The sequence below is a fragment of the Lolium rigidum genome, chromosome 4 (assembly GCF_022539505.1).
Source record: "Lolium rigidum isolate FL_2022 chromosome 4, APGP_CSIRO_Lrig_0.1, whole genome shotgun sequence".
Taxonomy (NCBI): Eukaryota; Viridiplantae; Streptophyta; class Magnoliopsida; order Poales; family Poaceae; genus Lolium; species Lolium rigidum.
The window spans coordinates 220,342,414-220,413,958 of NC_061511.1; the positions used below are offsets into that span (position 1 = coordinate 220,342,414).

A 71,545-nucleotide genomic window follows, 5' to 3' on the forward strand; every position below is an offset into this window, starting at 1 on the left:
CGTTGAAGAGGTACCGATGCCATCTGCTACACTCGGCCTATCCAACTCGCCGAGCGTGGCCGACCAAGTGGCTAACCTCGGCCCGGTCTACCGCAAAGCCGATTGTCACAACATCGGCTGCCCTTCCTTTCTTGGGAGAGGTACGTTCCACTCTCTCGGCCTACCCTTTTCCTTGGTCGTATGCTCATGCTCGCTCTTGTTCGTCCGTCGTGGTTGTGATCCTTCAAGCTTGCCGACGTTCGATCCCGACTCCATCGAGCCGCCTACTTCCAAAGCAGGTGAAGAGCCAAACCCTAGGGCGGTCCATGGCCCGCTCCAGCGTCTCAAGGTTTTGCTCTCCTCCTCGGTCGAAACCCTGGTCGAGAACCCCGAGGCAATCAAGGGCATCCTCGAAGACATCCAGCCCCGTTTCCCGGTGACGCTGCAGGTTAAGCTTTGGCCGGCTGTGACTTTGTCGGTTTTCAGGTCAAGGGTGCAGTCGGCTCGTCAAAGAATTACTCTTCGCCGCGCCTGGCTCCCGTTGAGAGCCGATATTGCGGATAAATGTCAACGGCTCAACGAGAAGAAAGCAGCTTTAGACGCCAAGACCGCCACTTCTACCCATAGTGTCGAACTCGAGACCTTGCGCAAGGAACCGGAGGACCTTGAAAAGAGGGTCGTGGAGACCAAACAACTTATCCAAGACAAGGAAACCCTCATTGCTCGCTCTCAAGAGGAAGCAAAGGTCTCACAGCCCGATCCGAAGACCGATCCGGCTGAAATTCGTGCCCCGAGCGGTCGACCGGTGATGGGGAGAGACGAGGACGACGAGGCCGAGATCGCCGAGGTGGATCGGATCCGTGCCGATGCTCTTCACACCCTTAACGCTTTTCTTCGTAGGGCCTTTTTGTGTAAACCGATGCATGTTTTGTCGAACTTGTTCCGCTGAACTTGTCTAAAGTTGATGGCCGTGCATCGGCTTTCTTAACATTCCGAAGTCAATGTCCGAGCATCGGCTCCGGTTGCATGTACCGATTTTTTTTTATCGGCCGATTTCCCTGTCGGCCCCCAATATTTCTCCGCACATGTATCGGTGTCGCACATGTTCATCCGACTAGGTGCCCCCGAGCCAATTCCGCCGTGTATCCGTCGATATCGGCTCCGTGGTTAGCCAAGGTACCACATGTGAACGTCGGCTCCGTTAGGACCGATGTTGACTTCTTCCAGCTCATCGCCGACGTAAACCCATTGCGCATTAGATCAACGTTGAACCCGGCGTAACGCATGGTGAGGACAATTTTGGCCGATTTCTGGAATCGGCCTCCATGTTGGTTGATCCATGAAGGTTTGGCGATGTTTCTTCATAGATCTTTGGGGCCGATCCCACGGATCGGCATTGCCGCGTTTGTCCATACATAGATTTTTGGGCGGTGTCGGAGCCGGTCGCGTGGAACGGCTTCTTCCTTGTCCTCGTTATGAGAACAGACTGCCCTTGTTCTATTGCCACTTGGACTCCGCCGACGCCACACCCTGCAGTCGTTGGTGGCGTGGGTGGACGTGTTATGCCACTTGCGTATGGCTTTCCGTTCAGCTCTCCTGCACCGTGGGGATCTTGTGGCCCTCGGGTAACTTTAGCCGCTTCTCCTTGAGTAAGAGGTCGAAAATCTGCTCGCCTTTGGTCACGTCGAAGTCAAACCCTTTTGGAGGACCTTGTGGCTTAACCCATTTACGGGACACGGGGCTTGCCCCCCGAGTCCATTCAGCCACTCGCTACCTCTTGATCTCCCGCAAGCACCTTCATCTTCATCCGCCTCAACCAGGACCACCGCACGCTTGAATTTATCATGGTAAACATCCGGGTGGCGCTGTTCATATGCCGACGCCTTCGCACCATGTGCGCCGGTGAAGGGTAGTCTCGCTTGGGAGGCCACGTCCTTGATCGATGATGAGAGACCCACCACCGCCAACTCGATCGCTTCTTTTCACTTACATGAACCGAATAGCATCGGTTCCTAACGGTCCCGAAGCGCCGGACGTATTCTCGCCACCGTTTCCCCGCGCTTCGTCGTACATGTGCTAGATCGGCAATGCCAGCCTCGGAAGCCTCCGAGTGATACCGCACGTGGAACCGTTCTTCCAACCGCTTCCAAGTCCGGATTGAGTTTGGTGGCAGCGATGTGTACCACCCGAAAGCCGATCCCGTGAGGCACCGTGCGAAGAACCTCACACGCAGCTCGTCCGATGCCGAGATCGTGCCCAGCTGTGCCAAATATCGGCTCACATGCTCGATGGAGCCGGAACCATCCGATCCATTAAACTTTGTGAAATCGGGGAGCCGATATTTGGGTGGTAGCGGGATCAACTCGTACTCGTTGGGGTACGGCTTGGAATAGCCGATTGTCCTCCTTTTCGGCATCATGCCGAACCGGTCTTTCGGAATTGTACAAATCTGATCCGCGGTGATGGCCGCAGGCGTCGAACTCCGAAGATTCGCCGGGTGGCATACTTAGCCAGCCCATGCTTGCTTTTCTAGCTCGAGCCAACCTGCAGGAGCTGAGCTCGGAGGATTGTCGGAGTGGCATACTTAGCTAGCCACGTCCGCTTCTCAAGATCTCGTTCCCGAAGCTCCTCCCCGCTGTTCCGTAAGTCCCCGCCGTTGCAGCTCGGTTCGAGAGTGCCCGAGCTATCGCAGCTCGGCACGTACGCGCACGTGTATCCGTGGGGGATCTCCTTGGGCGCCTCATGTAAGAATTGGTAGTCACTAGGGTCACCACCAATCTTGTAGACGATGTATGCCGATGAACTCGGCACTTCTGGTGCTGCCAACGCGAACGGCAGCGGTGGACGGGACTCGGAGTGACATCTCTCCTTGGTAAGTCCCCGCAGCTGGTCCCGACGGAGAATACTGATGGCTCATGATTTCCTGGATCACGCGCAGAGCGACACGCTCCAAAGTGTTCACCAGGCTCTCGGAATGGCGGTGCAGCGAATGAGCCACCATGAAGTTGATCTCCTGACGCAGCGACCTGGTGCGTTCCTCTGACGGGGTGGACAGGTCCACTCCATCGAGCGCGCCTTCAGGTGAGAACCCTTTCCACCTGATGCCATGTGAGCGGGTTCTGTGGAAAGAGCCGATGAGGTCGGCTTCGAGGACTGCTTTGATCTCGTCATGCTTCTTCTTGAGCTCCTCGCCGGATCCTCGTACTCGACCGGAGTGCCTTCCGCCATCTCGGATGTAGATGGCGACGCGGTTGATGTCGAAGATTGTCCCACCGGGCGTGCCGAATGTGTTGAGGTCGAAACCCACCGGCGGGCAGCGACGGGCAACACCGTAGAGCCGGGAATCTCCCGGGACTCGCGGCTGGCCCCGGTCCCTCCGAGCGACGGCCCGCAAAGCCTTCGGCACGCACGTCCGATGCTGATGCAAGGGCGTGCCACCTGACCTATACATGGTCAGGAAGGTGTTGGATGATGCCTCGCTTAGTTTCCTGCATGGCATACACGTAAACGTTAAATACGAGCCTCGATCGGCTCTTAGGTTGTCCTGTGAATCGGCTCAAGGAGCCGATCCACCCATGATGCGTACGAGGTGTACGATCAGATGGTGGTCCTGCTTGATCAAGATGAAGCTAAAACGACCTACTACGATTTGGGGTTTTCACCGCATAATCGGAACATCCTACTCGTGATCGAGCTCGGCGGCCACGCACGGTGATCGTAAACCGACCCTAGACAAGGCCTAAAAACCAACACAAAGTTGATCCTCGGAACATCCTGTCTAGGGCTAGCAAACTACACCCTACGCGCCACTGGATCCTTCGACCCGTTTGTAAGGCCTAACGATGCAGATATTAAACTAATCCTTGAAGAACAAGGAGCAATCATAACGGATCGGATCTATTAAACAATGACCAAGCGGGGTGCCGCCCTTACACCCAAGATAGGTGTAAGGGCGGCTAGATGCCTAAGGGTTGCACGACGATAGCATATGACATGATGAACGATGCTAACCCTAAAACATCTATGATAACTACGTTGCTCGCCATCAAAAAGGCTTCGATACGAGCAACGCATGAACGACGAATAAACGTGTGCCGCCTAGATCGCAAGATGCGATCTAGGCAGCATGGTGCTTACCCGGAAGAAACCCTCGAGACGGGGGAGTTGGCGATGCGCCTAGATTGGTTTGTGGTGAACGTGATTGTTGTTTATTTCATAAACCATAGATACATATTTATAGTCCGGGGGACTTTCTAATTCAGGCGTGCACCTAACCGTGCACGAGTTGAACTCTAACTTCTAAACAACATGTATCCTACTATGTTACAGATACACGGGCAAACTAGCCCAAACTTTGTATGGAAGGCCGATTCATGTATTCCTTCTATGTATATTCTTCAAGCCCATCTTCAATCGCGGCCCACCTCTGATCCGGTCAAATTCTGGTGATAACACATGCCCCCTGGTTTTGGAAATGACATTTCCAAAATCATTCTGCTTCTTCTTCGTCGGGTCATGTCGTGGCGTCTTGCCTCCTTGACTTTTATCACCAATCTAAAAAATCCATCTTAAAATGAAGGAATGTCTTCACTTAACTTTGCCGATAGTCAGAGTCAAGCACTCCCCAAAAGAGCCGATGGTCTCACATCAGCCTTTATGATAAAACAAGAGTAAGGCCAACCTAATCGCTCCTCCAAACGGTAACCTGCGCCCTCCGTCCGAGAAAGCAAACTCGGATCCCCAAATCGCCGCCCAAGCAGCTCCACGATTCTCGGATCTCAGCCGCGCCGCCCCAATTCCTCGCCGCATCAAATGGCGGAATCATCCAACGCCAACGCCATGGTCTCCGGTCCGAAGGTAATCCTCAACGAGCCTCCTCGTCATGCGAATCAATGTTAGGAGTAAACAGCAAACACCTGAATTAATGTTCTATTCCATTATCAATTCTAGGTTTCAGACATCCTACTGCCGCATCCTTCTCTCCCAAACTCTATGTGTCTTGGCCGAACACATTTGCCTTCCCAACCTTTGTAACATGGTTGTGTTATCACCAGAATTTGACCTAGTCAGAGGTGGGCCGCGATCAAGATGGACTTGAAGATATATATATAGAAGAGATACGTGAATCGGCCTTGTGTACCAAGTTTGGGCTAATTGCCCGTGTATCTGTACCATAGTAGGATACGTATCGGTTAAGAGTTAGATTTTTACCCGTGCACGGTTAGGTGCACGCTTGAGTTAGAAAGTCCCTCGGACTATAAATATGTATCTAGGGTTTATGGAATAAACAACAACCAACGTTCAACACAAACAAATCTCGGCGCATCGCCAACCCCTTCGTCTCGAGGGTTTCTCCGGTAAGCACCATGCTGCCTAGATCGCATCTTGCGATCTAGGCAAGCACAAGCCTACCCACGTTGTTCATGCGTTGCTCGTGCCGAAGCCTTTTGATGGCGAGCAATGTAGTTATCTTAGATGTGTTAGGGTTAGCATTGTTCTTCGTATCATATGTCGTCGTAGTGCAACCCTTATACATCTAGCCGCCCTTACACCTATCTTAGGTGTAGGGGCGGCACCCCGCTTGATCATAGTTTAGTAGATCCGATCCGTTACGGTTGCTCCTTGTTCTGCAAGGATTAGTTTAATATCCGCAATAGTTAGGCCCTACAAAGGGTTGGAGGATCCAACGGCGTGTAGGGTGAAGTTCGCTAGCCCTAGACAGGATGTTCCGGGGATCAACCTAGTGTTGGTTTTTAGGCCCTGTCTAGGATCGGCTTATGATCACCGTACGCGAGCGCGAGGCCCAATCGTGAGTAGGATGATCCGATTATGTGGTGAAAACCCTAAATCGTCGTAGATCGTTTTAACTTTATCTTGATCAAGCAGGACCACCATATATTCGGACACCTTGTACGAATCATGGGTGGATCGGCTCTTTGAGCCGATTCACGAGATAACCCGAGAGCCGATCGAGGCTCGTATTTAATGTTTACGTGTATGCCATGCAGGAAACTAAGCGAGGCATCATCCAAACACCTTCCCGACTGGTATAGGTCAGGTGGCACGCCCTTGCGATAGCATCGGACGTGTGACCGAGGAGGCTTTGCGGGCCGTCGCTCCGAGGGACCGGGGCCAGCCGCAGCCCTAGTTGTTCCCGGCTCTACTGTGTTGCCCGTCGCTGCCCGCCGGTGGGTTTCTGACGTCAACACATTCTGGCACGCCCGGTGGGACCACCTTCGACATCCACCACATCGCCATCTACATCCGAGATGGCGGAAGGCACTTCGGTCAAGTACGAGGATCTGCCTGATGAGCTCAAGAAGAAACATGACGAGATCAAGGCAACCCTCGAAGCCGAACTCATCGGCTCTTTCCACAGAGCCCTCTCCCATGGCGTCAAGTGGAAGGGGTTCTCACATGGAAGTGCGCTCCAAGCCCGTCCGCCGTTGCCATGCGCATTGGCAGCACCAGGAGTATCGATTTCACCGGCGTCCACCGGTAACATGGTGGAGCGCACTCACCTTGGAGGGTGCCAGCCAAGATCCCCGCTCGACATCAACATGGTAGGGCCTGGGCACCACTCTGGCAAAGATGGAGACGAGGGCAGCTGCTCTCGTAGCAAAGACACAGAGGAAGCCGCTCCACGCGATCGGCTCCGCCAAGACGGCAAGCGCTACGTCACAGAGGGAGAGGTGAGGAACATAAGATATCAGCGACCTCTCTCTGATCACCTCCTCAACAAGTATGTGAGTCAGTATGACCAACGCCGACGATGCAACGACGATGACGAAGAAGATCGTCTAGCTAGGGAAGCCAGAAGATATCGTCGGCATGATCACGACGAGGAGCGATACGAGCGCCACGCCAAGGAAAAGTCGAGGGAGCGAGACGACGAGGACAGGCATTGGGACTGCCCCTTCTTCAGACACTGCTGGGATTCAGGAATGAGCCGATTGCCCACAATCGGCAATTGCCCAGAATGCAACCAGAAGAAGAAGGAGACAGCCAATGTGTCCGTGTTCAAGCGCCTAGGGCCTCTCCCGCCACAAAGCAAACGCGCTGAGTACCCTCGATTGGAAGATCTCGAGGATTCAGAAGACGAGGGAGAAGAAGAAGACAGGTACCACCGGCCAAGGTGGTGCCCTGATGGACTCAGCCGTTCCCAAAAGCGTAGGGTTCAGCGATTGCGCGGCCTGGAGGAAGCCCAAAGGTTATACTTGCATACACTGAGGAAGGCACGGCCTGATCTGGCTGCGAAAGTTCAGCGAACCCTGGATGAAGAGGGTCGTCCACGGAAAATGGAGTGGCGCCCCAAGCAAAGGAAAGCCGATGATGCAACATCGGCTGGCACAAACATGGTGCTCGTCCTTCCGACGAAGCTTAGTGCTCCACGATCACACGATGCACTCGAGGTGGACGACAGCAAGCGCACCAACATGATAAAGTCAGAGATTGGGCTGGTTTTATCCACCGGCCTGACCGAGTAGCGAGAACAAACCAATGAGCATGTATGGAGAGGCTGATCCTTGTGATCGGCCCCAAAAAATTTATGGAGGGACCTTACAAAACCTTCATCGAGCAAGCAACGTGGAGGCCGATTCCAGCAGTCGGCCAAAATTATCCTCACCATCCATTCTGCCTGGGTTCAACATTTAATCCGACAGAGCCGATACCATCAAGTCCCTTGAAAGAATCGGCTCGGGGGGGCACCCAGGTGGATAAAACACGAGGATATTCAGTAGAAGCGTCCTGCAAATGCCCAACAGCCTAAAGTATCCTTTGATGATGGGTATTGAAGTATGGGGGCCGATACATAAATCGGCCGAAAACACGAGGATATTCAGTAGAAGCGTCCTGCAAATGCCCAGCAGCCTAAAGTATCCTTTGATGATGGGTATTGAAGTATGGGGGCCGATACATAAATCGGCCGAAAAATTCGAAAATTTTTAAGCACAGCCGATGCAGCAGACATCGACTTAAGGATATAAAGCCGATGTATGGCCGTCGACTCAAGAGGAATAACTGTTATAATCAAAGGGTCAATGGAGCACGAAGAGAGACTCTAATGGAAGGACTCCTCAAAGGAGTGGTTTAAGGGCTCAGATCCTCTCTTCAAGAACAATGCCAAGGACATCATGGATGTGCAGATCGGGCTAAGGCGGTCTGAAGAAGCTCGGGGGGCAGCTCACCCTGAAGGTTCTCTGCTCTGGAGAGCCGATTTTGCTGGGAATCGTTTGGCTCTGCATGATAGTTCTCTCGGGCATGATCTAGCCCAGGTCCATTTGTCTGAATGGCATGCCCTCGTCTCTGTTTCGCCTTGATTGAGACTCGGGGGGGCAGCTGGCCTGGTGGATGCTCTGTTTTTGAAAGCCGATTGGGTGGCCATCGGCTAGTCCTGCGCCGCGATTTTCGTCAAAGATGGTGATCTGGCGGAACTCAAATCCATTGTTCGAAGGAATGAAGGATAGTTCGTGAAGACTTGATGCGCGGACATTGGTTTTTTGAGTTTTGACCAAGATTGCAGTCACCCCGTGGTCGAAAAAAGGAAGGGCGGATTATGAGAGACCGATGCGTTGCCATCGGCTCATTGAGAATCGGTTTGAAAGAAATCGGCAAAGTCAAAATTGGGGAAACTTCTTCATTCATAAACAGAATTTCTTACAAAGAAAGAGCCGATTTCTCAAAGAAGGAAGAACAAAAGAAGGGTCTATTGATCAATCTACTACTGCTAGGCCTACACTAGTAGATCCTAATCTACGGGCCATCACTGCCCTCGTCATCATCCTCGGAACTCTCATCGGCACTGCTGCCGATGGGCTCCTCGTCGCTACTCCCGTAGTCCTCTATGGGAGCTTCATCCCCGTCTTCATCATCGCTGCTGTCGTCGTCCCACCACATGCGGAGGCGTTTCGCCGGCGGGTAGCCCTCGAGGGAGTCGTCGTCGTTGTCGTCGTCTTCCTCTTCCTCTTCTTCAGAGGTGGGGCAGCCGTCCCAGGGGAACCGGTCGTCCTCGCTTTCGACTCCGGTTCCCCGTCGGCGAGGAACTGAAGATCTTCATCCCCGCTGGTCAAGGACTTGTCGTCCTCGGACCAGATGGAGGAGGCGTGGCTTTCCTCGTCCCATGCTTCTGGGGCACGGATGTCCGGCGGCGTCTCGCGGGAGGAGGAGGACCCGTAGGAAAGCTCGGAGGAAGAGGAGAAGGAAGAAGACATGGTGGCACAGGAGGGTTTTTGGGGTGCTAATGCGAGGAGGACGAAGGAGGAGCGAGCTGTTTAGAACGGCTAAATAAAAGGGATATGAGGGAGATTCAATGCCACAGCAGTTTCCGAGGAGATGATGCCCAACAGGGAAATTTTGCAGCCACGTGGAGAAGTGGAAGAGGCAAGGCATCATGATGAGGTTTCTGCGGCGGTTTCTGCTCTGCCACGATATGACCCGACGGAAGAAAAGTGTAATGATTTTGGAAATGTCATTTCCAAAACCAGGGGGGCATGTGTTATCACCAGAATTTGACCGAGTCAGAGGTGGGCCGCGATCAAGATGGACTTGAAGATATATATATAGAAGAGATACGTGAATCGGCCTTGTGTACCAAGTTTGGGCTAATTGCCCGTGTATCTGTACCATAGTAGGATACGTATCGGTTAAGAGTTAGAGTTTTACCCGTGCACGGTTAGGTGCACGCTTGAGTTAGAAAGTCCCTCGGACTATAAATATGTATCTAGGGTTTATGGAATAAACAACAACCAACGTTCAACACAAACAAATCTCGGCGCATCGCCAACCCCTTCGTCTCGAGGGTTTCTCCGGTAAGCACCATGCTGCCTAGATCGCATCTTGCGATCTAGGCAAGACAAGCCTACCCACGTTGTTCATGTGTTGCTCGTCGTTGAAGCCTTTTTGATGGCGAGCAACGTAGTTATCTTAGATGTGTTAGGGTTAGCATTGTTCTTCGTATCATATGCTCGTCGTAGTGCAACCCTTATACATCTAGCCGCCCTTACACCTATCTTAGGTGTAGGGGCGGCACCCGCTTGATCATAGTTTAGTAGATCCGATCCGTTACGGTTGCTCCTTGTTCTGCAAGGATTAGTTTAATATCTGCAATAGTTAGGCCCTACAAAGGGTTGGAGGATCCAGCGGCGTGTAGGGTGAAGTTCGCTAGCCCTAGACAGGATGTTCCGGGGATCAACCTAGTGTTGGTTTTTAGGCCCTGTCTAGGATCGGCTTATGATCACCGTACGCGAGCGCGAGGCCCAATCGTGAGTAGGATGATCCGATAATGCGGTGAAAACCCTAAATCGTCGTAGATCGTTTTAACTTTATCTTGATCAAGCAGGACCACCATATATTCGGACACCTTGTACGAATCATGGGTGGATCGGCTCTTTGAGCCGATTCACGAGATAACCCGAGAGCCGATCGAGGCTCGTATTTAATGTTTACGTGTATGCCATGCAGGAAACTAAGCGAGGCATCATCCAAACACCTTCCCGACCGGGTATAGGTCAGGTGGCACGCCCTTGCGATAGCATCGGACGTGTGACCAGGAGGCTTTGCGGGCCGTCGCTCTGAGGGACTGGGGCCAGCCGCAACCCTAGTTGTTCCCGGCTCTACTGTGTTGCCCGTCGCTGCCCGCCGGTGGGTTTCTGACGTCAACAGGTTGTACCTCTTCTTTCAGACTTCCACTGAAGAGAACTCCAGTGAGGGAGCACAGTCCAGTCCAAGGGACTCCTCCCCGGGCGATACAGAGAGATCCACCACACAGAGCCAGACGGACTCGCCAACGTCGGCTTCTAGGAAAAGGTCGACTCCCGAGCCTCGCGACCTTCAAGCTCCGATCAAAACCGGGTCACGCATGAAGCGTCGATGCGTCAAAAGGGCTCGCAAAGGCCCACAAGTTTCCTCGCCGAGCCAGGAAGTTTCAAATGTAATTACCTCATCAGCTCATATTCCACACCGTCCCGTTACTAATTGGATTGCCTCACCATTTCCTTTGCAGACTAATGGGACCTCTAGCGGGGACGTTGAAGAGGTACCGATGCCATCCGCTACACTCGGCCTATCCAACTCGCCGAGCGTGGCTGACCAAGTGGCTAACCTGGCCCAGTCTACCGCAAAGCCGATTGTCACAACATCGGCTGCCCTTCCTTTCTTGGGAGAGGTACGCTCCACTCTCTCGGGCCTACCCTTTTCCTTGGTCGTATGCTCATGCTGCTCTTGTTCGTCCGTCAGGGTTGTGATCCTTCAAGCTTGCTGACGTTCGATCCCGAATCCATCGAGCCAGCTACTTCCAAAGCAGGTGAAGAGCCAAACCCTAGGGCGGTCCATGGCCCGCTCCAGCGTCTCAAGGTTTTGCTCTCCTCCTCGGTCGAAACCCTGGTCGAGAACCCCGAGGCAATCAAGGGCATCCTCGAAGACATCCAGCCCGTCTCCCGGTGACGCTGCAGGTTAAGCTTTGGCCGGCTGTGACTTTGTCGGTTTTCAGGTCAAGGGTGCGGTCGGCTCGTCAAAGAATTACTCTTCGCCGCGCCCGGCTCCCGTTGAGAGCCGATATTGCGGATAAATGTCAACGGCTCAACGAGAAGAAAGCGGCTTTAGACGCCAAGACCGCCACTTCTACCCATAGTGTCGAACTCGAGACCTTGCGCAAGGAACTCGGAGGACCTTGAAAAGAGGGTCGGGGAGACCAAACAACTTATCCAAGACAAGGAAACCCTCATTGCTCGCTCTCAAGAGGAAGCAAAAGGTCTCACGGCCCGATCCGAAGACCGATCCGGCTGAAATTCGTGCCCCGAGCGGTCGGTCGGTGATGGGGAGAGACGAGGACGACGAGGCCGAGATCGCCGAGGTGGATCGGATCCGTGCCGATGCTCTTCACGCCCTTAACGCTTTTCTTCGGTAGGGCCTTTTTGTGTAAGCCGATGCATGTTTTGCTTGAACTTGTTCCGCTGAACTTGTCTAAAGTTGATGGCCGTGCATCGGCTTTCTTAACATTCTGAAGTCAATGTCTGAGCATCGGCTCTGGTTGCATGTACCGATTTTTTTTTACTGGCCGATTTCCCTATCGGCCCCCAATATTTCTCCGCACATGTATCGGTGTCGCACATGTTCATCTGACTAGGTGCCCCCCGAGCCAATTCTGCGGTGTATCCGCGATATCGGCTCGTGGTTAGCCAAGGTACCACATGTGAACGTCGGCTCTGTTAGGACCAGTGTTGACTTCTTCCAGCTCATCAGCCGACGTAAACCCATTGCGCATTAGATCAACGTTGAACCCGGGCAGAACGCATGGTGAGGACAATTTTGGCCGATTTCTGGAATCGGCCTCCATGTTGGTTGATCCATGAAGGTTTGGCGATGTTTCTTCATAGATCTTTGGGGCCGATCCCACGGATCGGCATTGCCGCGTTTGTCCATACATAGATTTTTGGGCAGTGTCGGAGCCGGTCGCGTGGAACGGCTTCTTCCTTGTCCTCGTTATGAGAACAGCTGCCCTTGTTCTATTGCCATTTGGACCTGCTGACGCCACACCCTGCAGTCGTTGGTGGCGTGGGTGGACGTGTTATGCCACTTGCAGTATGGCTTTCCGTTCAGCTCCTGCACCGTGGGGATCTTGTGGCCCTCGGGTAACTTTAGCTGCTTCTCCTTGAGTAAGAGATTGAGGATTAATTGTCCAAACTGAAACTTCCACCATGAATCATGGCTTTAGTTAGCGGCCCAATGTTCTTCTCTAACAATATGCATACTCAAACCATTTGATCATGAAAATCTCCCTTACTTCGAGACAAGACGAACATGCATAGCAACTCACATGATATTCAACAAAGGTAAAAGTTGATGGCGTCCCCAGAAACATGGTTACCGCTCAACAAGCAACTTATTAAGAAATAAGACACATAAGTACATATTCTTCATCACAATAGTTTTTAAGGCTATTTTTCCCATGAGCTATATATTGCAAAGACAAAGGATAGAATTTTAAAGGTAGCACTCAAGTAATTTACTTTGGAATGGCAGAGAAATACCATGTAGTAGGTAGGTATGGTGGACACAAATGGCATAGTTTTTGGCTCAAGGATTTGGATGCACGAGAAGAATTCCTCTCAATACAAGGCTAGGCTAGCAAGGTTGTTTGAAGCAAACTCAAGTATAAAAGGTGCAGCAAAGCTCACATATGAACATATTGTAAGTATTATAAGACTTTACATTGTCTCCTTGTTGTTCAAACACCTTAACCGAGAAAATATCTAGACTCTAGAGACCAATCATGCAAACCAAATTTTAACAAGCTCTATGTAGTTCTTCATTAATGGATACAAGGTACATGATGCAAGAGCTTAAACATGATCTATATGAGCACAACAATTTCCAAGTATCAAATTATTCAAAACATTATACCATTTACCACATGCGGCATTTTCCGTTTCCAACCATATAACAATGAATGAAGTAGTTCAAATTTCGCAATGAACATTAAGAATAAAGCTAAGAACATATGTGTTCATACGAAACAGCGGAGCGTATCTCTCTCCCAAACAAAGAATGCTAGGATCCGATTTTATTCAAACAAAAACAAAAACAAAAACAAACAGACGCTGCAAGTAAAGCACATAAGATGTGACGGAATAAAAATATAATTTCACTAGAGGTGACCCGATAAGTTGTCGATGAAGAAGGGATGCCTTGGGCATCCCCAAGCTTAGATGCTTGAGTCTTCTTAAAATATGCAGGGATGAACCACGGGGGCATCCCCAAGCTTAGACTTTTCACTCTTCTTGATCATATTGTATCATCCTCCTCTCTTGACCCTTGAAAACTTCCTCCACACCAAACTCGAAACAAACTCATTAGAGGGTCAGTGCATAATTCATATATTCAGAGGTGACATAATCATTCTTAACACTTCTGGACATTGCACAAAGCTACTGAAAGTTAATGGAACAAAGAAATCTATCAAACATAGCAAAACAGGCAATGCGAAATAAAAGGCAGAATCTGTCAAAACAGAATAGTCCGTAAAAGACGAATTTTTTAGAGGCACCAGACTTGCTCAGATGAAAATGCCCAAATTGAATGAAAGTTGCGTACATATCTGAGGATCACGCACGTAAATTGGCAGATTTTTATAAATTTCCTACAGCAGGGGCGGCTCAATTTCGTGACAGCAAGAAATCTGTTCCTGCGCAGTAATCCAAATCTAGTATTGACTTTACTATCAAAGACTTTACTTGGCACAACAATGCAATAAAATAAAGATAAGGAGAGGCTACAGTAGTAACAACTTCCAAGACTCAAATATAAAAAAAAGTGCAGAAGTAAAATAATGGGTTGTCTCCCATAAGCGCTTTTCTTTAACGCCTTTCAGCTAGGCGCAGAAAGTGTGAATCAAGTATCATCAAGAGACAAAGCATCAACATAGGGGTTTGGAGTTTTCTCAACTATACATTTTATCTTATCTATGTAAGTTTCAGAGACTCCTTTTTCATTATTCTTAGGCTTGCTATCCTCGTCAAACAAATTTTCAGGAACAAGCCAACCATAGTTATTTTCTAGAGCTTCATGCATTCCTAGGAGCTTACAAGGTATTGTTGTCTTAATCTCCCCACCATCATTAACATTATTAGTGTACCTTATTCTATCCATGTCCATCTTTTAAGGGTACTAGCAAAGTTGGTATAAGAGCCAAGCATCTTATATTTAATAAAGACCTTTCTAGCCTCTCTTGCTACACCACCAAATTCTTTAAGAAGGGTTTCTAAGACAAAATCTTTCTTTTCCCCTTCCTCCATATCACAGAGTGTGAGAAACATGTGTTGAATTATAGGATTGAGATTAACAAATTTAGTTTCCAACATGTGTACTAAAGAAGCAACAGCAATTTCATAAGTAGGAGCAAGTTCTACCAAGTGTCTATCTTCAAAATCTTCAGCTGTACTAACATGAGTGAAAAAATCTTCTATATTATCTCTTCCAATTATAGACCCTCGTCCTACCGGTATGTCTTTTAGAATATACTTAGGAGGAAACATGATGAAATAAACAAAAAGGTAAATAAAATAAATGCAAGTAACTAATTTTTTGTGTTTTCAATATAGAGAACAACACAGTAAATAAAGTAAAACTAGCAACTAATTTTTTTGTGTTTTTGATATAAAGAGCAAACAAAGCAGTAAATAAAGTAAAGTAAAGCAAGACAAAAACAAAGTAAAGAGATTGGATGTGGGAGACTCCCCTTGCAGCGTGTCTTGATCTCCCCGGCAACGGCGCCAGAAAACAGTTGTTGGCGTGTAGTTGACGTGGGAGTTAGAAATCTTTGTGGTGTAACTTTTCTTCAGGTCCCCGGCAACGGCGCCAGAAAACAGTCTTGATGGGGCGTAGTCGACACGTCCGTTGGGAACCCCAAGAGGAAGGTGTGATGCGCAAAGCAGTAAGTTTTCCCTCAGTAAGAAACCAAGGTTATCGAACCAGTAGGAGTCAAGGAACACGTGAAGGTTGTTGGTGGCGGAGTGTAGTGCGGCGCAACACCGGGGATTCCGGCGCCAACGTGGAACCTGCACAACACAATCAAAGTACTTTGCCCCAACGTAACAGTGAGGTTGTCAATCTCACCGGCTTGCTGTAAACAAAGGATTAGATGTATAGTGTGGATGATGATGGTTGTTTGCGAAGAACAGTAAAGAACAATTGCAGTATATTGTATTTCAGATGTAAACAATTGGACCAGGGTCCACAGTTCACTAGTGGTGTCTCTCCCATAAGATAAACAGATGTTGGGTGAACAAATTACAGTTGGGCAATTGACAAATAAAGAAGGCATAACAATGCACATACATATATCATGATGAGTACTATGAGATTTAATCGGGGCATTACGACAAAGTACATAGACCGCTATCCGGCATGCATCTATGCCTAAAAAGTCCCCCTTCGAGGTTATCATCCGAACCCCCTCCAGTATTAAGTTGCAAACAACGAGACAATTGCATTAAGTATGGTGCGTAATGTAATCAACACAAATATCCTTAGACAAAGCATCAATGTTTTATCCCTAGTGGCAACAGCACATCCACAACCTTAGAACTTTCTGTCACTGTCCCAAATTTAATGGAGGCATGAACCCACTATCGAGCATAAATACTCCCTCTTGGAGTCACAAGTATCAACTTGGATAGAGCCTCTACTAGCAACGGAGAGCATGCAAGAACATAAACAACATATATGATAGATTGATAATCAACTTGACATAGTATTCAATATTCATCGGATCCCAACAAACACAACATGTAGTATTACAGATAGATGATCTTGATCATGATAGGCAGCTCACAAGATCTAACATGATAGCACAATGAGGAGAAGACAACCATCTAGCTACTGCTATGGACCGATAGTCCAGGGGTGGACTACTCACACATCGATCCGGAGGCGATCATGGCGATGAAGAGACCTCCGGGAGATGATTCCCCTCTCCGACAGGGTGCCGGAGGCGATCTCCTGAATCCCCCGAGATGGGATTGGCGGCGGCGGCGTCTCTGGAAGGTTTTCCGTATCGTGGCTCTCGGTACTGGGGGTTTCGCGACGAAGGCTTTAAGTAGGCGGAAGGGCGGAGTCGGAAGAGGCACGGGGGCCCCACACCACAGGGCGGCGCGGGGCCCACCCTGGCCGCGCCGCCTTATGGTGTCGGCGCCCGTGGCCCCACTTCGTATCTCCCTCGGTCTTCCGGAAGCTTCGTGAAAAAATAAGACCCCGGGCGTTGATTTCGTCCAATTCCGAGAATATTTCCTTTGTAGGATTTCGAAACCAAAAACGAGCGAGAACAACGAAGCGGCTCTTCGGCATCTCGTCAATAGGTTAGTGCCGGAAAATGCATAATAATGACATAAAGTGTGTATAAAACATGTGAGTATCATCATAAAAGTAGCATTGAACATAAGAAATTATAGATACGTTTGAGACGTATCACAGGGTTGCTTGAGAGGGATATCTCTGACCTCTACCTCCCTGAGTTCGATAAACCTTGGGTGATTCACTTAAGGGAAACTTGCTGCTGTTCTACAAACCTCTGCTCTTGGAGGCCCAACACTGTCTACAGGAATAGAAGCGTGCGTAGACATCAAGCTATTTTCACGGCGCCGTTGCCGGGGAGGTAAATTAAAAGGTATTCACATCCTCCGACTACTAAGCTATTTCCTAGCATTGTTGCCGGTGTGTGAGTGCTCGAAGCTATTTCCTTTAGATCCTGCAATTGCATCTTTTTGTTTCTTGTTTTTATTTTTCACTAGTTAGGCTTAATGGAAAACAACAAAAATATTAGAGATCTTTATAGTATTTATCTTGAGTTAGGACATGAGGTGTTTGAAGAGAAAATTAAAAAACCTATGGAACTTTATATGCATGCTAATGGCAATGTTATTAGTATGAATGCTTTGAACACCATTGTTGCTAATGCTATGGAAAATTCTAAGCTTGGGGAAGCTGGTTTTGTGGAGCATGATATTTTTAGTCCCCCAAGCATGGAGAAGAAAATTTACTTTGATGATACTTTACCTCCTATATATGATGATTACAATGATGACTATCATATTTTCAGTCCACCTACTATCGAGGAGAAAATTAATTATGATTACAATATGCCTCCTATATATGATGATTATGGTGATGAGAATAATAATGATAGCTATCTTATTGAATTTGCTCCCACTACAATTAATAGTAATGACTATGCTTATGTGGAGAGTAATAATTTTATGCATGTAGCTCATGATAAGAATGTTTCATGTGATAGTTATATTGTTGAGTTTGTTCATGATGCTACTGAAAGTTATTATGAAAGAGGGAAACATGGTTATATGCATCTTAATAATATTAAGTTTCCCCTCTTTATGTTGAGAATCTTGAAGTTGCACTTGTGTTTCCTTTCTATGCTTGTTGCTTTGTGCTTACATGACTTGTTTATTTACAAGATTCCTTTTCATATGAAGCGGGTTAGGCTTAAATTTGTTTCACACTTGCTTTTTGATGCTCTCTTTGGTTCAACTCTCATCCTTATACGAGCATCATTAAAATTACTGAGCCCATCTTAATGGCTATAAAGAAAGCACTTCTTGGGAGATAACCCATGTGTTTATTTTGCTACTGTTTTGTTGTGTCTTGGAAGTTGTTACTACTATAGCAACCTCTCCTTATCTTTATTTTATTGCATTGTTGTGCCAAGTAAAGTCTTTAATAGTAAGGTTGATACTAGATTTGGATTACTGCGCAGAAACAGATTTCTTTCTGTCACGAAATTTAGCAGCCCCGTCTGTAGGTAACTCAGAAAAATCTGCCAATTTACGTGCGTGATCCTCAGATATGTATGCAACTTTCATTCAATTTGAGCTCTTTCATCTGAGCAATTTAAGTGCCCCTGAAAAATTCGTCTTTACGGACTGTTCTGTTTTGACAGATTCTGCCTTTTATTTCGCATCGCCTCTTTTGCTATGTTGAATGGATTTCTTTGCTCCATTAAATTTCAGTAGCTTTGAGCAATGTCCAGGAGTGTTAAGAATTATTATGTCACCTCTGAACATGTGAATTTTTGATTATGCACTAACCCTCTAATGAGTTTGTTTTGAGTTTGGTGTGGAGGAAGTTTTCAAGGGTCAAGAGAGGAGGATGATACAATATGATCAAGAAGAGTGAAAAGTCTAAGCTTGGGGATGCCCCCGTGGTTCATCCCTGCATATTTCAAGAAGACTCAAGCATCTAAGCTTGGGGATGCCCAAGGCATCCCCTTCTTCATCAACAACTTATCAGGTCACCTCTAGTGAAACTATATTTTTATTCCGTCACATCTTATGTGCTTTACTTAGAGCGTCTGTGTGCTTTTATTTTTGTTTTTGTTTGAATAAACTCGGATCCTAGCAATCCATGTGTGGGAGAGAGACACGCTCCGCTCGTTCATATGAACATTGGTGTTCTTAGCTATACTTTTAATGTTCATGGCGAAGGTTGAAACTGCTTCGTTCATTGTTATTTGGTTAATTGGCAGCAGAAAATGCTTCATGTGGTAATTGGTATATTGTCTTGAATAATTTGATACTTGGCAATGGTTGTGCTCAAATAGATCATGTTTAAGCTCTTGCATCATGTACTTTGCACCCATTAATGAAGAACTACCATAGAGCTTGTTGAAATTTGGTTTGCATGATTGGTCTCTCTAAAGTCTAGATATTTTCTGGTGAAGTGTTTGAACAACAAGAAAGACAGTGTAGAGTCTTATAATGCTTGCAATATGTTCTTATGTAAGTTTTGTTGTACTGGTTCATACTTGTGTTTGCTTCAAACAACCTTGCTAGCCAAAGCCTTATACTGAGAGGGAATACTTCTCGTGCATCCAAATCCTTGAGCCAAAACCTATGCCATTTGTGTCCATCATACCTACCTACTATGTGGTATTTCTCTGCCATTCCAAAGTAAATTACTTGAGTGCTACCTTTAAAATTTCATTCCTTGTCTTTGCAATATATAGCTCATGGGAAAATAGCTTAAAAACTACTGTAGTATTGAATATGTCGTTATGTATCTTATTTCTTATAAGTTGCTTGTTGAGCGGTAACCATGTTTCTGGGGACGCCATAAACTATTACACCTTTGTTGAATATCATGTGAGTTGCTATGCATGTTCGTCTTGTCTGAAGTAAGGGTGATTTATCATGATCAAATGGTTTGAGTATGCATATTGTTAGAGAAGAACATTGGGCCACTAACTAAAGCCATGAATCATGGTGGAAGTTTCAGTTTGGACACTAATCCTCAATATCTTATGAGAATATTATCTGTTGTTGAATGCTTATGCATTAAAGAGGAGTCCATTATCTGTTTTCTATGTTGTCCCGATATGGATGTCCTTAGTTGAGATCTATCAAAAACGAGAAATCAAATGCGATCTATCTCCTTGGACCTTTGTACAGGAGGCATAGAGGTACCCCTTTGTGACACTTGGTTGAAACATATGTTATGCAATGATAATCCATGTTAATCCAATCTAATTAGGACAAGGTGCGAGCACTATTGTAATTCTATGCATGAGGCTTGCAACTTATAGGATGTCTTATGCATAACGCATATGAATTATTACTACCGTTGACAAAATTGTTTCTATGTTTTCAAAATAAAAGCTCTAGCACAAAAATAGTAATCCATGCTTCCCTCTGCGAAGGGCCATTCTTTTACTTTATGTTGAGTCAGTTTACCTACTTCTTTCTATCTTAGAAGCAAACACTTGTGTCAACTTTGTGCATTGATTCCTACATACTTGCTTATTTGCACTCATCATATTACTTTGTGTTGACATTTATCCATGAGATATACATGTTGAAGTTGAAAGCAACTGCTGAAACTTATATCTTCCTTTGTGTTGCTTTAAAACTTTCTACTAAGTATTTATTGCTTGATGAGTTAACTCTTATGCAAGACTTATTGACGCTTGTCTTGAAAGTACTATTCATGAAAAGTCTTTGTTATATGATTCAGTTGTTTAGTCATTGTTTTTACCATTGCTTTGAATCACTTCATTCATCTCATATGCTTTACAATAGTATTGATCAAGATCCTGTTGGTAGCATGTCACTTAAGAAATTATCCTTGTTATCGTTTACCTACTCGAGGGCGAGTAGGAACTAAGCTTGGGGATGCTTGATACGTCTCCAACGTATCTATAATTTCTTATGTTCCATGCTAGTTTTATGACAATACCTACATGTTTTATTCATACTTTATATCGTTTTGATGCATTTTCCGGAACTAACCTATTAACAAGATGCCGAAGTGCCAGTTCCTGTTTTCTGCTGTTTTTGGTTTCAGAAATCTTACACATGAAATATTCTCGGAATTGGACGCAATTAATGCCCACGATCTTATCTTTCACGGAAGGTTCCAGATCACCGAAGAGGGACCAGAGGGGAGCCAAGGGGGCCTCACCCCACAAGGCGGCGCGGCCAAGGGGGGGGCGCCCCCCTATGGTGTGGGTCCCCTGGGACCCCTCCGAGGCTGCCCTTCCGCCTATAAAGACTCTCCGTCGCGAAAACCCTAAAAACATAAGCCACGGGACGAGAAAAGTTACGCAGCCGCCGCCATCGCGAAGCCAAGTTCGGGGGACAGAAGTCTCTGTTCCGGCACGCCGCCGGGACGGGGAATTGCCCCGGAAGGCATCTCCATTGACACCACCGCCATCTTCATCGCCATCGCTGTCTCCCATGATGAGGAGGGAGTAGTTCTCCCCGAGGCTAAGGGCTGTACCCGATAGCTATGTGGTTCATCTCTCTCTCCCATGTGATCTTTATGTGATCATGAGCTTTGTATCGCTATTAATCTATGTGCTACTCTAGTGATGTTATTAAAGTAGTCTATTCCTCCTTCATGATGTAAAGGTGACGGTGTGTGCATCATGTAGTACTTGGTGTAGGTTATGATTGTAATCTCTTGTAGATTATGGAGTTAACTATTACTATGATAGTATTGATGTGATCTATTCCCCCTTTCATAGCTTATTGGTGACGGTGTGTATGCTATGTTAGTACTCGGTCTAAATTGCAACGGTCTATTATGCACTCTAGAGGTTACTTAAATATGAATTCCGAATGTTGTGGAGCTTGTTAACTCCGGCTTGAGGGAGCTCTTGTAGCCCTACACAATGAATGGTGTTTGTTATCAAACAAGAGAGTGTACGTATGTAGCACAAGTGAGGAGAAGTTATTTATTTATTATGTGATCAATGTTGAGAGTGTCCACTAGTGAAAGTAGGATCCCTAGGCCTTGTTTCCAAATACAGCAAACATCGCTTGTTTACTGTTTTACTGCATCTTTACTTCCTGCAATATTACCATCATCTATACCACCTGTGTTTTACTATCTCTTCGCCGAACTAGTGCACCTATACATCTGACAAGTGTATTAGGTGTGTTGGGGACACAAGAGATTTCTTGTATCTTAATTGCAGGGTTGCTTGAGAGGGATATCTCTGACCTCTACCTCCCTGAGTTCGATAAACCTTGGGTGATTCACTTAAGGGAAACTTGCTGCTGTTCTACAAACCTCTGCTCTTGGAGGCCCAACACTGTCTACAGGAATAGAAGCGTGCGTAGACATCATTGACCAAGGTCAACATTTCATATTTACTATTTGGGGAAAATGGTTTAAATGAGATTCATTATCTCATGCAATTTAAATAACTATGTGATTTAAGATCCTCAAGTGAGCAAGTATGAGACCATGCAACAAGGGTCATCACATTGCTTCATACTACTTGGTAAGATGATTTAAATGAGGTGCAACACCTCATAGATTTAATATCCTCAATTTGAAAATAATTTAAGTGGGCTAGTATTGACTACATAGCCAATTTTTGATTCTAGCTCATGATCTTATGAAGCAACCATGTCATATTTTTGCATAAACAGTTAGGGTACTTGAAATGTGAATTATAGCAATTGGAATCATCTTAACATTCAATAGGGTTGATTTTATCAATTTATTTGAAGTTGGAAAACCTTCTGACTTGTTATTTTTACTATTCAAATTCTACAAAAGATATTGATTTGAATCCAGTGTGGTTGGATAGAGATTTTCATAAGCTTTCTGTTATCACCAGAATTTGACCAAGTCAGAGGTGGGCCGCGATCAAGATGGACTCGAAGAATATATATAGAAGGAATACGTGGATCGGCCTTTTATACCAAGTTGGGCTTAATTGCCCGTGTATCTGTAAAATATTAGATCGCATCTTAGTTTAAGAGATAGAATCTTACTCGTGCACGGTTTAGTGCACGCCCACATTAGAAAGTCCGCTGGACTATAAATATGTACCTAGGGTTTATGGAATAAACAACAACCAACGTTCAACCACAAACAAATCTCGGCGCATCGCCAACTCCTTCGTCTCGAGGGTTTCTACCGGTAAGCATCATGCTGCCTAGATCGCATCTTGCGATCTAGGCAGCACAAGCCTGCCCCGTTGTTCATGCGTTGCTCGTGCTTGAAGCCTTTTTGATGGCGAGCAACGTAGTTATCTTAGACATGTTAGGGTTAGCATTGTTCTTCATGCTGCATGCTCTCGTAGTGCAACCCTTGCATGTCTAGCCGCCCTTACGCCTATCTTAGGCGTAGGGGCGGCACCCCGCTTGATCATAGTATAGTAGATCTGATCCGTTACGATTGCTCCTTGTTCTACAAGGATTAGTTTAATATCCGCAATAGTTAGGCCTTACAAGGGGTCGGAGGATCCAGCGGCGTGTAGGGTGGCGTTTGCTAGTCCTAGAACGGATGTTCCGGGATCAACCTCGTGTTGGTTTTTAGGCCCTGTCTAGGATCGGCTTACGGTCACCGTGCGCGAGCGCGAGGCCCGAAACTGAGTAGGATGATCCGATTATGCGGTGAAAACCCCAGATCGTCGTAGATCTAATCAGCTTTACATTGATCAAGCAGGACCACCATATATTCGGACACCCCGTCCGAATCATGGGTGGATCGGCTCTTTGAGTCGATTCACAGGATAACCTGAGAGCCGATCGAGGCTCGTATTTAACGTTTACGTGTGTGCCCTGCAGGAAACTAAGCGAGGCATCATCCACACCTTCCTGACCAGGTATAGGTCAGGTGGCACGCCCTTGTGATAAACATCGGCGCGTGCGACCAGGAGGCTTTGCGGGCCGTCGCTCAGAGGGACTAGGGCCAGCCGCAGCCCTAGTTGTTCCCGGCTCTACGGTGTTGCCCGTCTCTGCCCGCCAGTGGGTTTCTGACGTCAACACATTCTGGCACGCCCGGTGGGACAGTCGACGACATCCACGACATCGCCATCCACATCCGAGATGGCGGAAGACACTCCGGTCACGTACGCGGATCTGCCTGATGAGCTCAAGAAGAAACATGACGAGATCAAGGCAACCCTCGAAGCCGAACTCATCGGCTCCTTCCACCGAACCCGCACCCATGGCGTCAGGTGGAAGGGTTTCACACCCGAAGGCGCGCTCGATGGAGTGGACCTATCCGCTCCGTCGAAGAACGCACCAGTGTCGCCGCGGCAGGAGATCAACTACATGGTGGCTCATTCGCTGCACCGCCACTCGAGAGCCCGGTGAACACCTTGGAGCGTGTCGCTCGCGCGTCGTCCAGGAAATCATGAGTCACCGGTACTCCCCGTCGGGACCGGCTCGGGGACTTTCAAAGGAGAGATGCCGCTCCAGCCCCGGCCCGTTCGCATGGGTAGCGCCGGAACTGCCGAACTCATCGGCATATGTCGTCTACAAGGATGGTGGTGATCCTAGGGACTACCAATTCCTACCTGAGCCGCCTAAGGAGATCCCGCACGGGTACACGTGCGCATACATACCAGACTGCAACATCTGGGCACTCTCGAACCAGGCTGCAATATCAGCGGCCTCTGGAACGGCAGGAGGAACGCCAGGAGCCGATCCTGAGAAGCAATCGTGGCTGGCTAAGTACGCCACCCCGACGAACCTCCAAAGCCCAGCTCCTGCAGTTGGCTTAGAATCGGAAAAGCAAGCATGGCTGGTGAAGTATGCCACCCCGGCGAATCTTCAGGGTTCGACACCTACAGCCATCACAGCGGATCAGATCTGTGCAATTCTGAAAGATCAGTTCGGTATGATGCCGAAAAGGAAGGCGTTCGGCTACACCAAGCCGTACCCCAACAGCTACGAACTGATCCCGCTGCCACCCAAATATCGGCTCCCGGACTTCACGAAGTTTAGTGGATCAGATGGTTCCAGCTCCATCGAGCATGTGAGCCGATATTTGGCACAGCTGGGCACGATCTCCGCATCAGACGAGTTGCGCGTGAGGTTCTTCGCACAGTCCCTCACAGGATCGGCTTTCGGGTGGTACGCATCGCTACCACCGAACTCCATCCAGACTTGGAAGCAGTTGGAAGAGCAATTCCATGAGCAATATCACTCAGAGGCTTCCGATGTTGGTTTTGCCGATCTAGCGCAAGTACGACGAAGCGCGGGGAGACGAGTGGCGGAATACGCCCGGCGCTTCGGGACCATTAGGAACCGATGCTTTTCGGCTCGTTTAAGTGAAAAAGAAGCGAGTCGAGCCGGCGGTGGTGGGTCTCTCATCATCAATCAAGGACGTGGCCTCCCAAGCGAGACTACCCTTCGTTAGCGCACATGGTGCAGAAGCTGACCGCATATGAACAGCGCCACCCAGATGTTTACCAGGACAAATTCAAGCGGGTGGTGACTGTGGTTGATGCAGACGAAGATGAAGGTGCCATGGGGATCAGGAGGTAGCAGTGGCTGAATGGACTCGAGCGTCAGGCCCCGTGACCTGCAAATGGGTGAAGCCGCAAGGCCCTCCGAAAGGGTTCGACTTCGACGTGACCAAAACGGAGCAGATCTTTGATCTCTTACTCACGGAGAAGCATATAAAGGTACCCGAAGGCCACAAATTCCCCACGGCGCAAGAGCTGAATGGAAAGCCATACTGCAAATGGCATAACACGTTCTCCCACACCACCAACGACTGCAGGGTATGGCGGCAGCACATCCAAGCGGCGATAGAGAACGGGCGTCTAGTTTTCAACCAGTACGCCATGAAGGTCGATACCCAGCCCTTCCCCGCCGTGAACATGGTGGAGTATGCTTGCCATGCCGGGTGCCAGCCGGGTTTCCTGTGCAATATCAACATGGTAGATCTTGGACACCACGCTGGCAAGGATGGAGATGAGGGCAGCTGCTCTCATAGCAAAGATTCAGAGGAAGCCGCTCCACGCGATCGGCTCCGCCAAGACGGCAAGCGCTACGTCACGGAGGGAGAAGTGAAGAACATAAGATATCGGCGACCCCTCTCGATCACCTCCTCAACAAGTATGTGAGTCGGTACGACCAACGCCGACGGTCCGGCGACGGTGATGAAAGAGTTCGTCCGGCCGGAGAAGCCGAAGACATCGTCGGCGGAATCGCGATGAGGAGGAGCATGAGCGTTGTGCCCGGGGAAAGGCAAGGGAGCAAGACGACGAGGACAGGCACCGGGATTGTCCTTTCTTCGAGCACTGCTGGGATTCAGGAATGAGCCGATTACCAACAATCAGCAATTGCCCAGAATGCAACCGGAAGAAGGAGGCAGCCAACGTGTCCGTGTTCGAGCGCTTAGGACCTCTCCCGCCACAGAGCAAACGAGCTGAGTCCCCTCGGTTGGAAGATCTCGAAGATTCAGAAGACGAGGGAGAAGAAGAAGACAGTACCACCGGCCACGGTGGTGCCCTGACGGACTCAGCCGTTCCCAGAAACGCAGGGTTCAACGATTGCGCGGCCTGGAAGAAGCCGAGAGGTTATACTTGCATACATTGAGGAAAGCAAGGCCTGATCTGGCTGCGAAGGTTCAGCGAACCCTGGATGAAGAGGGTCGTCCACGGAAAATGGAGTGGCGCCCCAAGCAAAGGAAAGCCGATGATGAAACATCGGCTGGCACAAACATGGTGCTCGTCCTTCCAACGAAGCTTAGCGCTCCACGATCACACGATGCATTCAAGGTGGGCGACAGCAAGCGTGCCAACATGATAAAGTCAGAGATTGGGCTGGTCTTATCGACCGGCCTGAACGAGTAACAAGAGCATGTCAATGAGCAAACATGGCAAGGCTGATCCTTGTGATCGGCCCCAAAAATTCATGAAGGAACATTACAAAACCTTCACCGAGCAATCAACGTGGAGGCCGATTCCAGCAATCGGCCAGAATTATCCTCACCCACCGTTCTGCCTGGGTTCAACATGTTATCCAACAGAGCCGATACCATCAATTCTCTTGACAGAATCGGCTCGGGGGGCACCCAGGAGGATAAAATACGAGGATATGCAACGGGTATTAGAGTATGGGGGCCGATGCACCAGTCGGCCAAAAAATCTGAAAATTCGAAAATTTTCGAGCACAGCCGATGCAGCAGGCATCGACTTACTTAAGAGGAGTAACTGTTACATGGAGCACTAATGGAAGAGAGCTCCCCAATGGAGTAGTCTAAGGGCTTGGATCCTCTCTTCAAGAACAATGCCAGGAGCGGCCTGGACGTGCGGATCAGGTCAAGGATGGAGCGCATCAGGTCCACCAGAGGGAAGGAGCCGATCTGGCCGGCAAGAACTGAAGAAAGCTCGGGGGGCAGCTCACCTTGAAGGCTTTCCGCTTAGAGAAGCCGATTTATGTTCAAATCGGCTGGCTCTGCATAAGGAACTTCCCCACACACGATCAAGCCCAGGTCTATGCAGCTCATTCGCGTATCCTTGTCTCTGTTTTGCCTTGGCTGAGACTCGGGGGGCAACAGGCCTGGTAGATGCTCTATTGAGGAACTGATTGGGGTACCATCGGCTGATCTCCGTTGCAACCTTCTTCACAAAACGATGATCGCTCGCTAAGGAGGATCTCTGAAACTGGTGGGAGAAATTTAAGGGCTCTCTTGGAAGTCCCACAGTATCTACCGGAAAGAGAGTCATCAGTTGAAGGATAGAAGGGTGAATGTCGAAGGACCGATGCGTTGCTATCGGCTCATTGCGCGTTGGCAAAGGGGACGAATCGGCAGGGTCAGCATGAGAGAGGATCGGCTAAATTAAGCTCAAAGGAAATCAGCAAAATCGAATTGGGAAAAAAGTTCTTCATTAATAGGCGGGATTTCTTACATCAAAGAGCTGATTGCTCTCAAAAGGAAATACTAGGGGATACATTGCCCCATCTACTACTACTGGCCCTATGCTAGAGGTCCTATCTACGGGCCGTCACTGCCCTCGTCGTCGCCGTCGTCGCCGCTGTCGGCGCTGCTCCCGGCGGGCTCGTCGTCGCTCCAATGGCCGCCGACCGGGCCCTCGTTGTCCTCGTCTTCATCGTCAGCGTCGTCCTCGTCGCTGTCGAAGTCGCTAAGGTTGCCCGGCCAGGGGCAGAACCGCTTGGCCGGCGGCTCGTCGGAGGGGCTGTCGTCGTCGTCCTCCTCCTCCTCTTCCTCCTCCTCCACCCCCTCGGAGGAGGTGAAGTCGTCCCAGGAGAAGCGATCGTCATCGCTCTCCTCCTCCGATTCCCCGTCGGCGAGGAACCGGAGGTCGCTCTCCCCGTCCGTCGGAGACTGGTCATCCTCGGACCAGATGGAGAAGTCGTGGTCTGACTCCTCCCCGGCCGCAATGGCGCGACGAGTGTTGGCTGCATGGACCTCCGCCGGGTTGTACTCCGGCGTCGGCTCACGGGATGTAGAGGACTGGCTGGAAGGATCCGATGGAGCAGAGGAGGAGGAAGACATGGTGGCACAGGAGGGTTTCTGGACTGCTAATGCGAGGGAGATGTAGAGCAGAACTGTTCATAGCGGTTAAATAAAAGGGGATATAGTGGAAATTCAATGCCACAGCAGTTTCCGAGGAAGTGGTGCTTGAAAGATAGAGAAAAGACTGCCAAGTCACGCGGAGAAGTTGAGAAGGCAAGTCATCATGGTGACGGATATCGCGACGGTTCTGCCACGACATGACCCGACGAAAGAAAGCGTAATGATTTTGGAAATGTCATTTCCAAAACCAGGGGGGCATGTGTTATCACCAGAATTTGACCAAGTCAGAGGTGGGCCGCGATCAAGATGGACTCGAAGAATATATATAGAAGGAATACGTGGATCGGCCTTTTATACCAAGTTGGGCTTAATTGCCCGTGTATCTGTAAAATATTAGATCGCATCTTAGTTTAAGAGATAGAATCTTACTCGTGCACGGTTTAGTGCACGCCCACATTAGAAAGTCCGCTGGACTATAAATATGTACCTAGGGTTTATGGAATAAACAACAACCAACGTTCAACCACAAACAAATCTCGGCGCATCGCCAACTCCTTCGTCTCGAGGGTTTCTACCGGTAAGCATCATGCTGCCTAGATCGCATCTTGCGATCTAGGCAGCACAAGCCTGCCCCGTTGTTCATGCGTTGCTCGTGCTGAAGCCTTTTTGATGGCGAGCAACGTAGTTATCTTAGACATGTTAGGGTTAGCATTGTTCTTCATGCCGCATGCTCTCGTAGTGCAACCCTTGCATGTCTAGCCGCCCTTACGCCTATCTTAGGCGTAGGGGCGGCACCCCGCTTGATCATAGTATAGTAGATCTGATCCGTTACGATTGCTCCTTGTTCTACAAGGATTAGTTTAATATCTCGCAATAGTTAGGCCTTACAAGGGGTCGGAGGATCCAGCGGCGTGTAGGGTGGCGTTTGCTAGTCCTAGAACGGATGTTCGGGGATCAACCTCGTGTTGGTTTTTAGGCCCTGTCTAGGATCGGCTTACGGTCACCGTGCGCGAGCGCGAGGCCCGAAACTGAGTAGGATGATCCGATTATGCGGTGAAAACCCCAGATCGTCGTAGATCTAATCAGCTTTACATTGATCAAGCAGGACCACCATATATTCGGACACCCCGTCCGAATCATGGGTGGATCGGCTCTTTGAGCCGATTCACAGGATAACCTGAGAGCCGATCGAGGCTCGTATTTAACGTTTACGTGTGTGCCCCTGCAGGAAACTAAGCGAGGCATCATCCACACCTTCCTGACCAGGTATAGGTCAGGTGGCACGCCCTTGTGATAAACATCGGCGCGTGCGACCAGGAGGCTTTGCGGGCCGTCGCTCAGAGGGACTAGGGCCAGCCGCAGCCCTAGTTGTTCCCGGCTCTACGGTGTTGCCCGTCTCTGCCCGCCAGTGGGTTTCTGACGTCAACACTTTCCAAATATATAAAATTTGTCAAATTTGGTCGAGTAGATTTGGAGATATTGAATTTCTAGCAAAGCATCAGTAAGTAAATTAAATGAAAAGGTTAAATACACATTTGAATTTCAAACGCGGGCGGGAAACTAGCAGGGACAACCCAGCTGCGGCCTGGGCCACACATGCATGGGGCATGCACGTCGGGCACGCGCGGGAAGCACAGATCGTCGGATGACGATCCGACGGCGCTGGGTCGTCGTCTTCCTCCCGACCCCGTGATCTTGTAATGGCGATATCTCTCACCTCAGGGCACGGTTGGTGGCGGGGTTGGGCGCGTTGGACAGGGATTTCCAAGGGCTTCAAAACGGTATAGGTGTTGGAGGCTGAGGTGGCAGAAAAAGGCGCGGCTATTGGTGTGGCCGCCGGCGAGCTTGTGGCGCCGGTGAGCTGCGAGGAGGGGAAGAGAGTGGTGCTAGGAGGAAGAGAGGGAGGCTGCAAGGTTGTGTGGTGATGCCCAGGTCGCGGAGGGGGGTTTATATAGCTGCCAGAGAAGGGAACGCGACGTGGCCGGCATGGCAACGACATCACGGTGCACGTCGTGTGCAGGCCTCTCCGGCACGGCTACAGCGTCAGCCAGGGAGGTACTGGGTAGGTGGTGACGCGCGCGTAGTGGAGGGCTTGATGGCGTCGTGTGCAGGGCACGCGGGTTCGAGGCCGACGTCGGCGTCCTTGCTTCGTGGAGTCGTCCTGGCGTGTGAGAGGGTCAACGAGCTTGTCTAGCAGGTGCGTGGGAGAGATAGGAGGCTAGTGGCGCGGTGTGACGCGTTGGTTTGCAGTGTACACGCAGGGAGAAGGTGGTGTCCACGGGTGGTGATCATGGACAATGGCATGAGTTGTTGCGGTCGTGTTCTTGCTCTCCTCCACCAAGTACTGGTACTAGTAGTTGTAGAGGGTTAAGTACAAGGAGAAAGACATGGTGAGAGAGAGGGAAAGGCCAGGGGTAGGTAGTGACATGGTGGTGATCATGTGAGTGGCATGGTGTGGCATTGGGTGGGGCAAGTGGGTTTTTGGGGTCAACTATGGTAGGGTGGTGTTCAGAGGAGTGAGAGACATCTCCTAGACATGGTGGGCATGGTGAGAGAGGTCTAGGGTTGTCACATTTGACTATAGTAAAAGTGTGTGTGACATAGGCCATGTACTAGGCATGTCTTGGTTCATGGTGATGATGTCAAGGTTAGGTGATGTCATGAGGATGGTTGTGGTACTAGTGACTCTATTGATGAGCTCAAGGTTGAAAAAAGGGTGGTGGTACATAGTGGTTGGAGTAGGTGTACTTCTATGTACCATAGTGGATTCTCATGTAAAAACCTCATGTGTGGGTAAATTTTTCTAGGTTTCTTCATGGATGAGTTCTAAATGATATTTGGCAGCAATGGGTGGCATTGGTTTGGGATTTGGAAATGATTTGTGAAGAATTCCGAAATTGGTGGGAATCTAGAATTGGTTTCAAAGTGGCATTTTGGCTTAACTAATTTAAGCAATGGTCAACGATCTGGTCAAAGTGGTCAACACAAAAGTTGTTGATCTTGAAGAGGTCTTGGATGAGGTGCAAAGAGTTGGAGGAGTTTGGTTTAAGAATCTCTAACTACAGGGGCTCAAATTAAGTGGGCATCATGCTAAAAATGGCAGATTTGACCATTAGTGCATGTGAGCTCATTTTGGAACTCAAATTTGATTTGATTTGAGTTTCTTTGATTCCAAAAGTGTTTATAAGTGTTTAGTAACCATCTCCAACCAATGGTGCAAGCCAAAATGGTCTAGGTTAAAGATTTGCAAAAGGGCCATAAGCACATGTATGTGTTGATTTGGATTTTTCTCATTTTTCTTCCTTTCTTTTTCCTTGCTTCACTTAGGCATGGTTTAGTGTTCATTTAGTGTTATATTGTGTTTGTTAAAGGTTTCAAACCATTTGGGTAAGGTATGAGGGCATAGGTCAAAAAATTTCATTATGGCCATGTGCCACATATGCCTCTATGTATAATTTTATTTTCTTTTTGTTTCACATTGGATTTAGTTGGTAAGCACTAGGTTAGGTTTGTGTAGGTCTTTCAAACCATATAAACAGGGTAGACATGGCATAGTTGATTATTTGCAAAAATAGCCATAGGCTTACATAGGCCTTTTCTTTTTATTTAGTTTTATCTTGGATGGTGAAATGAAGACTGAGGTTTAGGGTTTTGGAACATTTGATAAGCATACCAACAATCATCATGGCAATAACACAAGGATTAAGTATGAGCACTATGCATAGTCATTGATTCAATAAAAGTTTTTGTTGGTTCTCATTTTTGGAAAAAGGGAAATTCATTTTCTCTTTGCTTTTAAAATTTGGGATGTTTCATACCGGTACCAGGAGCGGTAGTACCGCTACCCTACTAGTACCGCCCTGAAGTACCGCTCTGGGTGTTTGCACGTGAAAAGTCCCACATAGTGAGTTACGGTACCTCTATGGTACCATGAGCGGAAGTACCGCTCACAAGCGGTAGTTCCCACATGGTACCGCCTAGGTACCGTAAGTCAAGTTATGACACTACCGCTTCGGTACCGCCGAGGTACCGCATGGATTCCGGGGCTCGAAGAGGCCGTTACGGTACCTCAGCGGTACTACCGCTTCGAGCCCACGTGGCGAATCTGTGGGGTGATTTCAAACCCAGAGCGGTACTACCGCTTGCCCAAGCGGTAGTACCGGTTGTGCGGGATCTGCACGTAACGGTTGGATTTGAAGGAGCCTATAAAAGGGCCCCTTCTTTCCCAGCTCGATTTTATCTCTTCTCTCTCTCTCCTCCATTGTTGCTGAGCTCAAACCTTGAGGATCTCCCCACCTACCCAACCAATCTTGCCCAAACTTTGAGGAGTGGTGGAGGAGGCCCCGATCTATAGTTCTATCAAGAGATATTTCACCAATACCAGCTAGTCCTTAGTGGATCTTGGAGTTAGGGTTCCTATAGTGGGATCTTGGAGGAAGTGCTCCTATGGAGGCTAGCTTGGAGTTGTGCTAGCCCCATAGGGTGTTGGGAGCCTCCTTGTGTTGTGGAGCTCGCCCCAACCTTCTGAAGGAACTGCCGCCTCGACCGGCTACTTAGTGGAGAAGGGGAAGCTCCTTCATGGGGCTTTCTTGAGGAATAAGGTGAGGCCTTCCTTCGTGGTGTGGCCGTCTAGCCTTCGTGGCTAGCACATCCTCAACGCAGACGTACTCCATTTTGTAGGAGGAACTGCAGGAAACAAACCTCGCCTCGTCTCCGTGTCCCCGGTTGTGCCGCTCCCTCACTTTACTATCTTGTTTGGTTCCTTTGCTTGTTGCACTAGCTTAGGATCATACTAGGATCACCCCTAACACCAAATATATCACCTTTACTTCCGCATTGCATTAAAATTGAAAAAGACATAAAAATTGCCTAGCGACCATTCATCCCCCTCTTGTTTACTACGATCCATTCAGCGGACCAAATTAAACTTCCAAAAGAACAAAGGATTTTTGTTTTTGTTTTTCAGCTCAACAGAAACCTCATGCGACTCCATCTGTAGGGCAAAAAGGTGGTGTCACACTTCTACGAGCTGATGTATGTGGAGAAGCTGGCATAGTGTGTAATGGAAATCATCGCATGATCCAAAGCTATACATAATAGCACCTACCAAAATTGAAAATTGCAAGGTTGTAAAATATTTGGAAAAAATTATGGGTGTATAATACGTGTGTTTTTTGTGTCAAAAATTAATATGTTTTTTTACATTCCCTAAAACTTTTGAGACCAAATTCGGAATACATAGGGAGAAACAAAAATAATGATATGAGAATAGTGTTGTTTGTGCTTTTGCCTTTTTGGGATTTTTTAAAGGAGATATAGTACAGATGCATACGCAAAAAAAATCACGTGTACACACTCACCCCCGCACAACATATCCCTATTAGCACATTGGAAAGATTGAGTATGAGAAACTAATTAGGATTAGCAAAGTCACAATAGACGCATCACTATCGATGGAACATCGCGTCCCATCAAAAAATATTCTATTTTATGAGTCACCAAAGTGTCAAACCTTGGATTTGAACTATGGCGAGTTGAGAGTGTCACCTTCCTTATAATCATCCAACCAAAGGTTGGGGACCATGCTGGATTTGTGTTTTTTTTTCTCGTTGCTAGCTTCGATAGGATTTTTTATAATTTGGATATGCTATTTTGGTATCAATCTAGTAGGAATAGGTTTACATTGTTATGGTTCGTTTATATTAACATCTAAATTATTACATAAAAAACTCTTCATGAAGGCCGGGTTTTCTTTTATGTTTATTTGAAAACCCTTTGAACGCCTTATCAAAGGGTTCTGTCCATTTCGAATTTGGTTCTAAAAATTTTAGGCAGGCATCTTGTAAACAGTAGTAATACTTATTCGAACTGTTTTGAACTTGAAATTTCGAATTGTGAGAAATTGTATCATGGGATCATTTGATACTTTCCTAGCTTGTAACCTTTTTTTTTTTGAAGTGCCCTAGGTCGTAACACTTAATTTCTTATTTTGACGATGATGACGACGAAAGGGTCCGTAACAGTTTGAAACAGACCGTCTCAATCCGCCGCCCGCTCAGTTTCTTCTCGTCTAGAACTGCTCCCCGGATCAGCAGCGGTTGACCATTTCCGTCTCTCGTATCCGTCCGGTGCTGCTGCATGCGATGCGAGGTCTCCCCGGCCTGCGCGCGCGGCGAGTGTGGACTCGCTTCCCCCACACAGCCAGAGAGGGAGGGAGAGAGGAAATCGTCGTGGATGCGCAGTGACTGGTCAGGTCAATGGTCGCCAACACTGCGGCCTAGAATGATGGACTCGACCCGCACCCGCACCGGATCCGTCCGCCACGCGTCCCCCTCCGCCACCTTCTTAAGCGCCTCCGTCCACCCATCCATGGTCTCCCTCTCCCCTCCCTCTTCTCCACTTCCATCCCCGTCCCTCCTGTCAATGGACCAGTCGTCGTCCTCCTTCGTCCTCAAGCGCAAGAACAACGCGGACGAGCAGCAGGAGCGCCGGGTGGCGGTGGGCGAGATGGACTTCTTCGAGACCGAGATGAGGAGGGAGAAGCGCGACAGGAAGGACGCCGCCGCCGCCGAGGACGATCTCGGCATCATGAACAAAGGGGACCTCGGCATCGACGTAAGCAATATATGGCCGTTACGTTGGTCCACCGATCGACGTTCATTCTTCTATATACGCTGTTTATTAATCTCGGTGTGAATTGAAAACGTATCTTGCATTAACGTTGTGCGTTTCGATCCGCGATCCGGGTTTGCAGATGGGGCTGCACGTCGGCGGGGGACGGCGCCGGAGGAACAGCGGCAGCGAGGAGTCCACCGTCGACGACGGCGTCTCCTCCAACGACGACGACCACAGGGAGGCCAAGGCCGAGGTGAGAACAACGACCGCACCACACCTCCGACTCTCCCAGATGTATACGCATTACGCAAATCGCTTGTTTCTCGGCTTCTCTGAAATTTCGAATTTCCACGCAAGTTTTCTTTTTCTTTCTTGCATTCGTGATCGAGACTAGTAACAAATGTACTGCAATTCAGCAACTACTCACGACCGTTAGATAGAAAACCAATGCTCAAGATTGTCCACTACGAAAATAGAAGGCCCATCTCTGAGTAATAGTGTGGGTCACACACGCAACGTTGACTTGGTCTCTCGTGTTCTTAGGATCCGAGTAGTAATTTCCTGTCAAAGTATGTAAGGTTGAGAGTATACAAGTGTTGTCACAACTTGATCAAGAACATGCAAGAGATGTACTCCTTCCATTGCCCGATTTAGTTTGCCAAAACGTCTTGTGTTTGGGAACAGATGTACAAGCAATCCCTAGGTTTACACTTCTCTACATTTTCGAGTTTGCTCACAAGGTTTTCCTTGGAATGAAGACAAAAACAAATGCCCTGCAACTGCTCACGACCGTTAGATAGAAGATCAGTGTGTGAGATTATCACGGCCTAACGAGTAAGTAGTGTGGGTCACACGGTCTTGGGTCTCTGCGATCCAAGTAAGAGTCTACGTTCCGAATCGTCGACTGAGAAAACGGAAAGTACGCCTGACTCCATGCCTATGATTTGACTACTAACTGCATCCTGCCCTCATGCCATGGCATATGGTACTGGTTGAAAGTCAGAGTCGTCGGACAAAACATTCAACATTGTACGGACCCAACTTTATTGTCTTTCCATGCCAAACATTCTAATGTTCGTGTAAAGTTATCTTAAAAGAAACCTACTATGGAAGCATGGATCACGTAGAGATCTTGAAAAGAAATGAGCCATCAACATGCCTAAAGAATTTCCCAGCATTTTCTCGCAACAAAAATCAGCCATTGACACGCCAACTATTGTCTTTCCATGACTAACATTTAACTGTTCCTGTAAAGTTATCTTCAAAATTTCTGTCCATTTTTTATTTTTCTTGGATCAACATATGACCACCCTCGTATCCAAGACACTCCAAGTGAAAAGTGGTGTAATGGATCCGCTGGCCATTCTACGGAAGATATGAGATGCTCCAAATGCTAATGCTATGGTGTTCAGGGCATATGACCAACCAACAACTGCCACTAAGGCTTCACAGGTTTAGAGATGGCGATCAAAAGATAGAACGATCACCCAAACTTGTATATGCATTTTGTGAAACTTTAAAATAACAATGCTGAAATTTCACTGGTTTTTTTTTTCGGGGGAATTTTCACTGAAATTGCACGCGTTTAAAATGTCGAGTATGAATGATCGTGAGCTGATATTTCGAACAAAATCGGGAGTGGTGTTTTTAAACTTCGTTTTAAGTACACTTTCAAAATGTTAAATTTTTTGAACACAAAACTTAGTGGATACATCTCGAAATTCTACACGTTCACGAAGTGGTTCCACATAAAACCAACATGTTGAGTGTCATCTGTAAAAAAAAAGGTTTTGTTTGTCGTTTTCACATAAGTCACAAAAAATATCGGGTTTTTCGCAAAACTTGATGTACACACGTAAAATGTCGATACGTAAACGAGACTTTTTTTTTCGATTTTTCTAATATTTCAGAATATTTTATCCAGTGGCATGAGCATATGCTCCCACGTGCCGAATTAAATTTCCGAACAAAAACAGACTAATGATTCCCTCCTAATGTGCATTTACCAGTTGGCAGCTACGAAATCGGAGCTTGCGCGGCTGAACGAGGAGAACAAGCGGCTCAAGAACCAGCTCCTCAATGCCAACAGCAAGTGCCACCAACTCCAAACGCAGATCACGCTCATGCAGCAGCCGCAGCAGCAGCGGAGCAGCCATGGCCATGGCCACAGGGAACCGGAGCAGCAGCAGCAGCAGCAGCTGGAGCTGCTGCCGAGGCAGTTCATCAGCCTCGGCTCCGCCGCGCACGACGCGCCCCACTCCGTCCGGGCCGGCGACTGCGCCGCGGCGCTGCCCGGCAGCAACCCCGTCCCGGACGCGGCCATGGACTACATGGGCAAGGGAGCCATGGTCGGCAAGGCGGCGGAACTCATGCCGCTGCCGCCGTTCGAGCATGGCCACGGTGTTCACCACGAGAGGGGCGGCAGCCCGGAGACGATGCAGAGCTGGCTACCGGGCAAGGTGCCCAAGTTCCTCCCCACTGCCAAGGTGCCCGAGGCGCCTCCGCCGGCACCCGAGGCCGCCGCCGCCGCTGCCACCATGCGCAAGGCCCGCGTCTCCGTCCGTGCCCGCTCCGAAGCAGCCATGGTACGCACGCGCGCCCCTGTCTTCGATCGTCTTCATCCGAGAAGCATGGCATGACTTGTGTGTTCTTGCAGATCAGCGACGGGTGCCAGTGGCGGAAGTACGGGCAGAAGATGGCCAAGGGCAACCCGTGCCCGCGCGCCTACTACCGGTGCACCATGGCCGCCGGCTGCCCGGTGCGGAAGCAGGTGCAGCGGTGCGCCGAGGACCGGACGGTGCTCATCACCACGTACGAGGGGAACCACAACCACCCGCTGCCGCCGGCCGCCATGGCGATGGCGTCCACCACGGCGGCCGCGGCCTCCATGCTGCTGTCGGGGTCCATGCCCAGCGCCGACGGCCTCATTGCCGGCGGGTCCAACTTCCTCGCGCGCGCTGTGCTGCCTTGCTCGTCCAGCGTCGCCACCATCTCTGCGTCGGCTCCGTTCCCGACCGTCACGCTCGACCTCACGCAGACGGGCGCGTCACCACCACGCCCGCCGGAGCCCGCGCAGCTCCAGGCGGCGCTGGCCGAGGCGGCGCGGCCCGTGTCGCTGCCGCAGCTGTTCGGGCAGAAGCTGTACGACCAGTCCAAGCTCTCGGCCGTGCAGGCCGTGGCCGGCACCCAGGACGGCGGAGGCGCAAGGCTGGCCGAGACGGTGAACGCGGCCACGGCCGTGATCGCGTCCGACCCCAACTTCACCGCCGTGCTCGCTGCCGCGCTCACGTCCTACATCGGCAGCAGCAGCAGCAGCGGTGGTGGTGGCGCCGGCGGAAGCAGTGGCACGGTGCAGCCGCTCGTCAGCGGCGGCGGCGACAGCTGTAGTAGAGACGACACGACGGCAAGCTGATCAACAATATCTTGGTCCGTTTGCTTGCTCGCTTTAAATTGAGTTTCTTCAGATTTCGATCGAGGTTTTAGTCTTGCAATTTTTCTTCAGGTTAGTTTTGCATCACCGATCTCCCCGCCGGTGGCCGCCGGGATTGGAGGAGATGAGAAATTTTGATTTAGTATCTGCTTCTTTGAGTTTATCTATGCAGCAGCAGCAGGAGATAGGAGTAACAAAGTTTTCCCTTAGATTGATGAGAAAAAAGTATGATATGGTTTTAGTTCAGACATTCAAAACAATGGACATATGTCACATAATTTACACATGTTATTCACTCAAGATAGTCTTTAGTGATGATTATCAGAAGATGAAATTAACCCAGGAATATGCCAAGTCCATCCGGCAGACTTTGCCTGAATTTTGCAGAGCGACCATTTTCATTGCAACTTTGAGTGAACAGACGAACAAAGGTGAAACCCAACCCGAGAAGGCTAAACAGATTTTAGGATCTCACACTACACCGTGATGGTTCATGGGAGCCAAATGTTCGCAAAGTAGCCATTGGAACTTCAGTAGACAAAAGAAGCACGTTCCCCATTCAAAAAAAGACAGGATTTAGTTGGCCTAGCACCACTGCAGACTATCTCCTATCTCTGACAGAACAGAGCTGAAATGTGATTTAGATGCAGAAACAACGACCCCATGATATACCAGACATGCATCAAAATTTGGGAAGAGTTCCTGACTAATAACTGATCTAATTTGAACACCTAAATACCTCACTCAGCAGGGGGAAAAGAAAATTTTAAAAACAAGCTAATTCCTACTCTTGTGGTTTGATAAGAGAAATCATGCTTGTACTCATAAAGCTTGAATCTCCCCGCCATAGCCGTAACGTTTCAAAAGCCGTTCATCTTGTCTCCAGTTCTCCTTCACCTTCACATCTATCTGTTCAAGACATAGTATGCAGCAATCAGAAACTGCTCTAGAATAGTACCAGAGGGGGTAACCATGGCTACACAAGGGGAGAAGTTATGACCTCAAGATAAACCTTCTTTTGAAGGAAATCCTCGATATCAAGCCTTGATGCTGTTGCCAACGTCTTTATAGCTTTCCCTTCCTGCATTCGAGAAACATAGTGCATGACTATTTTGCTTGTTCAAATATTTAAGCCAGTAACTGTTTCATTTCCCCAAATACATCTTATTAATGGACTTATTGGCCTAATTCCTTTTCTCAATGATGGATTTGATATTTCGTAGAAAACATGAACCTGACTTTTGTTTCATTCATTCAAAAGTTTGCAGGAAAAGAACATATATTTATCAATTTCCGAAGAGGTGCTTTGTGCAAAATCCTTCAATTTCTTTACTCTTAACTTAATTGAATATGTAATCATGAAGTACCCCAAAATACTCAAGCATCCAAAGGGATGATTTTTTAAACTGTTTTACCTTCCCAAGTATAATGCTTCTTTGTGATTCCCTCTCGACAAGTATCTCAACTTGAATAAAATCCTTGGCACCAGGCCTGCTTTTGTAACTTGTAACATTAACCTGTCATAAACAAAACAAAAAAATACATCACACAAACAGGCTAAGAAGATGGATAAGCGCCAAAATGAAGGAAATCACCAGAAGCTATACCTGGCACGCGTATGGAATTTCCTGCCTATATTGAAGGAAAATCTTTTCCCTCACTATTTCCCCCACAAAGAATCTCTCGGGGTGTTCACTAGCTATGTCCTGGAACAAGAACACGTATAATATTTTTAGTGTCTCAAAATTTTGAGATTACTGGCTGTAGCTAAACATCAAAATGAATACCTAGAATCCAGTAACAGTAGTAAACCATCCAATCAAGGGATATGGTATCTCATGGCAAGGATACATCACAAGTTGCAGATCATAGAGCAAATGTTTGAAACTATCTTTGCCAGATATACCACAATACTGTGAAATATGAATATCTATGTAAGAAATCCTGTAACACTATGGTTTTAGCATAGTAATGACTTCAAATAGAGAAGTAATTGAAATTCATATTCTCTATTTTGAAGAATTTCCGAACAATTGATTTGCAGCAGAAATATAGTAAAATGTGCTGAACTGCTGATTGAATTATTATGGATTTGAGTTCAGAGTCAGCAATGTGGCATAACTGCTGATTAATCATACTATGAAAGGGTGTTGATTGTTGCAGATTAAGACCAAGGAAACAAAGAAACCCGTGCATCGTACTATTTGCATTGAACATTCCAACTTGATTTGCTAGTTTTACAGGATAAAGTTCTTGTCCCTGCACAGTACTAAGACTTCTTCAGAAGATGCTGTAGGAAACTTTTGTATATTCCATGCTAATACCTTGGGGTAGTAAGCAGGACCCAGCGGAAGCTTTGACAATATCCACTCCTTGATATCATCGACTCCATGACCAAATTTAGCACTTATAGGTATAACATCATCTACATTAGTGAATTTTTGATACCACTGCAAAAGGAGTGTCATGAGATGTACCATTTGCAAGTAGAGGAAGGACAACAAGTCTGGAAACCATCTACTACTCGATTTGTACAAGTTTCTTACCTCGAGTTTCTTTGCAATTTCTCCTGGTTTTATCATATCTTTCTTGTTCAGTACCAACACAACAGGGACCGCAGTCTCTTTGTTCCCCACACTTTCTTCCAGCATATCATCTATCTAAAAATCACAAAGGCGAAATCACGCAAGGTATACCTAAAATATTCATTTGGTTCCTTATTTTCGTTGACAGTACCTTTTCAGGCAGTTTGGAAGCATCAGCAACAACGATCACGCAGTCTGCATTGCCAATAGCACTCTGAACATTCTTCATCATCATCGAGTCTAGCTTGTGCATCTCCTTCTTGATGACACCTGGCGTGTCATAAAGTATTATCTGCAAACTAAATGATAACTCAGATTAGCCCTGAGAAATCCCATGGTATCCTCTGCGGCCGGCGTGAGAAACCTCCGAGGATATATTAGTTACACATTGCATTTGACTTGAACTCTATGAGTGGTTTAGAGACAAAAGGGTTATACCTGGTATTCTGGTTCTGAACATATACCGAGGATGCGATGACGTGTAGTCTGTGGCTTATCTGTTACGATGGAAAGCTTCTGACCAACAATTTGGTTTATAAGGGTGCTCTTGCCGACATTCGGCTTCCCTAGCACAGCAACATAACCTGTGGAAACACACATCAGACCCACAGTATTACAGCATGGCAATTGTCAACTGTTGAGACACTTATTACTTTCATCTAGAAATTCTAAAACAAACAAGATATTCTCTCAAGTCTCAATCCTCCCGGAATCCCGTTAAAATTGCAGGGGTACTTTTACTGGACCAAATACTCCCTCCACCCCACCAAAAGTGTCTCAACTTACATCCAAATTTTGACAAACTCGAGACACTTTTAGTGGGATGAGGGAGTATGTTACTAGTAGCATTTGACACATGATGAGCACTAAAACACTGAACTCCAACCAAGTAGAAGCACAAGAAAAGCGGAGAAGAGAAAGGCTCACCGCTGCGGTGGTTGGCGCACAGCGCCGCCCCCAGCTCCTCCGCCTCGTACTCGTCGAGCAGCGCCAGGCTCCGGTCCGGCTTCTCGATGAGCTCCAGCCGCGGCCTCGCATCACCCTCCTCTTCCACATCCATCTCCTCGTCCTCTTCAACCACAGCATAGCTCAGACCCCCACTCGCCACAGCCCCAGCCCTACTACTACGCTCGCGCCTCACAGACCATACTCTGCTTCCTAGTGGCGCGCACGGCGGCGCAAGGGCCCTACGGCGAGAGAGACATGCCGGCGGCGCGACGAGCCGGAGCGCCAGGCCTAGCTCCATTGCCAAGTGCAGAGGAAACGAATGGAAGTGAGAGGAGGGGATAAGAGAGGAACAAGACGATGGAACGTTTTAATTTCCCCCACGGCCCAGTACTCAGATGGGCCGAGGCCCATGAAAATGCAGAGAGGCCCATTTCCGGCCCATGAGGCTTAACCGCCACCGAGCTTATGACAAAGGTACCGAACCAGCGCAGCCGCCGAGCTGAACCATAAACCCTAGCTCCCTTCCTCCTCCTCCCAAGGCTCGTCGGCGTCGGCGGCGGCGGCGGCAGCGATGGGCAAGACGAAGGGGAAGCAGAGGCAGGACAAGTACTACCACCTCGCCAAGGAGCAGGGGTACCGGAGCCGGGCGGCGTTCAAGCTGCTGCAGCTGGACGCGCGCTTCCGCTTCCTCCCGACGGCGCGCGCCGTGCTCGACCTCTGCGCGGCGCCGGGCGGGTGGGTCCAGGTGGCCGTCAAGCACGCGCCCGTCGGCGCCTTCGTCGTCGGCGTCGACCTCGTGCCCATCCGCCCCATCCGCGGCGCGCACTCCCTCACCGAGGACATCACCACCTCCAAGTGCCGCTCCTCGGTCCGCAAGCTCATGGACTCCAGGGGCGTCGCCGCATTCGACGTAGTCCTCCACGACGGCTCCCCCAACGTCGGCGGCGCCTGGGCGCAGGAGGCCACCACGCAGTCCGCGCTCGTCATCGACGCCGTGCGCCTCGCCACATACTTCCTCGCACCCAAGGGCGCGTTCATCACCAAGGTAAGAAAACAACGTGCACAGCAAATGTAAAATCCTTTATGAAATACTATGTAAAATCAGCTGCAAATGATTCTCGTGACCTGTTCCCCTACTATGTGAAGAAGTGCACATACAAACTCAGCTGTTAATTTCTTTTGTTCTCTTCAACAGGTCTTCAGGTCTCAAGATTACAATGCGATCATGTTCTGTCTTAAACAGGTGTGTATTGATCACACAGTTTTCTCAAGTGTTTGTGTTGTTACTTATATTCTGTAATAGTGCATTGATGCATCAAAAAAATATACCCATTTGCAGCTATTTGAGAAGGTTGAGGTGACCAAACCTCAAGCGAGTCGTGGCACATCTGCTGAAATTTATATTATCTGTCTGAAATATAAAGCCCCTGCCAAGATTGAGCCTGAACTTCTTGATATCAAGCACTTATTCAATGTGGAAAATGAGAAGAAGATGGTAGGTTGAAACATCTGTCCTGTTTACCTGCTCGCTTTCTCTGCTTGTTTATGTGTTAGCACCACCTTACTGTTACATTTTTTTGGGGGGTTCTGCAGCCCAGGGATGTACTTACTACTAAGAAAGACAAAAGAAGCCGTGAAGGGTAAGTATGCCTTCTTACATCGTCGCTGGAGTTTGCCTGTTCTTCTCTACTTTTTTGCACTACTGTTTTTTGTACTCCTATATGTCTCAAGAATCAGGGCCATGCTGCAATAGTTCATTTGTATTTCTGTGCCTTTTATTATATGCAAGCATGCATGCTGTAACTATGCAAGATTTAGAGAACACCAAGCTTTTGCTACTTCTGTAAGTTTACCTTATTTTTTAAACCCCTGAAAGTATTGCTTTCTGTTCAAGATGGAACTTTTCATACAGCCACTGGTTATATATGTCCATTTGTCAGTCTCCACAACAACACAGTAGAGTAGGATATATAACTTCCATTCAGATCGGGCATGGCTTTGTCCTTTTCTCACACTAAGAAGGGTAACACCACATTTGCAGTTTTGTACCTTCTGTGAACTATTTTTTGCTAATTTTATTGTTAGTCAAATAAGAAGCTAGGCAGTTGAAATTTTACCTGATAACTATGCCCTTTTGTGCTGTTTTAAGTGGTAAAGAAGAACTGGATTAGCTGAACATACTGGTTCTTCGTGTGTACAATGCATCAAAATATTGAATTATTTAGTCTAGTTTGGTTGATCCACTTCTCTAAATTTATATTTTATATGCTTCATTCAGGTACGAGGAAGGAGTCACGGTATTGGAGAAAGTCGGCCTGGCGTCAGATTTTATATTTTCCGAGGCCCAGACACCACTGGAATTTCTTGGTTCTGTTACTAAAATTTCATTTGATGATCCAGCATCTCTGCCTCTCAAGAATCATGAGATTACTACAGAGGAGGTAGTGTAGTAATGCCTTTGCTGCTCCTTATGACTGCTGCGTAAACTTGTATTCTGTCTTAGTTGTAATGCTGGCTTATTGCATGTTTTTCTGTATCAGATAAACAAGCTTTGTGAGGATTTACGTGTGCTGGATAAAAATAGCTTCAAGCATATTTTGAAGTAAGTGTATTTTTCCTATTCTATTCTATTCTATTATATTCTCATTAAGTTACTTTCTACATTATGATTATCCAAGCATCTCTATTACCATGTGGAGAGGTTCATCTTTTCAATCTCATGCAACTGATGTCCAATTATGTTAGGTGGCGCATACGCTTAAGGAAAGCACTGTCGTCATCATCACAAGTTACACCAAAGGCTGCTGTTACTGCAACGGAGTCTAAAGTCATAGATGATGACCAACTTTTACAGGAAATGGAAGAATTGACTAGTGTCATTGACAGAAAGAAAAGGCAAGATAAGAAGCGCCAATCAAGGCGAAAAGCAAAGGTATTTCCATTATGAAGTCCAAGTAACACTTGCTGCATGTGGCGTTGATTTCAGTTGTGCGCTAACATGTGTCTCTTCATTCCAGGATAAAGCACGCAAGGCAACAGGAATGCAAATCGATGCTACAGAAGAAGGATATGGTGATCCTGATTTGTTCTCTATTAATGCTATCAAGGTCTCCTGCTGTTTCCATGGTCCTGTCTTTCTATATTTGCCTTGTACACATTGGAAAATGAAACATTCTTGCTATCAGAAATTTTGTTTAGTCATCTAAGCCTTACAATTATTAGTTAAACACAATTGGAAAAGTAATTTTGGTTCAAGTGGGATTTTTCTCAAGTTACCTTCTTGGTATGATATTACTTTTTTTTGGTCTTTTGCTTGTGAACTCAGTGATATATACTTCTGTATAGGGTGGAAAAGAACTAAAAGCTGTTGAGTCAGCAGAGTTTGATGTGGAAGATGGCTCTGGAGACAGTGAGAATGAAGCGACTCAAACTCATGAAGACTCTGATGAGGAAATGGATTCTGATGAAGAACAACAGAGGTAAATTCTAAGGCACCCACACCAATAAATAATAGACTAGTTCGGTCTTTAATTCACATATCATTGCCATAATTTACTGAAAATTGCAGAGATATGTAACATATCGTCTTTCAAACCAGGTATGACGCTCAACTTGAGGATATACTCGATGAAGCTTATGAGCGTTTTATGACGAAAAGAGGTGGAGAAGTAAAACAAGAACGCAAACGTGCCAAGCGAGTCAATACTGATGCTGATGCAGATTTGTTAGAGGTAATTTCTTACCTTAATCAACATCAATATTTCTCCTTGTGTTTGAAATTCAGTAGTTTTGCATTAGCCAGTTTACTGGACGTGCTCTGTTATTTTTTCTAGATTAGAAAAACCATTAAATGATTGATGACAATTGATTTTCTTATTATGCTTACGATTTGATAGGGAGGTGAAGATGATGGTGAGGATGTTGACATGGATGATGAAGGTTCTGACGAAGATCAAGATGAAGATGAAGAGGCCAACCCCCTTTTATTGCGTCTAGATGCTGAGAAGCGAACAAAAGATGAGATTGTAGACCAGTGGTACAGTCAGGATGTGTTCGCGGATGCAGGAACTGGCCTAGCTGAGCAGAGTGACAGTGACGATGAAAGAGAGAAACCACGCAAGAATATGAAAAAGAAGATTGATTCAGGAAATAAGGAGAAGCCTGCTAAAGCACAGACAGATTTAGGAAAGAAGGAGAAACCGACTAAAGCTGCTCAGCGCTTGCAACAAGATGATATTGAGATGGTACCAGTAGAACCAGTCCGAACTGAAGATGATTCCGACTCTTCTTCGTCTTCCGATGAGTCAGAACCAGAAGAGGACCTCGACGATGACCAGAAGGCTGAAGTGCTGGCCTATGCACATAAGATGCTGAGGAAGAAGCAAAGGGAGCAGATACTAGACGATGCCTACAACAGGTACATGTTTGATGACGAAGGACTGCCCAAATGGTTTGCGGAAGACGAGAAGAGGCATACCCAGGCTATGAAACCTATAACGAAAGAGGAGGTAGCTGCCATGAAGGCCCAGTTTAGGGAGATCGACGCCCGGCCGTCCAAGAAGGTGGCTGAGGCCAAGGCCCGGAAGAAGCGCGTCGCCTTGAAGAAGCTGGAGAAGGCGCGGCAGAAGGCGGACATTGTTGCGGACCAGAGCGACATCAACGAGCAGTCCAAGGCAAAGATGATTGACAAGATCTACAGGAAGGCGGTGTCGACGCAGAGGCCCAAGAAGGAGTATGTCGTCGCCAAGAAGGGGGTCCAGGTGAGGACTGGCAAGGGGAAGGTGCTGGTGGACCCACGGATGAAGAAGGACAAGCGGGCAGAGAAGGCAGGGAAGAAGAAGGGGAAGGGGAAGGGTGGCAAGGGTGGTGCCAAAGGCGGGAAGGGAAAGAAGGGTGCCGCGGGTGGTGGCCAGAAGAAAGGAGGCATGAGAGGTAAGGCTGGCGGCAAAGCTTGACGTTGAGACAAGGTCTGGACGAGCAAGGCATGACTGGTGCTGAAATTTTGTCTGTCCAGTGTCTCCGCAGGTTTAGTTTTGCCTGTCCAGCTATAGCTAGCCGGCAAGTTGGATATCTACTGTTGTGTTATTATTATTAGTTTTGCCTGTCCAGCTATAGCTAGCCCGCAAGTTGGATATCTACTGTTGTGTTATTATTATTATATCATACTATGAGCGATTTCACAAGTGTCAAGGAAGTTTTGTAGCTTGAGTTACTATGTACTACTGCACAATAATTTGTGATTCTTGGCCTGTTTGTGGTGAAGTCCTGGCAATGCACCTATGGACTACCTGCTTGTCTTAACACTCTGAATGAACAATTTAGCGTGTGGTTTGTGTTGTGCACGTACATTCTGAAGAAAGTGTGACGGACACAGTTTTCCTTTTCGGAGGAAGTGAAACCTTGAATCCCCATTTCCAACACTTGTTTCCCATTCTCATCTCCTCAGCTTGGCCGAATCAACGCAAGAGCCTTTGGGCTGAAGATTTGGAAACCAGCCATTCATTCCAGCCGATTCAATGATTCAGTGACAAAATCCAAGATAGCAGCTGGCAAGAAGATACCAACGAATGATGGCTCAGAGCCTAAAAGCATCTCTACTTTCAGCTCAGCTCATGCTCGGTGAGGATGTTTTTACTAACGAAGGACGGAGGAGGTCTCAACATCAGATGAATTTTCTCCGGGAATCAGAATTCTATATTATATTTTCTAATATGATGATGATATTTGAAACATCAGTTCACTTTTAGAAATAAAAGAGTAGAGGGTACCCTAATAATGACCCATTTACATCTACATGATAAAGCACTTTGCTTGAGAACCGATTTAAGTGATTTTATAAATTATTTGGATGCTTTAGAATTACTATAATCTCATACATTATTTTATAAAGCACCATCCCAGTTGTTGCAAAGTTGCCATTAGTTAATTATTATGTTGTCTTGCATTTGAGGTTTTTTTTTTTCTTGACAAAGATTGGATATGGTTTTTTTTACATGATTGTACATGGTAATTGACTAATTGTAATAAAAGAAGACGAATATAATTTGTTTTGAATATAAATATTTTGAGGAAAAAGAAGACGAGTAAATATGCCTGATACAGGTCCAACTATATTTTTATTGCTGAACAGAGGCTCAACTAGCCCAACATCCATCTACCTCAAAAAAAAAAAAAAAAAAAAAAAGCCCAACATCCATCACTAACCATTCCTTGTCCACCCGGCGGCTCTCCACATGAGCCTCGCCCAGCTCCTCCTCTCATGCCTCGCCGGCGACCGCCTCCGCCGCCTCCTCCCGGCGGCGCACGCCCGCGCCCTACTCACCGAGGCTCTCCCGGACCTCTTCCTCGCCAACCTCCTCCTCCGCGGCTACTCCAAGCTCGGCCGCCTCCGGGACGCCCGCCGCCTGTTCGACGGGATGCCGCACCGGAACCTCGTCTCCTGGGGCTCCGTCATCTCCATGTACGCGCAGCACGGGCGCGAGGAAGACGCGATCGAGCTCTTCGCTGCCTTCCGCGGTGCCTCCGGCGAGCCGCCCAACGAGTTCCTGCTCGCCAGCGCCCTCAGGGCCTGCGCGCAGTCCAGGGCGGTTTCCTTCGGCGAGCAGGTGCATGGCGATGCCGTGAAGCTGGGAATGGTTGGGAATGTCTACGTCGGGACCGCGCTGATCAACCTGTACACGAAGGCTGCCTGCATTGACACCGCGATGCTGGTCTTCGACGCGCTCCCGGTGAAGAACCCGGTCACTTGGACTGCGGTGATAGCAGGGTATTCTCAGGTCGGGCAGGGTGGAGCCGCCTTGGAGTTGTTCGCGAAGATGATGTGGCTTGACCGCGGTGTCCGGCCCGACAGGTTTGTGCTAGCGAGTGCTGCGAGCGCTTGCTCTGCACTTGGCTCTCTAAATGGCGGCAGGGAAATACACGGCTACGCGTATCGAACGGCAGCGGACGCAGATGCGTCGGTGGTCAACGCGCTGATCGATCTGTACTGCAAGTGCTCCAGGCCCGCTTTGGCCCGCAGGCTGTTTGATTGCATGGAGAACCGCAATCTCGTGTCCTGGACGACGATGATTGCTGGTTATATGAAGAATTCTTTCGATGCTGAAGCTATGGACATGTTCTGGCAGCTGAGCCGGGCTTGGTGGCGGCCGGATGTTTTCGCTTGCACGAGTATCTTGAACTCGTGTGGCTCTTTGGCGGCGATATGGCAAGGAAGGCAGGTACATGCTCATGCCGTAAAGGCTAATCTGGAGTCTGATGAGTATGTCAAGAACTCTCTCATTGACATGTACGCGAAATGTGAGCGCTTATCTGAAGCAAGAGCAGTGTTTGAAGCATTGGTAGAAGATGATGCAATTTCTTACAATGCAATGATCGAAGGATATGCAAGGCTAGGTGATCTTACAGGAGCAGTTGAGGTATTCAGTAAAATGAGGTATTGTTCTCTAAAGCCAAGCCTACTGACATTTGTTTCGCTCCTTGGGGTGTCGTCATCGCAATCAGACATTGAGCTGAGCAAGCAGATTCATGGTCTCATCGTCAAATCAGGAACTTCGTTGGACCTGTATGCAGGGAGTGCTCTAATCGACGTCTATTCAAAGTTTTCCCTTGTGGATGATGCCAAACTTGTATTCAGTCTGATGCACAACAGGGACATGGTAATCTGGAATGCTATGATTTTCGGCCTTGCACAGAATGAGCAAGGGGAAGAGGCTGTGAAGCTCTTTAACCAGCTTCGCTTCTCTGGGTTAACACCTAATGAATTCACATTTGTTGCACTAGTAACTGTGGCGAGTACCCTAGCAAGCATGTTTCACGGCCAGCAATTCCATGCCCAGATCATCAAAGCAGGTATGGACAGTGACCCCCGTGTTTCAAATGCTCTCGTAGACATGTATGCAAAGTGTGGCTTCATCAAAGAAGGACGGCTGTTGTTTGACTCGGCGTTGGGAAAGGATGTCATTTGTTGGAACTCCATGATTTCGACGTATGCGCAGCACGGTCATGCTGAGGAAGCTCTTCATGTTTTCGGAATGATGAGAGGAAATGGAGTAGAACCGAACTATGTGACATTTGTTGGTGTGTTATCAGCATGTTCTCGTGCAGGCCTCACGGATGAAGGGTTACACCATTTTCACTCTATGAAAACAAAATATGCTATTGAACCAGGCACCGAGCACTATGCTTCTGTGGTCAATCTTTTGGGTCGTTCAGGGAAACTGCAGGCCGCCAAGGAGTTTATTGAAAGGATTCCAATTGAACCAGCTGCGGCTGTTTGGAGGAGCTTGCTGGGTGCCTGTCATTTGTTTGGTAATGTTGAAATCGGGAGTTATGCTACCGAAATGGCGCTCTTGGCAGATCCTACAGACAGTGGCCCCTCTGTTGTAATGTCAAATATTTATTCCTCTAAAGGACTATGGGTGGATGCACAGAAGTTGAGACGGGGGATGGATTGCGCTGGCGTAGTGAAGGAACCAGGATACAGCTATGGATTGAGTTGATGAAGGAGATCCATACTTTCATTGCACAACAACGAGAGCACCCGGAGGAAAAAATGATATGTGTAGTACTTGATGAACTGACAAGTCTACTTAAAATTCTGGGTATCCCCCTGATATTTCTGAACTTACTTTGCGTGATGAGAATGGTTGATGGTACTTACTCAGTGTATTGAAAATTAGCATCATATGAACTAGTTTCAGTCAGTTCTAGTACACTACTTTTCTGGGAGGATGAGACTTTGCGATAGTAATCCCAAGCTCTTTTCATTGAGACTGCTAGTGCTACTTCAACACTTGTCCACCAACTATCTGACTGGTAACTGCTCGTGGAAAGGACCGGAGATGGGAACTTCTGATGAATGATCAGATCAAAAGGAAAAAAATAAATCTCAACATGCAGATTGTACCGTGGGATTTATGATGTACAATTGCACATAGCAATGCCATTGCTTGAGTGTGATATTTAAGGAAGGTTAATCGATGCATACGAATTGTCAACTTGTTAGCTACCTACACACAAGGTAATATTAACACTTTCTTTTAGAAGTTGATTCTTCTGTACACGAAGTCTTTTTTATGGCATAATTAATATTATAAAAACTTGAGCCCCACTTTTGTGTTTCGTGCGAGAATTAGGCACACTCCCACACGGTAACAGAAGAGGAAACAACAAGTTAAATTCAGATAAAGGTGGGCCTAACTAAAATTGCTTACTACGCAGGTCCAGCTGTCCAACAGATTACTGTCACTGCAAAACTTTAATGGATATCTTCACTGGCATAACTGAAGGAGGCCTCTGCGTCGGTGTTCTTTGAGGAAAGAATATTCAAGGTGACAATAAGAAATCTCATTAAGGTAGAATTTATCGTGGTGAAAAGTTAGATCACATAGACTTTACACTGGAATGTGAAGATGTGCAAAATTCCAAAGGTCATAATACCAAAGGAAATGGATTTTGTCTGAGCAGATGACATGGAACCATTAGCTAGGTAAGCCATAAAGTTGTTTCTATCGCTATTATACGCAGTAGATTTTGACTTAAGAGTCAACATTTGTCCATTTGAAGTTCTGAAACTAAATATCCATAGATACATCCTTTTTGTAGTACATATTCTGGAGCAGAATCAAATTTGGGGATCGTTTGATGATTTTGACATTTCATGATTAACAGGGTGATGTGTGAAGAGCCTTTTTTTTTTGTGAAACTATGGTTGGCGAAACTGCATTCAGAGTGTCCTGCTTCTCTTCATTCTCTTATTGAAATGACACACAACTCACAAACACCGTTCTTATTGTCTCTCCAAACATAGAGGCTCTAGTGTTCATGACTGCTTCTAAGCCAACACGGTCCGTCATTTGGCAAAGACATATAAGGAGGCTCTTACATTTTCCCAAGGTGGAGGCACTAGTGTGAGCTGTAGAACAGCTTGAGATCAGAAGGTCAATGCCTAAATATTTTCTTCCCATCGGCACAAGAACACTGAACAGCGCATGTCATCTCGGCTCTTGGTCTGTTCGTTCAGGTGGGAATGTTTTAATGCTTGTTTTGGGGATCTTGATCACAAGACCTGTGCTGACCTTATGGTAATTTTCAGTAACCACACCATCACTTTTCTGCTATAGTTCATTTTCAGTTATTATCTTGATATTTATGAAGGTGCCCATGCTTCATTTTCCAGTCACAGAATTAACATTGCTATTTTTTTATTGTGATGAATAAACAATAAAATATAAGTAGCTAGTTGGAGTTCATCATCTCTCCCGAGTAGCTAGCCCTGCCTCTGCTCTCCCTCTGGCCTCTGCTCGGCTCATCGGCCATCGCCAGTTTGCAACGAGTTGGTAGCACAAAAAAAAACAATCCCTCATTCATGTTTATCATGGTGTTTTAACTTGCAAAATATTGTAATTTTTAGGTTTGACAACAACAATTGGTATTGGAGCCATGTGGGGCAAATATGGGAAGAAGGATGTTGTTGGAGCCATGTTTTAACTGCAATATTGAATAGATTCCTTCGATATTTATACTAAACTTTTATATTTCTTTTAAAACTCGTCATTTTATCAGACAATATTATCAAATAGTATGTGCTTCTATTACTTATTATAATTAAGAACATATATAACAATGTTGCTATATATATATTAATTTATGATACTTTGTATTGTACAGTTCTAATATATTTCAAATGGAGAATGCATGCACTCGCAATGTTATAATTTTATATTGTAGTTTTGTAATATATAAGAGCTACATTGGTTATTTTATAGATATAATTTGCCTCTCAAAAGATTCTTTAAACTAAATCCACTTAAACACAACAACATTACGCTTGCACGAATTATACGCTATGTATTTGTATTGTTATGTAAAAGTTGATAAATATCTTGGTAGTTATCTGGAAACACATGATCTAACAAATATACATGTCCATCTGTCAGATAGAAACTTGGAGTGTTTCCTTTCTCTACCCCCTTGTCTCTCGTACCTCACCCGTGTGGCGGCAGGGGAGGGAACCTAATCCGCTGCCACCAAAACGCTCGTTCGTCATGTACGGAGTCACCTCATAGAGTCACAGTCGCGGACCTCGTTCGCTTCCCACACACGGAAAGGCATGCAGCCCGCGGCGACCTAAGAGCATCTTAGGTCGCGTTTCCCAAAACGTTCTCTAAAGTAATTTGGGACGCGCTGGATCAAAAAAGGATTCCAGCTGCGTCCCCCAGAGCCGAATTTTGTCTGGCGCGTCCCGATACGGTGTCCGGCGCCCCGAGCCCATCCCCGCTCCACAGGGGACGCACCGGGGACGCCGGACACACCGAAAAGCGAGACGGGGAGTGGCGGGGCCGACCCGTCAGCGACACAATAAATTTTAACCTAACCATCGCCTACCTCGCGACGGAAGTTATTGCCGCGCAGCGATGGTGCAGTTCCCGCAGCAACGGTGCAGTTCCCGCAGAGGCGCAGCGATGCGTCTCGTCGCGCCTAGCTCTGCGTGCCGGCGTTAATGAGCGCCACCGCTCCCTCGCCTCCCTCCGGCCTATAAAAAGGGCGGCCTCTCATCGTCCCTCTCACACACAAACCCTAGCGCCTCTCTCCCCAACCCTAGCTGCCACCATCTCAACAAGAGTCGACGCCATGTCTGGTAGAGGCGGAGGCCAACCTCGCGGCCGTGGTCGTGGTCGTGGCCGCGGCAGAGCTGAACGCTCGCCGTCGCCTGCCACGCCGTCGTCTTCATCGTCGGAGATGGACGTGGAGCCGGGCGTGCTGTTCGAGTTCGTCCTCGTCCTCAAGGGCGACCCACGCGGCATCCAGAGGCTGCTGGACTCCTTCGCCGAGTACGTCACCGGCGACGACCGCCCGCGCACGATGCATCTGCGGGAGGCTTCGTGCGGCTACTACCGGTGGATCGTCCACGTGATCTACGACGCGCGCGGCAAGATGTACCTCAACACCGGCTGGGAGAAGTTCGTGCGCCACCACAGCCTCGAAGCCGGCTTCATCCTCCTGTTCTCCTACTTTGGCGACAGGGACATGAGCGCCAAGGTCTTTGACGAGACGCGCTGCCGCCGGGACTACCACGGCGACAACACCGACGAGGAGGACGACTGATGAAGAGTGTTGTTTCTTCGTAGCGAATACGTGCACGGAGGTTTCTGTCTGTTCTCCCTCGCAAGAACCAACATGGGCACCGGCACCAGCTGGATTTTCCAGTTTGGGTGTCTGAGTGTGCCCTCGAGTGTTCTTTCTTGGCAGCGAACACACGAAACCTTCGATGCACGGCCTAGTTAGATTTAGTTTTTTTTGCAATATTTTTATATTTCTGTCTACCATGGTTCAAACTATGTATTAGTTTGTGGAAAACCATGTTCCTAATTATGTCTTCGTGTAAACCACGTTGCCAATTATGTATTAGTTTGTGGAAATTGAAATAAAATGCCAAAAAAGTATTTTTAATGTTTGGGGGCGGCGTTTGGGGACGTGGCTGGGGAGCGACGTCCCACAAACGCGGCACGAATGAAACACGTCCCCCAAACGCTCGATCTGGCGCAGTTTGGGGGACGCGACTGGAGATGCTCTAATCGATCGGGTGCGACTCGCTTGGCTTCACCATCTGGCATTTTCAGCGGGCCACGCATTTCAACGTTCGAAAATATCTGTTCGCGTCCATTTACGTCAGTCTAAATGGTTAAAATCGACCGCGCGTCCATTTGCGTCGGGGTGGCTCCCGCGGCACGACTTTTTTTTCTCGCTTTTCCATTTTATATAACATGAAAATGTAATTTACATAGTAAAAAAAGGAAAATAAAAATCCTAAGAATGCCTACTGGTTCTCGTCGCCGCTTGTCGATCACGACGAGCTCCGGTACCACCCACGACCAGTTGGAAAGCGGCCGAACATATGCCGGTGCCGCCAGTGGTGGTGGAGGTGAAGGAGCCCAGACATGTGGCGGAGGTGGAGGAGCCCAAGCCAGTGGCGGAGATGGAGCAGCCCACGCTGGTGGTGGAGGCCCCCACGGGTTGTACGGTGGAGGTGGAGGCAGTGGTTGAACCGGTGGCGTGACCGTGTCCTATAGCGCCAGTCATAGGGCTTCTTCCTCCGTGAGGCCCGGCGGCATGATGTCGGTGGCGTACCGGCGCAGCGGCGGCTGCACCGGTCGGTCCACCTCCGAGACGAGGACGCCGAGCCTCGCGATCTCGTCGTCCGTCATGTTGTCCGGGTACTCAAACTTCCGGCCCTCCGCCATAGCCAACTGCCATTCCTGGAAAATGCACGCGACGTAGTCGTCACTGTCGTTCTTGGCCTCCTCGTTGTGGTACGCCAACGCCTCACTGTAGTCCTCATCGTCGTCCCCATCTCGTCGCCATTGTCGTCGTCCCGTGCAGGCGCCAACGCATGCCGTGTTCGACGACGAGGCGCCGGTGGACGGTCAAAGGGGAAGTCCCTGTCGCCCAGGAAGCCCGCCCTCCTCCTCGGATCCTTCTCGGACTCGCGATAGGTGCGCCAACTGTCGGAGTCGATGGCGTAGACGGGATCGGCGCGGAGGTCTGGCGGCATGTACCATCGCCTGCGTCGGATCTCAGCGCTCCTATATGGCTCGCGCGCAGGCACGGCGGGACAGGCACCCCGGAGGTAGCTCAGCTGCCAGCTGCTAGGCATGTGCACGTCCCCCCAGGCATCGCACGGCGTCTAGTTGCGTGCATCAGTCGCTGAAAGGATCGTATGCCGCACCTAGAGGGGTGGGGGGGTGAATAGGTGCTAACCAATTTTTAGTTCTTTTTCAATTTAGGCTTGACACAAAAGGTAAATTCTATAGATATGCAACTAAGTGAATTTACCTATATGACAAGGATATCAACTAAGCAAGGTATAGCTACGCAATAGGAGATAGAATGGGATAGAGGTAACCGAGAGTGGAGCACGCGATGACACGGAGATGATTCCCGTAGTTCCCTTCCTTTGCAAGAAGGTACGTCTACGTTTGGAGGAGTGTGGTTGCTACGCAAGCCAAACCAACGGCCACGAAGGCTTCACTCGGATCTCCCGTGAGCAACGCCACGAAGGCCTAGCCCACTTCCACTAAGGGATTTCCTCGAGGCGGAAACCGGGCCTTTACAAAGTTCTTGGGGCACACATCCACAACCAAATTGGAGGCTCCCAAATCTGTAACAATACAACAATCAACAACAACACATCAACAACAAATCAACTAGGGAACCAAATAGGAACACTAGCATGAGATCCCTCAAACAAGAGAGGGGAAATGAAGAACGCTTCGGTGAGGATGTAGATCGGTGTCTTATCCTTCGAATCTCCAAAGATCAAGAGCTTTGGTTGGGGGAGGAAGGAGATCTTGCAAATCTTGTGTTTCTTGAGGTGGCTCTAATGGAGGTGGCTTGGCAGATTTCTTGTATAATGATTGAGCAAGCAACCAAGGTAGAAGAAGGGGGTATTTATACCCCCTCTCAAAAATGAGCCGTTGCAGCTTCCGGGGGGCCGGATATTCCGGCCTAAGTAAGGGCCGGATAATCCGCCCCTCCCGGATAATCCGGCCTACGGAACAAAACCGAGACATTATCCGGCCAAATGTCCGGCCCTATGCCAGAGAAGCTTTTCTTCCAGTCCTTAGCCAAATTCGGGGTTGTATGGCTTGAAGCCCTCCAAGATGATTCTCCATAGTTCATTGGAGGCACTACAAACATGAGAGCGGAACTCAAATTGCCAAGTATCGAAATTATCAACAGAAAACTTAGGTGGGTCGCCCCGAATGTTCAAATGAGGATGGGGAACCGGTATATCGGGAGATAGGAAAGGTGGAGCTACTCGATTGTAGCTTTCACCTCCACTAGTTCCCCTAGGAGATGTGATAGTGTTTAAGTTATCACCTTCCACGGGTTTGGTAGATGAGGGTAAGTCCGAAGCCTCTCCCTCATCTAACGCACCCGTGTCTTTTACCTCTACACTAGGAGCCTTGGGAAGGGCCGGAGCCAAAAGCTCGGCAATCATCTTTTTCATGCTTTCCATTTGGGCTTCCATGGAGGACTTCAATGAATTGAAGTCTTCCACGGAGACCGTCTTGGCGGCCCCTTCCGAGGGCTCCTCGTCCGGCATACTCTTAGGCGGTTAAGCCCGAAATAAGAGCCGAGGCTCTGATACCAATTGAAAGGATCGTATGCCGCACCTAGAGGGGGGGGTGAATAGGTGCTAACCAATTTTTAGTTCTTTTTCAATTTAGGCTTGACACAAAAGGTAAATTCTCTAGATATGCAACTAAGTGAATTTACCTATATGACAAGGATATCAACTAAGCAAGGTATAGCTACGCAATAGGAGATAGAATGGGATAGAGGTAACCGAGAGTGGAGCACGCGATGACACGGAGATGATTCCCATAGTTCCCTTCCTTTGCAAGAAGGTACGTCTACATTTGGAGGAGTGTGGTTGCTACGCAAGCCAAACCAACAGCCACGAAGGCTTCACTCAGATCTCCTGTGAGCAACGCCACGAAGGCCTAGCCCACTTCCACTAAGGGATTTCCTCGAGGCGGAAACCGGGCCTTTACAAAGTTCTTGGGGCACACATCCACAACCAAATTGGAGGCTCCCAAATCTGTAACAATACAACAATCAACAACAACACATCAACAACAAATCAACTAGGGAACCAAATAGGAACACTAGCATGAGATCCCTCAAACAAGAGAGGGGGAAATGAAGAACGCTTCGGTGAGGATGTAGATCGGTGTCTTCTCCTTCGAATCTCCAAAGATCAAGAGCTTTGGTTGGGGGAGGAAGGAGATATTGCAAATCTTGTGTTACTTGAGGTGGCTCTAATGGAGGTGGCTTGGCAGATTTCTTGTATAATGATTGAGCAAGCAACCAAGGTAGAAGAAGGGGGGTATTTATACCCCCTCTCAAAAATGAGCCGTTGCAGCTTCCGGGGGGCCGGATATTCCGGCCTAAGTAAGGGCCGGATAATCCGCCCCCCCCCGGATAATCCGGCCTACGGAACAAAACCGAGACATTATCCGGCCAAATGTCCGGCCCTATGCCAGAGAAGCTTTTCTTCCAGTCCTTAGCCAAATTCGGGGGGGCCGGATATTTCCAAAATATCCGGCCCGGATATTCCGGCCCTGGTACAATACCGGGACAATATCCGGGCAAATGTCCGGCCCCCATACCGAGCAGCTTTTCCTCGAAGACTTAGCCAAAAACAGGGGCCGGATATTTCAACAATATCCGGCCCGGATTATCCGGCCCGGCCAACTTTTGCTGTTATCTTTTTGACAGACCGACCAAATCCAACACACATAAATATGAATCTATGTAAACCCTGTACCACTTAAACAAACATTAGTGTATCACATATATTGACATCAAACACACAAAACATAATGTGAGAGATGTTCTTTCAATCTCCCCCTTTTTGGTGTTTGATGACAATATACGGATTTGCAAAGGAATCACTATAGAGACAAGCATGATGGCAAAACATAGAGGCACTCCCCTACATGTGTGCATATAAGTAATTTGCATTTGAATACAAATACACAACACATAGGAGTATGGTGCCTCAACACAAGAGATATCCAACATGAGCTCTAACAAAAGACATTGACACATATGAAGTTGAGATAGGATGCAAGAAATCATACCCATGTGTAGATATATAATGCGGAGATATAGCATCACACATAATGTAATATCCTTGATCTCAACAAATAGAAATCCGAAAACCATAACAATGTCTCACACCACATAGCACAATGTCTCACACCACATAGCACATAGTTTTGAACGGCACACAAACAAACCAAATAGTTCAAATAAAGAGGGAACACAAGCACTATAAGAATGATAAACGCATATGCTTGTGCCCAAACCATGCAAATCCCCGAGAATCCTAATAGAACACTTCTCCCCTTTGGCATCGAGATGCCAAAAGGGGACAAGCGCGATGCTACACGTCCCATGGGAATCACTCGGAGGCATCATCATCATCGGACTCGTATGCCGCTTCCTCTTCTTCCTCATCGGTGTCGGGTGCATCCGGAGAGCGGCGAGAGGTGTTGGACCTTTGAAGGCAATCATCAAGATCACTCCATGGAACTCGTGCGGAGTGCCATCCACTGTAACCCCGGTGAGCCGGAGGCCGAGGCGGGGGTCCTTGATCACCACCGAGCTTGTGAAGAATAACCGCTCGAGTATGCTTAATCTCGAACGCTCTCGGCTAGCTGCATAGTTCTCCTTATGGATCTCAATGTTCATGCAAAGGATGTGACGCTGAAACCAACTAAGCCGGGTCACTTGCTTCCTCATAGCCGGGAAATCACGATGACGAGCAGGAGCAAAACCACTAGAACGAGCATCACCCATGAAAGTGTCAGGAGCAGGTACAGCTGAAGAGACTGGCTTGACCCTGTAGGCCTTCTTGACATGGTGCTTCACCAGAGGGTACCCACTCAAGTCTTCACCAACCACAGCCACGAGTTGTTGATGAGAAGCTCGAATGTAGGGAGCATAGGGTATGGTGATCCGGGAGACCATGGCATCATGGATCTCATGGAAGATAAAGTCCATGACATCAAGAGTGTAGTTCCGTTCCTCAGACACATCACGAGCACACTTATAGCTGAGGTGCATAAGGTTCACAAGGACTCCCCGGAGAGCATCATTGTTACCACCACTTGGGCAAATGGTTGCCCGAAAGAACCGAAGCAGCTGATTGTATATGGGAAGCAGCCCCTTAGCATAACCAATTTTTCCCGCTGAGGTATAGAGATGCATAAGAGCATTCTTATCTGTCTGTTGCGGTCCATGAAGGCGACGACCCCCATCCACAGAAACTCCAAGAAAACCAGCAAATTGGCGCAGAGTGGCACTGCAGTGAGTGGAGCCAGTCATCCATTCCATAGTGCGTTCCTCATCTTTCTTGATTGCCAAAGTGGCAAAGAATTGCTTCACCAAATCTGGGCTATAGTCACATTGAATCTTCATGATATCAAGCAAGCCCATCCTTCCGACGAACCCGCATTGCATCTTCAAAGTGATTGTTTTCGGCCAGAATTTCCACATCGATAGCTTGCATGGGTCTCAGATTCTTCATGGGCTCATAGATGTCCGTGTAGATGAATTCCTGCTCAATGCACCAGTATCTCCTGCCCTCAATCTCTTCATCCCTTGGGACATCTTCATACCAGTTCTTCATGCGGATAGCGGAATAAGAGACTGGGTCCATGGCCTTGTAGTTCTCCCTCACTTCCTTGTTCTTCCGCCTTGAAGTGACGGACTTGCGAGGTGCATTGGGTGCAAACTCGTCACTAGATCGATCATGCCTTGAGCGTCTCCGACCACCCCGAGAAGCACCACCTGTGAGAAGCAAAGGAGGGTAGCAAAGGAAAGGTAATGCTCATAAGTCATGTAAGATACAGTAATATACTCGAGAAACATGCTATAAGTCGGTACACATCTAGACATGATAGATTGAAGCAAAACTGCAGCGGCGATGAAGCTCCAGGCCGGATAATCCGGTGTCCCCTGGGGGCGGATAATCCGGCCTGGCCGGATAATCCGGCCTGCTCGGGGGGCGGATAATCCGGCCCTGCGAGATTTGCAGTTTTCCAAACAAAAACTTGTCTAAGACTAGATCGGCCTCATAGCATGCAAGAGGAGTACACTACAAGTGATTTGGAACAACTAGACACCAATTCCACCAAGAAAATAGCACATATAAAACACAACATCTAGGGTTAGAGATTGTGAATCATACCCACATCCATTGTGGAAAACGCTTGGAGGAGAAGGTAGCTAGGGAGGAGATGCACCCGATCCACCCAAGAACTCCGAGAGGGTGCGGACGGAGCGTCTCCGGCGAGGAGGAGGAGGTCCGGCGATCTTGAGAGGAGAAATAGAGAGAGAGGCGCGTGGGGGGGGGGGGGTGTGAACCGTTTCCCCCCCGCGGCCTCGTCCTCAACCCTTTCAAGATTTGCCCAGGCCGGATAATCCGGCCCTAGCTTAGGGCGGATAATCCGGCCCGGCCGGATTATCCGGTGTCTCCTGGGGCCGGATTATCCGGGGTGCTGGAAAATTCCAGAAACACCGGGAATTCGGCCCATCTTTCGTTGGTTATTTGCAAGACCCATATGTGATGCAATAATGTATCACGTCACATATAAGGTGCAAATTTACCAATAAGATGGAGCAACCTAGATCATCCGACCGAAACACCTCAAACTCCAAGTTTTTACCAAACATGACAAATGAGCAAGATGGAAATGGCTTATAGGAGAGAGTAGGCTTAGGTTTTAGAAGATACAAACTGTTAATGGTACATGGTCACTCAAGTTTGCAAGATATGAGCAAATAAGGCCAAATTAGAGTGATTTCCCATAAGAACATGGAGTTATCAAATAAGAGGTGATAAGATCCAAATAACTCCAACTCTTCACAAAGAAGAGTGTGGTGGCCTAGGCCACCATATATGAGTGTTGTGGCATGGCACCGCGAAGATATATCTTGGGTCCAAGCCACTACTCATCATTGAAGCTCACATATCAACATATGATATAAAGAGAATGATTTCTTAATGTTGGCATTATGGGGGGAGGGATAGCTCAATAATTTAAACCGCACTCCCCCTATTTCCATGCCCACATCTAAACCAAATAAAGTTTTGAGACGAAGGTGTGTTTGCAAGATGGTCAAGTTATACTCCTTGAATCAATGATATTTAGCTCATTCCTCAAATAAGAGAATCTTGCTTCATCAAGAGGCTTCGTGAATATATCGGCAAGTTGATCTTTGGTTGGAACATAGATAAGCTCAATATCACCACGGGCAACATGATCCCTAATGAAATGATTCCGGATCTCAATATGCTTCGTTCTTGAATGTTGCACCGGATTATAGGCAATCTTGATGGCACTTTCATTGTCACATAATAGAGGCACTTTGTCACAAATGACACACTACAAGAAATCTGCCATAAGTTGACGAAATAAAGGTGTCACTAAAACGTCACTAACGGCTACTTGTGACGTTATTGTGACAACTTTCAAAACGTCGAAAGCTGGGAGTCAGCAATGAGTGCTTACGACGTTCCACTTGAAAACGTCTTAAAGCTTTATGACGTTTTAAAATGTCACTGACTGCATGACGTTCCCAAAACGTCATGGGCACCTGCCCCCGAGTCCAGCGTGGCAATCCGACGTGGCAAAATTGTGACGAATTAGAAACGTCGTTATTTGAATTCAGCCCGGTCCATTCAGCTCCTTATATGGGCTGAGCCCATTAGTTCCGATTTTTTTTTCGGCTTTGTTGGGCCTTGGCCCGTAATCGGCCCAATTACCTCGGCCTTTTTAGCTTTTTTTTTTTTTCAACGGCCTTTTTAGTCGCTTTACTTATCGGGCCCGGGCCAATTTCCATTGGGCCGTGGCCTTTTTAGGACCCATTACAGCTTTGGGCCGTGGCCTTTTTAGGACCCATTACGCTTTGGGCCGTGGCCTTTTTAGGACCCATTACGGTTTTGGGCCGTGGCCTTTTTAGGACCCATTACAGGTTTGGGCCTTGGCCTTTTAGGGTCCATTAAGATTTTGGGCCTAGGCCTTTATAGGGTCCACAGAGGTTTTGGGCCACAGCCTTCTTGGGGTCCATAAAGATATTGGGCCTTGGCCTTTTTGGGTCCATAAAAGTTATGGGCTTTGGCCTTTTTACGGTCCCGCAAGTTTTTGGGCTTCGGCCTTTTTTGGCCTTTTCAACTCCCATTTTTCGAAAATGCAATTAATTATTTGTTGGGCTCTAGCCTTTTAAGAGCCCATATATTTCTAGGCTACTTTGGGCCTTGGCCTTTTAAGAGCCCACAATAGCCCAACAGTGCATATATTAAATTAGGAAATTCAACGAAGCAAAATATAAAAGACAACATTTCAAATCCGCAAATTTCACAACAGAGTGACAACGACAGAAATGACCAGGTTCACAGCATTCACCAACATGCCAAGAAAGTTCACAGATTCACAGTAAGAAGTTCACAGATTCACAGTAAGAAGTTCACAGATTCACAGTAAGAAGTTATTGTCACGCTGCCAGGATATGACCAAGTTCCATGGCGGGACACAAAAAAGGGATACGACCAGCAGCAGGAGCTAATTCGCAGATGCTCCGAAGATGGACATCATGTGAGCAAGCCTCCTATCACTTTCCTCAGTCCGCTTGAGGAGCTCCATGTAGTCCTTGTCACGCTGAGCTTGTGCGGCTTCATTTGCCGCTTGCTTCTCCTTCTGGGCAGCAGCTTCTTCCATGATGGCAGCAAACTGCTGCTTCATCTGTTCAGCTTCCTCCTGGGACCTCTTCAACTGTCCTTCCAGTGTCATGAACATGCGCCGATACAGCAGAACTGCGGTGGGCTTGTTGAGCTTGACAGTGGAACCGGGCTGAAGTCCAAGCATTCTTCGAGAAAGTGCCGTGCTTGGCTTCCTTGCTAAGAACCTTTGCAACAACAAGCGACCGTAGACCTTGGCGGTGCACCTTCCGGCACAGGAATAGCCATCTCAGCTTCCATATCAGCCTGGAGATCCATTTCCAAAAGATTCATCAATTCGAGAAACGCGCAGGTCCAAGAATGGTTCACAAAAGTGAAATGAACAAGTCACTTACTATTGCAGCTAGAGCTTCCTCGGAGAAACCATCCTTCTTGCCGTGATGGGTCGCCTTAAAGATGTCGATCGCATCTAGCTCTTCACCTCTCGCGCTCCTCCCTCCGGAAATGATGTTCACCAAGAATCGAACATAAGCTTGTGGAGACAAGAGAAAGATGCAAAGGAAATTCTGTAAGAGTGTTCTTACAGCTTGCATACGGATGAGCAAGCATAGCTACGAGAGCCGCTCTTTTGGCCAAATTTGACCGCAACGACGATCGTCCTTGTTCTTGGTACATGTGTTCTCGCGAAGGGCACAATCATGATATTCAGCAATGTGCACACTATAACGATGAGCATCATGTCTACCATGCAAGCACTAATGACCGCAATCGAAGCAAAGAACATACCCCGTGTCTTGGGGTTACCCACAGAGCGCTTAGAGCTTCCCATTCTTCATCTGAGACATCCTTAACAGGGGACTTGATGCTGACTTCATTTGCTGGTACTTTGTCGAAGTAGTCCCTTTTCAGGATGTAGCGCCTGTTCTTCGACACTTTCCGCAAGACGTCATAGCAAGCCTTCCGGATGTCTTCCGACTCGTGTCCATGTTGAAATTTGCCTACAAAGCAAACAAGGGCAAGGACGAGGTTAGTTATCATGAACTATGAACAATCAAGCAAGCACTCCTATCATCTAACAAATGAACTGGTGATGAAGAAGATTACCCCCATCTTTCCAACGAAGTCGGCCAACAAATTCTCATCCCTCTTGTACAACTTGAAATGCGGAAGGAGCGGCATCTGGCCTCTTGCAAGCATTCCACCCTCCGATGCAAACTTGGCAACAGGCAAAGGCTTCTCGAGACGTTTCAGCCCCGGAGGAATCTCAATGGTAAGCTTGACTCCCATCCCCTTGCAAATCCGCTCCAGCCCGGTGCCCTTCCTTTTACGGCCACCCGCAGCAGGTGGTTCCACCCGAATAGCATACATACAAAGATCATGTCGAAAGCAACGACCCACAACCAAAAGAGTTTATAAAGATAAACAAAAAAGGCAAGAGATAGTGTGGACAGCTGTCCAACAAAAACTTGCCTTCATCATCCTCGTGATCAAGAAAACCATCGTAATCAAAGTGCCGATGGACCATGACATCGATGCAAGTAGGACCTCGTGTCCCCGCGAACGGTGCTTGCTTCATCGATCCTTTCATCAATCTGCGGTGAGCTTCGCGATTGTTGCGGGGCGGAGTATCTTCATTGTTGGTTGCGTACGCTTCACTTGATGTCCTCCTCGGTGACTCTTTTGGAAGGAACTTCAGCAACAGGTTCCGGATGCCTCTTTCCCCCTCCCGGAGCATCGAGCAAACACTCTAACAGGAGGCATTGAACTTTGTTCCTTTTGCAACCTCTTACTCCTCCTCCCCGGGCTTGTCTTTCTAACGAAGCCTTTTTCTTTCTACTCTTGGGATCCTTCAATGCCTCGCAAAAATAGCAAAACAAAATGGCATTACATCACAAAGTTATAGCAAAACAGAAATAAGAAAACAGATACAAATAATGCCAGCGCTCCAAAGATGATAAGCAGAATGCACCTTCTCAATGTGTTCCCCTATACTCCCTTCAACCTCCCCATCCTCCTCGGTCAACCAATTGGTCATTGCTCGGATGATAATCCGAGCTCTCGCCTTGTGTTATGGCAGATGACTCATCATTTGAAAGTGTGGAACGACCTCCACCTCGACCACCATGTGACTTCCTAAAAATTGACACTACAGACGGGGAGACCCAGTGGATTGTAAGACACGGTTGTTCCGCATCATTGTCCTAGCCCCGTCCTTCTCTATCTCGGTGAGGGGCGCTTCTTTACATGTATGAGAAAAATATGTAACCATTAGATTGATGGTTGAAATGCATAGAAGCAAGCCAACTCGAACAACTAAGGTAAATTGTTTAATCATAGCAATTTTCAACTTTTAGTTTCATTTAATCCTAGGGTACGAAATATTCGGACAGAGCCAAAAAACCCCAAGACCCGATTAAAAGCATCAATTAGACACAATGATGTTAGGATGAAGCCGCATACCAGCCAACTGCTTCTTCCCGCCTTTGCCATGCCCGATGTTGATGGGTTGGATATGTGCCGGCACGAAAAGAATAACAATTAGTGACAAGCAGATACAACATATGGATGCAATTAAAGAACCAAGCAACATAGGTTCATGTGGATCAACAATCACCCGGTTCACCTTGCTCCTTGAAGTAGGTCAGACCTTGATAGTATTACCTAAGAAGATAACAGGTTATAATCATTAGACATATCCCTTAATACAACAATAGACATGTACACGTAAAAAGCCGTAGGCATGTACAGATAAACGTGGCTCCCAAACTTTGTTTGGGAGAAGTTTCATCAACACAGGATAAAAGGGCAATATAAATGTTCATCGACGAAATATAAAAGGGCATGCCTTGGTAAAGATCTCGTACCAAGCAAGATCCGCAGACAGTAATCATATTATGTACTAGTTGCAGCAAGAAAGATCCGTAGCAGCTAATCATATATGGACTGCAAGAAACTAGATGTACAATCTACAGAGCCCAAGCCAAGTAAAATCCCCCAACAATCATGGACTGGTTGCAGACGAGACCCACGCGAGGCAAGATCCGCATCACTAATTGATTGGTTGGATACAGCAAGCAAGATCGGCAGCAGGTAATCATATAGGGACCGCAAGAAACCGCATCTAAATTCTACAGTAGCTCGAGCCAAGCAAGATCCGCAGCAATCATCGATCGGTTGCAGCAAGACACATGCCAATCAAGATCCGAAGCAACATGGACTGCTTGCATATAGCAAGCAAGATCGGCAAGCAGGTAATCATATAGGTACCGCGAAAACCAAATCCAAAATCTACAGAGCTCGAGCCAGGCAAGATCCGCAAGCAATCATCGACCGGTTGCCGCAAGAACATGCCAAGCAAGATCCGAAGCAACCATGGACTGGTTGCAAGCAAGAACCATGACAAGCCGAGCAACCCTAACCCTGGACAAGCCAAGGAAAGAAGCCATGCCACGAAATCCCTAACCCTAACCATGCCATGCCAAGCAAACCGTAACCCTAGCCATGGCCGACGAAACCCTAAGCAGGCCAAGAAAAGGCCATAGAAGTGGGGGCGAGGGGTCGGGTTGAGGAGGGAACTCGCCTGAAGATCTTGTGGCGAGCGTCTACGCACGCGCGGCCGTCGTCGGCGGGTAGCTCTCCGCTCGTCCGCTCGTCGGAGCGCCGCTCGCTCGTGGCCGCTCGGCGGGTGGGGATGAGCGGAGTGGGAGGGGAATTGGGGTTCGCATCGCACCGGAGTGGGAGGGGAATTGGGGAATTGAGGGAGCTCGTACGGGATTTGACCGAAATGTCCCTCCTTTCCAGCCTTAGGTTAGTGGCGTTTCGGACATTTGCCCTCCTTTCCAGCCTTAGGTTAGTGGCGGGCGGATTCAAAACATTTCGCCGGAGCCGGCGGGAGAAGCTTTTTTTTTTTTTTTTTTGAGATGTCGACGGGAGAAGTCGGGCGGGAGAGTTTTGGGGTTTTGGAGGGTTTTGGGGTTTTGGGGTTTTGGAGGGAATTTTTGGGGCTTTTTTGTGCAAAACAATAATAATTAAATGCGCAATAATGCATATAATTTGGTGTAGGTTAAAATATTTATAAAAACAGAATATCATGTAATTAAACGTGTGTCACCTTCATTCCTTTAATGATAATAATATAGGGATATATGAAACTCCTAGAATCCTTAATAATTAAATTATATAAAAAAATCAGAAAATGTTTGGTTAATTAGGTCAAATAATATATGTCTCTTGCACACACTAATTATATGCTTATCATAAGGCATATGCAAGCTTTATCCCATTCTATATACATCAAGATTCCGAACGTGGCAGTTCGATCGTGAAGGATTCTCCTAGCTAGAATGTCGTCTCCGCTCGATTTTTTTGGCTCCGTTTAATTTGCCAACCGCGCAAAACGGGGCCGCCGGGACATGCGGTATGGCCGTACCAGCGCGCGCGCATGCACCCGTCCGCCAACGCGCGAAACGGAAAACATTTAGCACATAAAATGACGCGTCCTAGACCTAAAAACATGTTTCCCTCCATTTATTGAGCCAAGGAAAGTGTGGCCCCAGCTTAAATCCTCCCGGCCGGCTTCTAGCGGATTCGGCGGGACACCGCAGAAGCGGGAGGGATTCCCGCATGGCTACCGCGCGCATACGGCATGTGATAGGTGGTGCGTAGGAGGTATCCTATCGCCGCGCGGAGGTCCCGCGCGATATCGAAATGCGCGCCATGTAGCCGCTTCACAAAAAAAGCCCTTCCGGCACCCCGAAAATGGAAAAACCGTCGCCCGTGGTTCGGATTGGAAATCCGCGACACGGGCCTTGCTTCCCATCCTAAGGTCCACGCACGTACGTGCCAAATATGGCCTCGTTCCGACAAACTATGTGGTGAAACGGGCCGTTTCCTACTCATTTCCCCTAAAAGCCATAGAACTCCGGACGAGATAGCCCCGTTCGTGAAGGGTTCTCCAAGATAATTGCCGTATCCCAGCTCCGTCTTTTGCAAGTGGTTACCAGGACACATAAAATGACGCCACGCGGCTCCGCTCGATTTTTTGGCTCCGTTTGCTTTGCCAACCGCGCAAAACGGGGCCGCCGGGACATGCGGTATGGCCGCACCGGCGCGCGCGCGTGCACCCGTCCGCCAACGCGCGAAACGGAAAACATTTAGCACATAAAATGACGCGTCCTAGACCTAAAAACATTTTTCCCTCCATTTATTGAGCGAAGGAAAGTGTCGCCCCGCTCGCATCCGGACGGCTTCCGACGGATTCGGCGGGGCACCGCAGAAGCGGGTGGGATTCCCGGATGGCTTCCGCGCGCATACGGCATGTGATAGGTGGTGCGTAGGAGGTATCCTACCGCCGCGCGGAGGTCCCGCGCGATACTGAAATGCGCGCCATGTAGCCGCTTCACAAAAAAAAGCCCTTCCGGCACCCCGAAAATGGAAAAACCGTCGCCCGTGGTTCGGATTGGAAATCCGCGACACGGGCCTTGCTTCCCATCCTAAGGCCCACGCACGTGCCAAATATGGCCTCGTTCCGACAAACTATGTGGTGAAACGGGCCGTTTCCTACTCATTTCCCCTAAAAGCCATAGAACTCCGGACGAGATAGCCCCGTTCGTGAAGGGTTCTCCAAGATAATTGCCGTATCCCAGCTCCGTCTTTTGCAGTGGTTACCAGGACACATAAAATGACGCCACGCGGCTCCGCTCGATTTTTTGGCTCCGTTTGCTTTGCCAACCGCGCAAAACGGGGCCGCCGGGACATGCGGTATGGCCGCACCGGGCGCGCGCGTGCACCCGTCCGCCAACGCGCTAAACGGAAAACATTTAGCACATTAAAATGACGCGTCCTAGACCTAAAAACATTTTTCCCTCCATTTATTGAGCGAAGGAAAGTGTCGCCCCGGCTCGGATCCGGACAGCTTCCAGCGGATTCGGCGGGGCACCGCAGAAGCGGGTGGGATTCCCGGATGTCTTCCGCGCGCATATGGCATGTGATAGGTGGTGCGTAGGAGGTATCCTACCGCCGCGCGGAGGTCCCGCGCGATACCGAAATGCGCGCCATGTAGTCGCTTCACAAAAAAAGCCCTTCCAGCACCCCGAAAATGGAAAAACCGTCGCCCGTGGTTCGGATTGGAAATCCGCGACACGGGCCTTGCTTCCCATCCTAAGGTCCACGCACGTACGTGCCAAATATGGCCTCGTTCCGACAAACTATGTGGTGAAACGGGCCGTTTCCTACTCATTTCCCCTAAAAGCCATAGAACTCCGACGAGATAGCCCCGTTCGTGAAGGGTTCTCCAAGATAATTGCCGTATCCCGGCTCCGTCTTTTGCAGTGGTTACCAGGACACATAAAATGACGCCACGCGGCTCCGCTCGATTTTTGGCTCCGTTTGCTTTGCCAACCGCGCAAAACGGGGCCGCCGGGACATGCGGTATGGCCGCACGGGCGCGCGCGTGCACCCGTCCGCCAACGCGCGAAACGGAAAACATTTAGCACATTAAAATGACGCGTCCTAGACCTAAAAACATTTTTCCCTCCATTTATTGAGCGAAGGAAAGTGTCGCCCCGGCTCGGATCCGGACAGCTTCCAGCCGGATTCGGCGGGGCACCGCAGAAGCGGGTGGGATTCCCGCATGTCTTCCGCGCGCATATGGCATGTGATAGGTGGTGCGTAGGAGGTATCCTACCGCCGCGCGGAGGTCCCGCGCGATACCGAAATGCGCGCCATGTAGCCGCTTCACAAAAAAGCCCTTCCGCACCCCGAAAATGGAAAAACCGTCGCCCGTGGTTAGGATTGGAAATCCGCGACACGGGCCTTGCTTCCCATCCTAAGGTCCACGCACGCACGTGCCAAATATGGCCTCGTTCCGACAAACTATGTGGTGAAACGGGCCGTTTCCTACTCATTTCCCCTAAAAGCCATAGAACTCCGGACGAGATAGCCCCGTTCGTGAAGGGTTCTCCAAGATAATTGCCGTATCCCGGCTCCGTCTTTTGCAGTGGTTACCAGGACACATAAAATGACGCCACGCGGCTCCGCTCGATTTTTTGGCTCCGTTTGCTTTGCCAACTGCGCAAAACGGGGCCGCCGGGACATGCGGTATGGCCGTACCGGGCGCGCGCGTGCACCCGTCCGCCAACGCGCGAAACGGAAAACATTTAGCACATAAAATGACGCGTCCTAGACCTAAAAACATTTTTCCCTCCATTTATTGAGCGAAGGAAAGTGTCGCCCCGGCTCGTATCCGGACGGCTTCCAGCGGATTCGGCGGGGCACCGCAGAAGCGGGTGGGATTCCCGCATGGCTTCCGCGCGCATACGGCATGTGATAGGTGGTGCGTAGGAGGTATCCTACCGCCGCGCGGAGGTCCCGCGCGATACCGAAATGCGCGCCATGTAGCCGCTTCACAAAAAAGCCCTTCCAGCACCCCGAAAATGGAAAAACCGTCGCCCGTGGTTCGGATTGGAAATCCGCGACCGGGGCCTTGCTTCCCATCCTAAGGCCCACGCACGTGCCAAATATGGCCTCGTTCCGACAAACTATGTGGTGAAACGGGCCGTTTCCTACTCATTTCCCCTAAAAGCCATAGAACTCCGGACGAGATAGCCCCGTTCGTGAAGGGTTCTCCAAGATAATTGTCGTATCCCGGCTCCGTCTTTTGCAAGTGGTTACCAGGACACATAAAATGACGCCACGCGGCTCCGCTCGATTTTTGGCTCCGTTTGCTTTGCCAACCGCGCAAAACGGGGCCGACGGGACATGCGGTATGGCCGCACGGGCGCGCGCGTGCACCCGTCCGCCAACGCGCGAAACGGAAAACATTTAGCACATAAAATGACGCGTCCTAGACCTAAAAACATTTTTCCCTCCATTTATTGAGCGAAGGAAAGTGTCGCCCCGGCTCGGATCCGGACAGCTTCCAGCGGATTCGGCGGGCACCGCAGAAGCGGTGGGATTCCCGCATGGCTTCCGCGCGCATACGGCATGTGATAGGTGGTGCGTAGGAGGTATCCTACCGCCGCGCGGAGGTCCCGCGCGATACCGAAATGCGCGCCATGTAGCCGCTTCACAAAAAAGCCCTTCCAGCACCCCGAAAATGGAAAAACCGTCGCCCGTGGTTCGGATTGGAAATCCGCGACCGGGGCCTTGCTTCCCATCCTAAGGCCCACGCACGTGCCAAATATGGCCTCGTTCCGACAAACTATGTGGTGAAACGGGCCGTTTCCTACTCATTTCCCCTAAAAGCCATAGAACTCCGGACGAGATAGCCCCGTTCGTGAAGGGTTCTCCAAGATAATTGCCGTATCCCAGCTCCGTCTTTTGCAGTGGTTACCAGGACACATAAAATGACGCCACGCGGCTCCGCTCGATTTTTTGGCTCCGTTTGCTTTGCCAACTGCGCAAAACGGGGCCGCCGGGACATGCGGTATGGCCGTA

At 48.3% G+C, this 71,545-nt stretch overlaps 3 protein-coding genes across 3 annotated transcripts; 2 read left to right on the forward strand and 1 right to left on the reverse strand.

Moving 5' to 3' along the window:
• Window positions 1–38,857: 38,857 nt before the first annotated feature.
• Window positions 38,858–42,154, reverse strand: LOC124707097 (GTPase ERA1, chloroplastic). Its single transcript, XM_047238752.1, has 9 exons — window positions 41,836–42,154; window positions 41,347–41,492; window positions 41,060–41,200; window positions 40,870–40,983; window positions 40,648–40,773; window positions 39,931–40,029; window positions 39,739–39,840; window positions 39,324–39,404; window positions 38,858–39,232 (listed from the first exon to the last, which is right to left on the reverse strand). Exons 1-9 carry the CDS (start codon window positions 42,152–42,154, stop codon window positions 39,146–39,148), a joined length of 1,215 nt encoding a protein of 404 aa, XP_047094708.1. The 3' UTR covers window positions 38,858–39,145.
• A 228-nt stretch (window positions 42,155–42,382) lies between these two features.
• On the forward strand, window positions 42,383–46,944 carry LOC124707096 (pre-rRNA 2'-O-ribose RNA methyltransferase). The gene is made up of 11 exons (XM_047238751.1): window positions 42,383–42,901; window positions 43,052–43,099; window positions 43,196–43,351; window positions 43,450–43,496; window positions 44,135–44,297; window positions 44,397–44,458; window positions 44,602–44,788; window positions 44,874–44,963; window positions 45,202–45,335; window positions 45,455–45,587; window positions 45,753–46,944. Exons 1-11 carry the CDS (start codon window positions 42,428–42,430, stop codon window positions 46,809–46,811), a joined length of 2,553 nt encoding a protein of 850 aa, XP_047094707.1. The 5' UTR covers window positions 42,383–42,427; the 3' UTR covers window positions 46,812–46,944.
• Window positions 46,945–48,089: 1,145 nt separating this feature from the next.
• LOC124648296 (pentatricopeptide repeat-containing protein At4g39530-like) lies at window positions 48,090–52,330 on the forward strand. Its single transcript, XM_047188085.1, is given in 6 exon segments — window positions 48,090–50,339; window positions 50,342–50,444; window positions 50,447–50,875; window positions 51,076–51,343; window positions 51,526–51,938; window positions 52,268–52,330. Coding segments are annotated over 3 exon segments (2,412 nt in total). The 3' UTR covers window positions 50,506–50,875; window positions 51,076–51,343; window positions 51,526–51,938; window positions 52,268–52,330.
• Window positions 52,331–71,545: the final 19,215 nt, after the last annotated feature.

Excerpts from the sequence above, each read along its gene's own strand:
- LOC124707097 (XM_047238752.1), bottom strand. The coding sequence starts at position 42,154 with ATGGAGCTAGGCCTGGCGCTCCGGCTCGTCGCGCCGCCGGCATGTCTC. Across the intron at positions 40,030-40,647 it reads GTCCTGCTTACTACCCCAAG|GACATAGCTAGTGAACACCC; the intron begins GTATTAGCATGG and ends TTCTTGTTCCAG. Across the intron at positions 39,233-39,323 it reads AAAAGAAGGTTTATCTTGAG|ATAGATGTGAAGGTGAAGGA; the intron begins GTCATAACTTCT and ends TGTCTTGAACAG.
- LOC124707096 (XM_047238751.1), top strand. The coding sequence starts at position 42,428 with ATGGGCAAGACGAAGGGGAAGCAGAGGCAGGACAAGTACTACCACCTC. Across the intron at positions 42,902-43,051 it reads AGGGCGCGTTCATCACCAAG|GTCTTCAGGTCTCAAGATTA; the intron begins GTAAGAAAACAA and ends TCTCTTCAACAG. Across the intron at positions 43,497-44,134 it reads GACAAAAGAAGCCGTGAAGG|GTACGAGGAAGGAGTCACGG; the intron begins GTAAGTATGCCT and ends TGCTTCATTCAG.